We start from the raw sequence: 72089 nt of genomic DNA, 5'->3' as shown, positions 1-72089 counted from the left end.
AGCTGCCAACTACCTTATGAACTCAAGCTTTTAGACCATGCAACAAAGTTCTATTAGCGAGCTCAATTTGGCCGTTGGCTTACGGATGGGCTACCGAAGTGAAATGTTGCTTTATTCCTAACTCTTGACACCACTCTTGAATAGATCGGTCAGTGAACTGGGTGTCGTTATTAGAGATTAGGACCAGAGGAATTTCGAAGCGACACACCACATTCTTCCATAGGAATTATTTTACATGTCGAGCAGTAATAGAGGCTACTGGTTCGACTTCAACCCACTTTGTGAAATAGTCTATGGCAGCAATGATATATTTAACTTGGCCAGCCACTGGGGGAAAAGGACCCAGGATGTCAATGCCCCATTAAGCAAAGAGGCAAGGTGTAGTTAAATGAGTTAGAGTAACAGCCGGTATATGAACCAAGTTAGAGGTTCGCTAGCATCTGTCGCAGGTTGTAATACCCCAAAAATCTAATGGGGTGTTTGGATATAATGTAAGAGATAAATGATGTAGTGAAGTGTGTTTAAATGAAAGTTTTGGATTTGTATGCAAATGAAAATGGCTTTGAGGACTTAAGTGAAAAATGAATGTCATGATAAAAGCTTATTTGAAAAGCTTGAGTTGGTAAGCTTGAGTTGGAAGACTTATTGACATAATGAAGGCTTATTGAAGAAGCCTTAAGGTGGAAAAATGGTATTGGAGGGTTGTACACAAAAGTCTTAAGATAAGATAACATGATCCCTTAATTCAAAAGTAAATGGAGTTGGAAGCATGCTATTGGCCTTCTAAAAGTAAGGATAAGATGGGTTGAATGGGTAGGCACGTAAGGGGCAAATGGAAGGAGTGGATTGGGAGAGAAAAGGCTTCCAAGAGAAGAATGGAATCAAAGGTGAGTTTTTTCAAAGATAGTAATCATGGCTAGGAAGAAAATGGCCAACCAAAAGAGATAAGTGCCACCAAGTGCTTGGAGTTAAAAAGGCTATAAAAGGGGTAGAGAATTGGACCACGTAGAAGGAAATAGAAGAGAAAAGCAAGAGGAATCCGAAGGAAGAAAGTAAAGAAGCTAAGTAGGGAGACCAGATTGGAAAACACAAAAAACGGGGAATAAACCTAAAAGTTAAGCCACTTTTCTTTCCATATAATCGTATTACATTGAAAGGGGAGTTCTTAGGTTCAAACGGAGAGCAAATCGGAGTTAAAATGAGCAAGATATGGCCGTTTTAATTTTGGGTTGCAAAATAGAGAAGGGGGTAGCGCGTGGCCACCTTCCGGGGGCATGTGAGGGCGCATCCAGCCTCCGATTGGCCTGGAATTTTCAGTGTTGTTCTCCTATTTTAATTACCTACAACCCTGAGTAGAAATATTTAAGGTTTAATTCACTAAAATCCATGATTTTTGCAGAAACAGCCCCTAGTGCTCGAAACCGGGCTGTAAACCGTGCTATCGAAGGGAAACGATCAAGGTGAGTGGTTCTTGTGCATGCTTCCTCTTGATCATTCTTGGTTTCATCTGTGAGTGATTCTTATTTCTATTGATCACTCTTGGTTTTCACTTGTGGATGGTTTGTTGCTTACATCTTATGTTCCCTTTGTTTCGAGCATATCCTTTCTACTTTGTTGCATCGAGTTTGACCATAACATCTTTCGTGCGTGGCTTGTGATCATATTGCTTCTGCTTTATCATAAATCTTGTCATTTGGTGACTGTGGCAAGTTGGTGCCTTGTTGTGTGTGAACCACCACGGGGGCCTGTGTAAGGGGGCTGACCACGTGGGCCTGTGTAAGGGGGCTACCTCGAGCTTGTGTAAGGGGGCCGAGGGGTTCATACATGGCAAGTAAGGAGGATATCTCGTGTCTGTGTAAGGGGGCCGAGAGGTTATATCTTATGTGTTTGTTGCGTTTGAGCAAATCTTGCTTATTGCACATACATCTCGGTATTTGTATTTGTGGCTATTTGTTGGGGTATCACAGGGGATCTCGTGCTCTTGCGGTGAGCTGTGATCTTGGAAGATTTTGTTCTTATTTCTACATGTTTCCTGGAAAAGCTACATATTGCTCTTGCATGCATAATTTCTTTCCTTGTACCACTCACTTAGATTTTATAATCTAACTCGGGTGTTTCATACCCCTGGGATATTCATCATCCCAGCTTTATCAGAAGTATCAAGCGTTACAGGTTCCAGGTTAAAGCATGAGCAAAGAGGTGGAGCGTCGCTAACTTTGGGATCTTGGATTTATTATGTACCCTTGTAACCTAATTAATGTATTGTGAATAGCAGATAGGGTACTCAAGGTTGTAAGAAGTGTGTGTATGTGGGTGTCCTACAACTGTACCTATAGTGGTGTGTTGTGTTTTTGGCATATTGGAAGCCATGTGCATTTATTACTCTTGTAAAGGAAATCTAGTGGAAACCCCTTTATTAAGCTTTGATTAAGCTTGCAGATTCGATCCAATGCTTCCGTTGGTAAGGGTTTCCAAAACCCTATAGGTGATGTCTCAATTATATTTCAAGTTATTGCATATTTGGAAAAGTAGGGCGTTACACAGGTCCTGACCAGCTGCTCTGAGTCCTTCACCATTATCGGCTAATAGTACCCCTATCGAAAAGCTTTCTGGTTGAGGGTTCGGGCCCCGATGTGGCTTCCACATATGCCCTCATGAATCTCCCTTAAGATATAGTCTGCTTCATGAGGTCTAATACATTTGAGCAACGGTTGCGAGAATGATCTTCTATAAAGTTCCCTATTGATTAGTACGAAGCTTTAGGCTTTCCTTCTGACTTCTCGAGCTTCCAAACCATCCTCAAGAAGTTTTTCCTCCTTCAAATATAACAACAAATGATCCAGCCAACTAGGCTCATCCTTCACACATAACTGATCGGCGACCTCTTCAATACTGTTCTGCGGCAAAGATTCAATCTAGATTTCTTGGGAGCTTGTAGGAAAAGAAGAAGAAGCAATCCAGGATAATAAATCTGCTTCCGTGTTCATGGTCCGAGGGATATACTCCACCTTTACCAACTGAAAACGCGTGATCAGCTCTTTGACTATGGCTAGGTATTTTGCCATATGATCTTCCCGAGCCTCATACTCCCCATTCACTTGTTGTACTACCAAGTTGGAGTCCGAACTTACTTCAATCCGCTACACTCCCAACTGTTCAACTAACCTCAATCCCGCTAACAAGGCCTCATATTCAGCCTCGTTGTTAAATACTCAAAATTCGAAATGCAAGGCATATGGCCATATCTGCCATGTCTGTCCTTCAGGACTTTTGATCATCAATCTCGCTCCGCCACTGCCCGAGGTCGAGCTTCATTCTACAGCCAACATCCATGGCCTCTGATCCTTTTCAGACGCTTCTGGGGATCCTATCCCTTCGGTGATGAAATTTGCCAATGCCTGGGCCTTCATGGCTGGCTGAGGTTTATACTCAATATCAAAAGCTGTAAGCTCCATTTCCCATTTCAACATCCTTCCTGAGAGCTCTGGCTTGCTAAGAATCTGCCTCAGAGGCTGGTTAGTAAGAACAACAAGGGTATGAGCCTGAAAATAGTGCTGAAGTTTTCTTGCTAATACCACCAAGGAAAAGGCAAGCTTCTCCGTGGGAGAGTACCGAACCTCAGCTCTTGTCAATCGCTTATTGGCATAGTAGATGAGCCTCTGCCTCTTATCTTCTTCTTGGACTAGCACCAAACTTACGGCTTCCTTGGCTATCGCCAAATAGAGATACAACGATTCCCCTTGCTGTGGCTTAGTGAGAACTGGAGGTGAGGCTAGATGTTCCTTCAGCTTGTTAAAAGCTTCCTGACATTCATCATCCCAAACAAAATTCTTTGTCTTCAATAGGACCTTATAGAATGGAAGGCCCTTCTTCGCCAACCGAGAGAGGAATCTCCCTAGAGCTGTCATTCTTCCCGTCAGGCTTTAGACCTCCTTGATGTTCCTCGGGGCTGGTATGTCCATTATGGCTTTAACCTTCGCTGGATTCACCTCAATTCCTCGATGATGAACTATATAACCCAGAAACTTTCCTGCAGAAACTCCAAAAGCACATTTGACAGGATTAAGTTTTACACAAAATTTACAAAAGGTTTGGAAACACTCCTCCAAATCTATGGGATGATGCTCAGCGACGAGGCTATTCACCAACATGTCATCTACATAAGCTTCCATATTCTGACTGAGCTGGTGTTGAAACAACTTATTCACCAAACGCTGATAAGTGGCCCCCGCATTCTTTAATCCGAACGACATTATTGTGTAACAGTAGGTTGCTTTGTTGGTAATGAATGTTATTTTCTCTTGATCTTCTGGATGCAATGGGATCTGGTGGTACCCTCGAAAGGCATCCAGAAAACTCATAAGCAAACAACCAGTCGTCCCATTAATCAGGGCGTCTATTCAAGGAAAAGGGTAGCTATCTTTTGGGTAAGCTTTGTTAAGATCAGTGAAGTCAATACAGAGCCTCCACTTGCCCTCTCCTTTAGGTACCAATACTATATTTGCTAACCATTTGGGATAATCAACCTCCTGAATATATTGCGCCTCCAACAGCTTTGTGACTTCTACTTCAATTGCGCTAGCTCTTTCTAGGGTGAAGCTTCGCTTCTTCTGCTTAACAGGTCGAAAACCCGAACGTATTCCCAACCTGTGCGTCATGACCTCTGGATCAACCCCTGGCATGTCTTAAGCGGTCCATGCAAAAATGTCTGCATACCGCCGAATGAGGGCTAGGACCTGACTCCTTATCGGGTCTTTTAACTCAGCACTTATCTTTATACAATGATCTGGGAAATCCTCCCTTAAGGGCACTTCCTCCAATTTATCCATCAGTTCTGCCGTCTTCGGATCCTCCGACCCTTCCAACAGAAAACTGACCTCTTATGGGGGACTCTCATCCTTCTCCCCTCGGGAGTCCTTTCCCTGACCAAAAGCCCCTTGTGGTGATTTTTCATTCATATGCTTTCACGGGACCCCACACTTCTTGCCACGCCTATAGAGGCCATGTAACATTCGCGAGCTGAGCGCAGATCTCTTCGCACTTCGCCAATCCCACCGGCAGTAGAGAACTTTATCATCATGTGATATGTACTAGGGATAGCCCGAAGGGCATTGAGGCCTGATCTTCCTAGAATCATGTTATAAGCCGCAGGGACATCCGCTACCAAGATATCCAGCATGACTTGGGAAGTTCGGGAACCCTTCCCCAAGATTAGGGGAAGCTGGATGACCCCATTTGAATATACTGCTTCCCCATCACATCCCACCAACGAGACACGAGCCGGTCTTAACTGATCCATCCTATATCCCTTGCCCAAGAAGGCTTGCCGATATAAAATTTCTGAAGAACTACCTGGATCCATGAGGATCCGCCAAAGCTCCCACCCTCCAAGCTCGGCTATTATTACCAGTGGATCATTTCGATTTGGGTACCCAGGGAGGTCGCTATCTAAAAAAGAGATTGTTTCCCCCCTCCTTGACCTCTTCAGCCCTGTGGCTTGGCTACTTGCTGCCACCTCTTCACCCTTGGCCCCCGGGACCTCCCCCGTGGCCAGTGTATGGAATACTCGGGCTGAGGAGGATCTTCTTCCGACTGTGGTGACCTCTCCCTTCAAGGCGAATGCCGAACCGGATCTTGCTCTTTCACTTAGTCCCTCATAACGGGGGGACTTCGCAACTGTGAACGCCGCTCCTCCCCCTTCGGGAATCTGCTTCTCTAGCCACATAATTTCTAAGGAAGCCTTGATTGATCAACTCCTGGATCTCTTCTTTCAACTAGTGGCATTCCTCCGTATCGTGACCATGATATCGATGGAAATGGCAATACTTATTCCGATTCCTTTTATCAAACAGTGCTCTCATTGGTCGGGGTTTCTTCAGATAGTCCTTGTCCTCAATGGTGGTAAGGATTTCCGCTCTTGGAGCATTGAAAGGGGTAAGTCGATCGTCTCCCATTGGGGACGATGCTTCTCTTTTTGATCTTCCCTTCGACCCTCATTCTTATGCTCTTCGGGATGTTTCTTTTTTTCCTTTTTCTTAGTGTGCTCTGCTCTTTTCGCCTGCATAACCTCCTCTGCATTAATGTACTTCGTGGCCCAGCCTAAGATATCTGTAAATGTAATTGGGGGCGTTTTAGCTAGTGACTGAGTAAAAGGACCAGGCCTTAGGGCATTTTGGAATGCCACCATGGCAACACTATGATCGAAGTTCCCAATGCTCAAGGCTTCCATATTGAAATGCGAGACGGAGTCCTTCAAAGATTCTCCTTGGTTCTGCTTCAGGCTAACGAGAGCCATGGTGGACCTTTGATGCCTCCAAAGAGGCGCAAAGTGAGCTAAGAAACTACCCCAAAGCTGCGCAAAATTGGATATTGAGTGGTGAGCTATGGTTTAAGTACCAGGCGCGCGCGTGCCCCTCGAGTGTTGCCAAGAAAACTCTACACCAAATTGCGTCAGAGGCATCTTGTACCATCATATGAGAGGTAAAAAGATCCAGGTGATCCATTGGGTCGGTTGTCCCCGCATAGGGCTTAATAGCCGGAATGCGAAGGTGCTCAGGCGGTACCGCAGCCATAATCTCCGGGCTAAGGGGATGATTTACCATCGCCCCCTAAGACTCTCCTTGCTTTGCTTTCAAGGCCACAATCTCCTGCTCCAATCGACACAACCTCTTTTCCTACTGTTGTTGTGCATACAACATGTCAGAAGACTCTCTGGCCTCCTCGCGTCCATCCTCCCAAGGTGTTGCGTCGCGGGGACAAGATCCTTCCTCTGGCAGGGGCTCCTGCCCTCCTCCTCCTCCTTGAGAATGATGGGTTTGTTGGCACTGGCGATCCAAAAACCTAGTGAACAGCTCTGTCAAGTGCTGAACCTGATTCTCCAAAAGCGTGATCTGATCCGGTAGAGGAGGGGGGTTATCTGGGCTACGATCCCTCCTCTACAGGCTCCTCGGGGGATTATTCTGGCTCGGTTCTAGGGCAGGGTTACCACCAGTAACCCGAGATGGATTCCTTCTAGTTTCCATCGAAATGGAGAGAGAACTTGCTTACTCTGGAGAGACAGAAAGGAAAAAAAGCGTCGGCCCCACGGTGGGCGCAAATTAATGATGCGGTGGCCGATCACCTTCTTCTACCTCAGACAGAGTACCTGCAATGGAGGCGGGGACTTGCTCCCCCGGTTTTACTCCGATGCTTAAGTCAGATTACCAGATCAAGAACAATTTTTAGGTATGCAATTCAGAACTTCTTTGAATAAGAAAGAGTTCGATCCCTTACCTTCTTTTGGCCTTTCCCCTTTTATCCTCTTGCTGAGGTGAGGATTCTTTTCAAATCACCGAGATCATCTTCCTATTCTTCCCGGAATCCTACTAATATGAATTGCATAATCGTAACTACCTTCGAGGAGTTCGGGGTAGTTCCTATCTCCATGATCCTCGGCGGGATGATCAATCCTGAGGAATCCGGAGAGTCTTCATCAAGTAACAAGATAGCTAGTATGGTGATACGCATCTGCCACGTGTCCCCTCTAGACCCGAGCATAATGACGTTAGTAGAGTATCTCTTTGGCGGACGTGGCATTGCTGCCAATGGCTATATTTTCGGGGCATTAGAGTAATTATGAACCAGAGGATATTTCCCCTTATCATGTATCAATCTTTTTGGGGACTTTCTCTCAGATTCCCTGGTAGTGAGATCTCTGGGAGCGAGGTTGCCATAGATAAACTCACAAACTCAATAATTATGTGTTAGATCTTACTAGAGTGACTAGATGACACCTCAGGAAACATTTTTCTTAATAACCAATATGCCTTGGCCAAGGGCTATTATATCACACTAACAGTAGACCACATAGGACATTCACCTCATCAATAATGATGAGGGTGATAGATCCTATCCCTAAACACTTGCCTCCATATACTAATAATACGAAACCACATAAATGAACCGTTTTACCTCGCAATTGGATGGTTTGATCCATTAGAAAATCCCCCACACCAATACACTAAACAACTATGCAATTCAAGTCTAAGGATCAACTACACAATCGCAACTAGACGACATGACCATTATCTACAATGTCATGTGGTCAGTTATCAGCATCACATTCAGTGTGTTGTTCTCCAACAACCACCCACGAGTTTACTAGAGACATCTCCATGTCATATGGTATGTGACTCACACCCTTACCATCAGTAACTTGCTGGATTAAGCCCTTAAGACCAATTCTAGTGACACAAAAGGGACTCGATCTTATAATTCTTTAAATATTATTTAAATAAAAAGTTTATGTTTTATTTAAATTGTAATATGATTTAAATTAAAAATACATCCATTAGTATAATAAGGAGTGAATACCATTCTTAAGTGTTAAGAATATGAGTAACAATTAATCCACGATTTGTTATGCTATAAACAAGTTCCTAACCCTAGAGTTCCTAACTTGGATTGTAGTAACTCGTAAAGGCTAGCACATCATCTTTCTCCTTGTTCAGTATGAGATACTAAAAGTTAAGTTTGGTGAGTCTCGTGCCATTCTATATGTGAGATATGGAAGAAAGATGAGTGGGTGCTCATTATAGGAACGAGTTCACTGAACAGGACTGTTAACCTTGAATCACATGGGTTCTTTCTCACAGATCAATGATTCATTGTTAGCTACGAATTTGCAACTAGTCCTTAGACCTAAGATGACATAGATATTTGTATATTGGTAGATTAGGATATCAACAATACTATATGGTTGTTCTAATCATGAATGATTATACGTATCTATGTGCCTAATTCAATTGTGCATGAGATATGTGTGCATCAGACATGGAATCTATCACCTCGAGGTTTGCGAGGAGGATATCCTATATGATCCAATAATCACTTGACGATAAATTTTTGGCCGAGGTAATATGACTAGGGAATGTGTTCCATATGTTGTGTATATTATACAAGATTGATTTTGGATTTGGTCATATGATAAGATTAAGAGATTTGACCTATTGTCCATGATTTTATATCTTGTCGGGATATAGGATGATAGAAAGACTGTATTACAAGGTATCGTAGTAAAAGGTTCACTATTCTGGCTTCATATTAAATTGGGTAATCATGACATATTGCTAGATGTCACTCATGATTTATGAGAATCAATAATTGATTATTCTCGTTACTAATTTAATTGTAAACCCAGAAAGTCCCACCCAATAAGAAATCACTTTTAAAGAGAAGAAGGATAAAATAGTCATTTTAAAAATTACTAATTTTAACGCATTTATTTATTAGATAAATAAGAATTATTAAATAATTATATTATGAATAGAATTATGTAATTATTAATTGGATCGGGCTTTATGCTAGCACATTAAGTCCAGCCTAAGAAAGTTTAGGGTTTCCATATGAATCCCTATAAATAGGACAATAAGCCCTAAATCATATGTGTGTGAATTCAGATTTAGTCATAAATTTGTAAAATATTTATGCTACTCTCGAGACGCACTTGGATCAAAAGTGGTTTTAAGTGGATTGACTCGACATCCTACACGTATAAGATTTAACGACAGGTGACCCAAGATCGAAATCAAATTTTGTCAACAAGTATTCTTGTAACACCCCTCTCCTAGAATTGCCCGAGAAGAGGTGATACGGAAATAAAATAAAACTAACTGATAAACTGAAATCTGATACCATAAATGAATATCTCAATCAATAAAACTCTGAGTCGACATTATCTGAAAACCATAAACTCTGTCTAAGGGAAAATCCATCAACTGAAATGTAAACTAATACTAAACTGACAAACACTATAAACTAATAACCTCATAAACTAATAAACTCCCAGACATCTTTGGTCTTGAGTAGCTCCATGTACACACACTACTGACCACTGCTGCTAAGCCCCATATCTGGTACTCCCCCGCTAGGACCTGGAATGGTAAAGAGTACAAGGTGAGCTACAAAGCTCAGCAAGTAATAAGCTGGAAAGAATAATTGAAGCTGAATTGAATAATATTGATATTGATAAAATACTTATTAAACTTGTACTGAGAGATATAATAATCACTGGATTGCATTTACAATATGTAATGCACATAAACTGTAACTAAATGCAAGTATGCAACTTTGGCACGTGGGCCCACATAACTGTAATACATACCTGACTGATCTGAATCCTGCAAACATAAAAACTGTAAGCACATACTGTGGGCAATATGCCCCTAGCCCCCTGGTCGACATCAGGCGAGCAGCTCATAACTGAGATATAATTGAAACTGATACTAGTGGGATCCCTGCAGACAAGCCGCCTGGCGCGCATAATGCAATACTCATATAAATGCTGGCACATGATATGTAGTGCTCCATATAAAGTCATGCTCAATGCTCATACAAATATGTATGCACATAATCTCACAAAATAATGTTGATCATGTCATAATTAATTGTTAAACATGGTATACGATTTTTTATTAGCTATATTGAGATACAAAGATTTTGCAATTTCTAAGTATGGGCATGGCATACCGGATTTTATCATATCTTGGCATAAAAATTCAATATTTAAATAATTGAATATTTATATTAAATTTAAAACTTGCATTAAGAATTTATTGGAAGCCATTCGGATGCCATATGATACTATTCGGATGATTGAGGAAGTATAAGGAGCAATTCGAATGAAGCAGCAGCCCATTCGAATGAAAAAAAAATGGACTACAGCAAGCTCATTCGAATGGCAGAAACTCATTCGAATGACAGAGGCTCATTCGAATGATAGATGATATATAACAAAGGCTAATCGGATCTTTCCAAGGACTCATTCGAATGATTCACAAATTCATTTGAATGAATTTGATAATTTTCCAACTTTTGAACTGGCAAAAAGCGACTCATTCGAATGCAACAATACCCTCATTCGAATGAAATAATAAGATACTCACGGGTCATTCGAATGACAGAGAGACTCATTCGAACGCTAAACTATACAAAGCAACAACTTATTCAAATCTTCAAAGACTCATTCGAATGATAGTCTCAAAACTTCAAAAACACATATGAATGATACGATAACACATGACTCATTCGAATGACAAATGACTCATTCGAATGACTGATACATTATAAGGGAAAAACTTATGATAGCACTGAAAACTCATTCAGATGCCTCAAAACTCATTCGAATGACACAAGACTCATTCGAATGACTGGAATCTCATCAGAAATAAAACTCACGATAACAGAGACGATATCTTGAATCAAAAACTTAACATTACTACACCATTCCAAAAGACATCTTGGGAGAGCAATCCCAATTGATATAGAATAATATCAAGGTGTATCAATCAATCGTTTATGAAAGAAAATACTGTAAAAATTATACATAACTTAACATAACTCAGTGGGTAATGGTATACAGCATGAATATATATATATATACATAAGCATACCGTCTGATTAAACTAGGAACCCAAAACAAAGAGTCCTGGTATTCTGAGATCACTGCTGACATGATTCGAAGATTATATTTAAAAGATTCACTATAAAGAATCACACATATCTTCCTCATGCACTCACTGTTCTATGCATATATATATATATATACACTGGAAATGATATAAATATGAGAACTTAATTAAGAACTGGAATAATCTGAGAATGAACTAACTTGAATCCATAATGAAAGGAATTACAGATAGGATACTTGCCTTATGCTAACTCTGATCGGATTGAACGATTGCAATGGAAAATCTAAACACTGCAATGTTTCTCAAAATCTCTGTTCTTCACAAACTTCTTCTCTTTCCATGGCGTGAGAAAATTGTGACTTATGAAACTATATATATACACTGATCTGAGAAGCCCTAACGCCATAACTCATTCTCCTATTATAACTAGGAGACTTCACAAACCCAAAACCTTCTCACGCTCGAATACCTCAATCCCTTAAGAATAATAACTCTAATTAATTAATTAAATTCTAATCACAAATTGCTAAATGACTCTCATGTCCTTGCATTTAATTTCCCATAAAAAGTAAATATAATTAAATGCTATTTAAATGTTATTTCCTCAATCAAAATCTCTAAATGGCCATATTAAATAATTAATTGGCCAAATCTCTGAATCAAAACTTAAATAAGAAATTAAATAATTTCTAAATAAATTCTAGACCCTCTAATGGGTTGCTACAATTCTTCCATTTATTCTTTAATTTTGTAAATCATAAATTTTGAAAAACATGATACCTAAAAATTAATTTTTATTCTGCTGTGTATGATCAGATCTAAGTTTTCTAACATAACTCATACTAATCAAAGTAGTAAACTTTGTGTTAGTCCATACTTGACTAATCAGAGTCTCCATTCGATTAATCTAATGACCAAGAATCATTTAAGAAGTCCTATCACCAGAGAATCTCATTACATATTCTTAACACTTTAAGAATAAGACACTCAAACAAGAGATCTAGGGACTTATTCATATGAAAAACTAGAGAGTTTATGAATATATATAAAGATACCACAAATGTATTTATTACAAGCCCACTAGATGTCATCTAAATCTAGCATTAGGCATACTACACTAACATTATTAGCCTATGCGTGTGTTTTATGTATTGTATGTATATTTTTGGATGTGTATAGCATTTTATTTTGTTATAGGTTAACAGAAACTGTCGACCGTTTTATTTGAACAGTCTACTGGTTTTGTGTTTAATGAGTTGAGCTAGTCAATAGTCCTTATGGACTGATTGACCACACCAAGAGACCTAGAAGTCAATCGACCAGTTTTGGGGCAGTCGACCAATTTTTGCCAAACCAACTGAAAATAGTTGACCCACATTTTATATCGGTGGACCAATTTTTTCCCAGTGGGAAATATAGTTGAATTCCTTGGAGGCTGTTGACCGGTCTGCACCACAATGGGAGGAACAGTTAACTATTTCATACTATTAGATTGTCGGTTGTCCTGATTCCTTGGTTTTTGCCTTGTGTAATTAGATTACATTGGATGTCTTAAACCAGAAGAATGTGACATGGGATGCCATTGTTAGGTTTGAAATACTATGGCACACACCAAGAGGGGGGGTGAATTGGTATATAAAAAAAATTCTTTTGATAAAAGGGAGATGTCATCTATGAAGACCACAACTTCGTTAAACCTCAAGACCTTGAAATGGCACGATGAGGTATCAACCGTATAAAGACAATCTCGTCTTGACAATGGAGAACACAAGATTGAAAAATATGAAATCCTTTTCAATGAAAGGTTAAATATATGAATCAAGTGAGGAATATAGAGATTCTTGAAAAGATAAATAAACAAAGAATACAAGCACAAGAGAACACAAGGATTTATAGTGGTTCGGCTTAAACCAAGTCTAATCCACTACTTTGCTTCTCACTAAGGATTTTTCAACCCATCCACTAAAAGCCTCCTATCTCTCCGGATAGGCCCTCTAGCAACAAGTAAAGAATTTACAACCTTTTGCTTAGTCAAGTAAGCCCTCTAGCACCAAGCTAGGTATTTCAACCCCTTGCTTTAATAAGCAAGTCCTCTAGTACAACAAGCTAGGAAAATCAAGAATAATACAAAATGAGAGGATCTAAGAGTAGACACTCTTAGTTACAAAATCTCTCAATATAAATAGAAGGCTTGAACAAAATAATACAAAAGATAATCAAAGCCTTTAGAGAGAAAAATGAATAACAAATGAAATAATGAAGCACTTAAAGAATAAACACTTGTAAGCTTGTAATGATCTCTCTTGGTTAATTTGAATCATCCATTTGACTTGTATTTATAGTGCCTTGATAGCCTATTCACGAATCTTGCCATTGGTAGCGGAAAAGCCACTTTGGGAGAGTGGAAAAACTAGCCGTTGGGGGTTTCTACGACACAAAAGATCGACAGATGCAAGGCATCGATCGATAGATGAGTGAAAATTCAAAATCCAATCGATAGATCATTTGAGACTATCAACAATTCCTTGTGGAAACATTTTGTCAGTCGATAGATGCATAGGCATATGTCGACAGATGCCTTGAACACAATCGAAGCACGAAGAAATGACATTTTGTCAATCGACAAATGCAAGAGTATCAGTCGACAGATTCATAAAAAATACAAGGTCAGTCGACAGATTGGAGACAGTTGGTCGACATATTATAATAGATTTAGCATGATGATACAATTCATAGAATGTATACATTACAACTACTTTAATACATAAATGTAAATAAGAAAGTACCCCATTTGAATTTAATAAAAATATCTAAAAAATGAAAATCCATAACAATATGAAAATAAAATTTTGGTTTTGGTATAAATTCGAGATTTAACAATTTTACCACTCCCAAAATACATACATTCTATTTCTTGAAAAGTTCATTAAAAATCATTTTAACAATAATGAATATTAACTATCAAAATATCGAGAGATAGTTTTTCAAAATAAAAACATTTTCTTATGCATCTCCTTATAATGTGCTAATCTTCCAGACTTAGAGAAATAACATTTCTTGGTTCATTTTGATACACAAAATACAATAATACTTAAAATATATTTTCCACCATAAGTCATATCAAAAATCCATTAGGGGATTGGAGCAATTTGGCTAAACAACATGGTCTTTTGCCTTTGAAACATTTTGCTTCATTTATCCAATGATTCAAAATCAATTCAAAAAATCATTTAGGAGATTCGTTTAAATCTTAATACTTGTTTGTGCAAATCTCCATCTATAAAAAATTATAGATCATTTGGTTTTCATTATCATAAAAGTACTTGAAATTGATTTTTGTTTCTAAGACATATACTTGACTTAATATATAAATTATTTGTTTTTCATCATCAAAACCAACACAAGAGTAAAACATCAGTCATGAGCCTAGAAAATTACACACATTACATAAATACGAATTTATTTGAAATTGGATTTAAAAAGGTTATGCCAACTGGATCAATTGGATTGATTGGGGTGATCATGGGCTTATTCAATGTGATTAAATGAATGAATGATTACAGGTATTCAGTCCCAAATATGTAATATTATTTATTCATTCAAGTTGTAAAGAGACATAAGTCTCCATGTGCTTTGTTTCATTTTTAGAATTATTTGTATTGTTAGATAGTTCTTATAAAATGAAGAAGAGCATTAAGAGCTGATGTTGATGGAGACACCAAGACATCCTGTGTTGATGGCTCGAGGGAGCAAGTCAACCTATTATTAGCAGCAAATAATTTTATGATTGAATCTCTTGCAAGCCTCTTTAATTAAATCTTGAGGCTCAAGTTTAATTAAAAGCTTAAAAGCCCATGAGCATCCAGTTGTGAATGTATGCATTTTGTTTCATTATGTATTGGATACATTGATTAAAACTTAATGCATGTGCAAAGTGAGACCTAAATTAAAGACTAGAAAATCTTCCCAATTGTGCAAGATATATTAGATCTTAGCAGTGGATTGGATTCATCATGGACCTCCGTAATCGTAGGAAAACCATCACTCAAATGGTTGTGCCCTAGCTATGGATACATAGGAGGGTACATTTCAAGAGAGTTGATCTGTTGACCTATTAAGCACTTTGTGTTATCAGTGAACCTATACGACTATTCCCAAGAAATTATTATGTGAGGGGTAGGCATTCAAATGGACAGCTAGCCGTTGTGAAGAGTAGGGATCTAACTATGTCATCGGTTTAAGAAACTATTATGTGAGGATTTAGTGGCATAGGGGCCAAAGATCGAGCTCCACATTCGATGTGGAAAGGAGGCAAGGAGTTGTCTCTTCGATCACTTGCTACAAATCTTCCAACAGGACTCATGTTCACCACTTAGGAAGGGTGGGTTTGAAAAAGTTAGTGGGAGATACCTTTAATTCATACTGGAATTAAATGAATTTTTTAAGATAATCAAACTGACAAACTTTAAATTCTTTTGTATCTAAATCTTTGTTTTTTAATAGCAAAATTGTAACACCCCGCCTTACACGGGCGCGTCACTATAAGGGAATCCCCAGGAATTTTTTTTTTTTCCAAGTTTGTCACATGCGGCGCCAAGTGTACAATCTTCACATGTAGATAAAACACCTGGCACATACAATGGCCGGCGCCCGCGGTGACTTCAAGAACAATCTTCACATGTAGTTAAAAATCCCGAGAACCCCAGTCTTGCCCGTTTAATTAACAAGATCAATAGTCTTAAAACTAAATGAGACATAACATAACACAGCGGATTAATTAACATCAAGATATCGTGGCCTACCACAAGTTTCATACAAGGTGTTCCCACACCGAAATACATATTACAATGTTACAAAATGATTACAAAACTATCATGCGACCATTCATACATATATCAAAATAAGTACTAACGCTTCCAAAATGGTACAACGACTATCAACTAAACATCGTTGGCCTCACCGGCTATGTCCTCGACCTCGCAGTAGTCCCTGGATGGAACGTTGAATGTTCCAGGGGCATAACCCAGGTTAGATGATAAAACATCTAAGTGATGGTATGAAACAATTTACTGAATGCATGAAAGACATACGAGCATTGCATATACAGACACAACGACATGCAACACGTCTAACTTGAGAAATCTCTCTGACATACTCACCCGTTCACTTGGATTAACCTTGTCCCATTCTCAAGAAGACCCCATCCCGTCCCATACGAACACAACAACGACACAAAATCGACACTCCAATGATATGAAAATCACACGCCATGCACTGACTCTTTTATAAGTTTAAAACAGTTGATGCAATATACCACATGTTCAATATGCAAATGACATCACAAGTACATAAGGGAAAACGCCTTTGCAAAACAACCCAAATTCTGAAGGGTATAACCGCTCACTAGAACTGGTTTAATCACGTGTAACCTAAGTTCGGCAGGGTAAAACTACTCACTTGAACCCACTACACACACTCCAACACATTTTCAAGACAAGGTAAGATTAGAATCAAACCACTCACCTCAATTCGAAAAAGATCGAATTTTGCCTCGAAAACGTGTTATGTCTCAAAAAACGTGCAATTCTTCCTTCCAACAAACCAATCGTCTCCTAATTACCATTTAAGACCTTAGTAATCCATATTTCTATTTTGTTTTTCTCAATTTCCTCTATTTTTCTCCAATTTTAAACCTTTCTTACCTTCAAAAATTCATAAAAGATAGCTAACATTAAATTTCACCAAATATTTTTTCATGAAAATTTCTAAAATAATTTTATCAAAATTACAAAATTAATTTCAGAAGCAAAGCTCACCTCACGCGCCACCCAAGGCTTCGCCGAGATAAGACCACGCGTAGCAGGTGCAGGTCGTTTTCTCCGACGATGGCGGTTTTTCGGTGACCTCATTTGGCCAAAATAATGGTAGGGCCTTGAAGCTCTCCTCGAGGAGACCTCGATGGCACCCTCAAATGGTCGAAACAGTCGCCGAAAGATGCCTTAAACGATGGTTGCAGGTCGCGGTCTGGTGAGGCCCGACTTTCTGGCCAAGGCATTGAAACATAGTGATTTCTATACCAAACGATCCCAAACTCTCCAGAAATGCTTCCCACAACCCAAAGATTAAAAGCCCCTTATCCGTGAGCCTCGATTCAAGCCAAAATGTGAGAAATTTCGCTCGATTTTGATTTTAAACTCTCGGCCATCTACCTTTTTTATACCCGTTCTCGATGCAAATTCCCACCAGATCTTGCTTGTTCTTATCCCCTTATCCCCAAATATAGCCTTTAATCCCATCAAATAAAATCACGAGCTAAAGCCCTCAAAAAATTTGACCAAATCGAAAATCCCATCCGCCATTAAAATCGATCGCGTCTCGGCCATTTTCGGCCAATGACGACCACAAATCACCTCATCATCACCTGAAGGCTACTTTGAGGCCTCCAGGCGACCTTCCTGATGACTCCAGGAAGCTGGCCGACGGCCACAGGTGGCTGGTCGGGTTCACTCCATGGAACTTTCCAAATTTACACTTTAGCCCCCAAGAAAGTTCCAATTGCACTTTCTCCCAAGCCTTGATGCCACTAGACTTCTCGTTAATTCCTTGACTGCCCACAAGTTCTAAACTTCTCATTTTCCTCAAGAATTTCTAAGAAATTCATCGATTTGACCTCCCTCAGACAGTTTATAAAATTTGCACTTTTGCTCGAATGCTCATAATCGCGTGTTTTTGACTTTTAACCTTCGCGAATCTGTTGGTTTGGTTGAATATTGCTTATTTGGACAATATTTAATTTCATTGACTTGCTTGACATAGTCCCTCGCCTTTCGTTTACATTTTGAATATTACACGTAGGTCCGAAACTATAGTAAATACCATTTTGACCTTGTAATTTTTGAAAATACTCTTAATATTAAATACTGGGTATTACAAAAATAATCAAACCCTCTTTCTCACATACTGGACAAACATGTTTTGACGAGAGCTAATTTTAATGACTAGGTCAAAAATTTTAAATTGGTTTTAAATATGGAGAAGATCACATATGTCTTGGATAGATCACCTCCTTTAGAACTTCCTGAGAGATCTAATGAGAAGGAGCGTATGTCTTGGATGGAGATGCATGAACACAACTTTAGGGCCAAGAACTATATACTCACCTCCATGAACAATGAGCTTTAGAGGCAACATGAGAATATAGGGATTGTTGTTGATATGATCTTAAATTTGAAGGAATTGTATGAAGAGCCTACTAGGACCGCTCGATATGAGATATCAAAGCAGTTGTTCAGGTCCAAAATGTCAGAGGGCACAGATGTGGGAGATCATGTGCTGACCATGATTGACTTGATTAATCAGTTGGACACACTAGATTTCCACATGGACACGAATCTTCATATTGGCCTAATCATGCAGTCACTCCCTAATTCATTCTCCAGGTTCATCATGAATTTTAATATGAACAAGATCCAAAGTACACTCCCCGAGCTACTCAACATGTTGAGGATAGCTTAGGCCTAATTGAAAGGGAAAGGCAAAGGAGTTATTTCCATTGCCTCGACTTCTAGATCTTTTAGGAGAAGGAGTTCCTCCAAGAAGAAGAAGAAGTTGGTGGGGCCAAAGAAAGAGATCTCCAAGGGAAAGTCCAAAACTAAGGTACCCAAGGGAAAGTGTTTCCAATGTGGGCATGATGAGCACTAGAAGAGGAATTTTCTGGAGATTCTGTATGTGCTTAGGGGAAAACACGGGGAAGCTTAAGGGGTAGGTACTTCTTCCTTGCTTGTGATTGAGATGATCAATTCTATTGGTCATTCTTTTATTACCTGGATTTTGGATTCTGGTGCATCATCTCACATATGTTTTTGCATGCAAGATGTGTAGACAAGTAAGCCACTTTGGAAGTAGGAAGTCATCCCTAGAGTGGGGAATGGAGCACCTATTGATCCATTAGCTATAGGGACTTCTTCTATTACTTTGTCTACCAGGCATGTATTGAAACCTAAATATTGTTTATATGTACATGTTCCCTAGATGTTCCCTTCTGACAAAAAGAATGGTCGGAGGTGAGCTTGCAACAGCAAGGGACGGGCCCTTGCAATCAGTCCATTGGGGGGGGTAGCTGGCACCTATAAGCACTCTGATGCTCGAATGAGTAAGGGAGAAAAAGTGGTAGAGTATCAGTGAGTTAGAGAGAAGAACATACCTTAGCTTTGAAAAGAGCTGGTTCATATAAAAGGAGGAGAGGTCCTCTTGCATGCATGCATAATGTGTTTACAGGGTGATGGGATTGGGTATCTAGCGTCGGTAAAGGTCCCTAGACGATAATATGGTGTCCATGGGACCCTCACTAATGTGGATAGAATCCGCCATTAATGAGGATGGGATCTGCCATTAATGAGGATGGGATCTTGAGCGGGAGCATGAATACTCAACATGAGGCTGCAATGATGTTGCTGCAGGTTGATGTAGGGCCAGGATGGGGCCGAGATTGGGCCATGAGAAGTGGGCCGAGATTGTGCCATTGGGCCGTGGGTCAAAGGCCAAGATTGGGTTGGTACAATCCAGTACCAAAACCTATCCAAAATGTCGTTTCCATTCCTAAGCTTGTAGCTAAAAATTATGAATTTTCATTATCCAACAATAAGTGTTATATTCATTTTGGAAATGAATGTGTTGGAGTGGGTACATTGGTCAACATTCTTTATGTTTTGGAAATACATGAACGTATGAGAGATGGAAATGTAAATGTTATAGCCACGAGCAACGGGAAGCATTCTCACGATATCGACGTAGATCTTAATCATTTATGGCACCTTAGGCTAGGCCATATCAATGAGAAGAGGATTAGTGAGTTAACCAAACATGGATTTATTGATCTAATGGGTTTGGAACCTAGGCCGACTTGCGAGTCTTGCTTCTCAAGAAAATGGCTAAGTGACCCTTTATTAGACAAAGTGGGAGGGCTAATGAGTTGCTAGGGTCGATTCACACTGATGTTTGTGAATCGTTCTCTGTAATGGCCAAAGGTGGTTACTTCTTCATAACCTTTACTGGTGATTTTTTGAGGTACGGATATGTGTATTTGATGAAACACATGTCCGATGCCTTTGAGAAATTTAAGGAGTATAAGGTGGAAGTGGAGAACCAGACTGGAAAGAGTATTAAGATACTCCGATCAGATTGGGGTGGGGAATACTTGAGTATGGAGTTTAGTGACTACCTCAAGTCTTGTGATATAATCTCTTAGTTGGCATCTGCTACCACACCATAGTTAAATGGAATTTCTGAGCGTAGGAATCATACCTTGTTGGACATGGTGCATTCGTTGATCAATTATACGGATTTACTTGCTTTCTTGTGGGGGTATGCCCTTATGACTATAATATATCTCCCAAATAGGGCTCCAACTAAGTCTGTTGAGACAATGCCATATGAGATATGGTACAAGAAACCTCCCAGTCTTAAACATGGTAAGGTCTGAGGTTGTCTGACTTTTGTAAAGAAGCTTAAAATTGATAAGTTAGAGGCCCGCTCTAATAAGGTAGATTTGTAGGATATCCTAAGGATTCTATGTGGTACCAGTTCTATTTTCCAGATAATCAAAGAGTCTTAATCAGTCGAGATGCTATATTCTTGGAGAAAGAGTTTCTTCAGGAAGGTGGCATCAAAAGGAAGATAGATTTGGAAGAGGAGTCTTTTGAGGCACAAATCCAACCTAGTCAGGAGGCTGAGTCGATCGGTTCATCACATGTCATCCTCAAGGCACTTCATAAGTCTGGTAGAGTATATCACCCTCCAAAATGATATGAATTTAGTATGGAGTTGATACATGAAATCTTCTTATATGCCGAGGGTGATCTAATGATTGACCTACCACTTATGAAAAAGTGATATCTGATATCGATTCCAAGAAATGGTTGGAGGCTATGCAGGTAGAAACATAATCTATGTATTCTATCCAGGTTTGGACTCTAGTGGATCCCCCTTAGGGAATTATTCCCATAGGTTGTAAGTGGATCTGTAAGAAGAAGATCGGGGCAGGTGCAAACCTTCAAAGTGCGACTAATGGTGAAAGGGTATTGTCAGCGTCAAGGAGTTGACTATGAAGATACCTTCTTGTCAGTCGCTATGCTTAAGTCCATTAGGATTATGCTCGTCATTGTCATGCATTATGATTATGGGATTTGGCAGACGGATGTTAAGATAACGTTCCTGAATGGTTATTGTAACACCCCTCTCCTAGAACTGCTTGAAAAGAGGTGCTACGGGGAAAATAGATAAAATAAATAAAACTCCCTGATAAGCTGAAACTGAAATCATCAATAACTCAACTAATCAAAACTTTAAGCGTCTCAATCAACTGAAATTGAACTTTGAGTCAATATAAACTGAAAACCATAAACTCTGTTTAAGGGACAATCCCTCAACTGATATAAAATAATCCTAAACTAATAAGACACTATAAACTAACAAAACTCCCAGACATCTTTTATTCTTGAGCATCTCCACGTACACACACTACTGACCACTGTTGCTAGGCCCCACATCTAGTACTCCCCTGCTAGGACCTGGAATGGTGAAGAGTACAAGGTGAGCTACAAAGCTCAGCAAGTAATAAGCTGAAAAGAATAACTGAAGTTGAATCGAAGAATATCGATACTGAAAACATACTAACTGTCCTTGAACTGAAAGGATAATATTCACTGTCTGTTCGCATTTACAAAATGTTAATGCACATAATCTGAAAATAAATGCAAGTATGCAACTTTAGCTCATACGCCCACAAAATCTGTAATACATACCTGATTGATCTGAATCCTGCATACATAAAAACTATAAGCACATACTGTGGGCAATATGCCCCTAGCCCCCTAATCGTCACCAGGCGAGCAACACATAAACTGAAACTGCTGGGATCCCCGCAGACAAGCCACCTGGCGCGCATACTGAATGCAATGTCCATACACATGCTAGCACATGATATAAAGTGCTCCATATAAAGTCATACTCAATGCTCATACCAAGATGTATGCACACAATCTCACGAAATAATGTTGATCATGTTATAATAAATACTAAACATATAGTTTGATCTTCAATATATTAGAATACAAAGATTATATGAATTATGTATTATGGTATGGGCATGATAGATTTATCATACTTGGCATGAGAATTAAATATTTGGAAGTATTAAATATTTTAATTTAAGGAAAAACTTGAATTAAAACATCACTGGAGCTATATTCAAGTTGCTGGATAAACCATCCAGATATGAAGGAAGGGTATCTAGATATGGGAGAGACATCTGGATAGGCTGAAGGCTCATCTGGATACACTAGGACGCAATCACATGGCTATTTGGATATACTGGGACTTATTTGAATATGGCACAGGACATCTGGATATGATTTAGATCATCCGGATATCCCTCTAAGACATTCGAATGCTACAATAGCCATTCAAATATGAAATTCCAAAACTTGAGAAAGGCATTCAGATACAAAACAAGACATTCAAATATCAACTTAACTCATCCAGATGCATGAGGGACACATCCGGATATCACACACAATAATGGTTGGACACATCCGGATACGACTTGATGTATCTGAATATCACTCTCGATAATAATAGACACATGCAGATACTACACAAGGTATCCAGATATCACTCTTAAGGAATCACTAAACTCATCCGGATGCAGATCAAGGCATCCGAATATAAAACAAAGGACATTCGGATATGAACAAGGCCATCTGGATGTCTCTCACATAAATTTTTTTTCACTCATTCGGATAGGCACTGCCCCATTCGGATGTCACTCACATGCATGGATTAGCTCATCCGAACATGGGGAGACCCATCTGGATATCTACAATTAAATTTGACGAACATGAACGCTAATAGGGACTTTATTCTGAATCAAAACTTAACAAATCTACACCATTCCGAAAGAAATCTTGGGAAAACAAATCCCAATCAATATGAAACAACATTATGGATGATTCAAAGATAATATTTGATTGAATCGCTATAAATGATCATGCATATCTTTGCCAAACCTCATTGTATACATATATATATATATATACACACACACTGTAATTGTTAAAATCTAAGAACCAAAAGAAGGGTTCTTGACTAATTTGAAAATGATACTTAATATAAACCTGTAATGGAAGGGATTACAGGGAAGATACTTGCCTTAAGATTCTTAATCGACTTCTGCAACTTGCTACACAACTTTTCCTACCCAGAATTCCACAGAGACTAAATTCTTCTTGAGTTCTCTGCGGTGTGAGAAGAATGGCTTAATATGAGCCTATTTAAATAGGAAGTCCTAGCCCAAAACTCCTTAATTATCATGGAGTCCTTATTCTTAAGTAACTTGGAGACTTCAAACCAAAACCCTCTCACGCATGGTTTCTCCTCAAATACATAATATCACTTAATTAATAATAATAATAATAATAAATTATTATTAAAACTCTTAAATTACTCTCATGCCCTTGTATTTATTTTTTAAATAATTAAATACCATTAAATGTTATTTCTCAATTAAAAATCTCTAAATTGTCACATTAAATATTTAAATGGAAAAATCTCTTAAACACTAATTAAATAGACCATTAAATAAATTTTGGGCCCTTTAACGAGTCGCTACAATCTTGAAAAAGATATATTCATGGAACAGTCGCAGGGATTCCAGTTAGCCAATCCTAGTTAGGTTTTCTAGTAGAGGAGGTCCATTTATGGTCTCAAGTAGGCGTCATGCTCTTGGAATATCCATTTTGATTCTAAAATCAAAAAGTTTGGTTTCATAAAGAACCTAGATGAGCCTTGCATATACAAGAAGGTAAGTAAGAGGGTGAGAGCCTATCTTATATTGTATCTGGATGACATTCTCCTTATGGGGAACGATATTGGAATGTTGATGTTGACTAAGGTTTTGTTGCCTAGTAAATTCTCCATGAAAGATTTGGGATATGTGACCTACATCTTGGGAATCCGTGTCTATAAAGATAAAGCGAGGAGATGGATAGGTTTTTCCCAAAGCCTGTACATAGACAAAATGCTAAAGAGGTTTCGCATGGAAAACTCCATGAAAGGGTTCATACCCATTTGGCATGGAATTCCACTATCTAGGAGGATGTCTCTACATACTCCAAATGAGAAGTAGAGCATTGAGAGAGTTCTTTATGCTTCGACAATGGGGAGTCTCATGTTCTCCATACTATGTACAAGGCTTGATATCGCCTATGTGGTAAGTGTTACCAGCAAATATTAGTCTCACCCAAGTGAGGAGTACTGGATGGTCGTGAAACATATCATAAAGTACTTGCCAAGGACTAGGGATATGGTTCTAGCCTGTGGAGGAAGAGATCTTTGTGTAGACGGGTTCATAGATTCAAACTTTCAGTCTAACAGGGATGATAGAAAATCCACATATGGGTTTGCTTTTGTCATGAATGGTGGAGCAGTTAGCTTAAATTGTTCCAAGCAGGATATAATTACGAATTCCACCATGGAGGTGGAGTATATTGTGGCATGTAATACTACAAAGGAAGTTGTTTGAATGAGGAAGCTCATATCTAAACAAGGTCTGGTTCCATCCTTTGAGTTCCCAATACCTTTGTATTACGACAACAGGGCTATTGCACAAGCAAAAGAGCCTAGGTCTCACCAGAAGTACAAACACATTGAGCATTGCTTCCATCTAATTTTAGAGATTGTATCACATGAAAACGCGTAGCTACAATAGATGGCATCATTAGAAAATGTTGTCGACCCACTGACTAAAGCTTTAACTCAAGATCAACTTGATCGCCATCTTCAAAAGATGGGTATTGGATACCATGCGATGATTCGGTAGTTATTGCATGTAAATTTGCATTAGTGCAAGTGGGAGTTTGTTAGTGATAGTGCCCTAAATGTTAGATTTACACTTCATGACATGTAAGTAAGTGGCATTGTTGATATATTCTTGATGTTAATAAAAGGTCATATCTTCATTCATATCTCTCCATCTTGTTTTTTTGAATGAGTCCCTAGATTTCCTAGTAGAGTTCCTACTCTCACAGGGTTGAGATTGTGTGACTTGGATCTCTAGTTTAGGATTTCTTAAAGGAATTCCCAGTCCTTAGATTTATCAGAAGGAGAAAATGGTTTATCGATTAATGGATCGGCACATGGGCTATTACCATTGTTAACATGGGATGCTAGTGGGAATGGGGTGGTGAGTCACACACCACATTACATGGATGCATATAGTAGACATATGGGTGGGTGTTGGTAGAATATTTACTAAATGTGACCCCTGCAACATATCACATAGCTTGGAGGATTAATGATCTGTTACTTGCTCTCAATTATGTATCTGGTCCTTAGACTAGAGGCGACATAGTGTCTTGTGCACTGGTGTCAAGGATTTGTCGTTATTGGAGCCATCTAGTGTAAAAGGTGGGAATGCTCTATGTGCGATCTCTGTACAGTGGTATATGGAAGTAGATGTTCACTGATAGGATCCATTAACCTCCATTGGATGGAGGCATACATCATTCATTGTCTATGTTGGTGGTTGTAATGCCACGCTTTCTTGTTCAAAATACATACAAAGGATATAGAAGATGCATGATGATGTCAGTAACCAAATGACAATCAAGTAAGCGTTATGGAAGCATTTACGAATGGAAGCAAAGGATCAAACCTAAAAGCTTAAACTACAAGCTAAATAATTAAGGCTTCCACTATGATTTCTTAAAACGAGTATAACACAACATACCTAGATGCAGAATAGGAAACTAGGGACTACATAGGACCCCATTTTACATTGTTTGAGATACATACTGAAAATACACAAGGTGGAGGTACTTTTACAATCGAAATTAAAAGAAACAAGCTATTCATGGACCACCTCCTTCCCTTTCCTTTGGCTTATTCCTGGGGTACCTAGCATGTTTGAATATGTCGATCTAAGATATGAGCATCTTAGTGAGTGAATCAAAGAAATTAGTTTGTGCATGCAAATGAAATATGCAAAAATGTCATGAAACCTCCTGTGTGGTAGAGATGCCGAGGTGTTGCAATCACCCCCACTGATCCATCATATTCAAACACCTCACATGACCACTCCCCAGTCTAACACGATGGCCTTGATGTTAACTAGCCACACCCATCACAATGATGCATGAAAAGTAAAGAAATATGCTTGGTTGAAGGAAAAACATGCTATGTAAGTCAACACCCTTACCCAAATGAAGCCAAAATGATCGGGATGTAGTAAAAGTATGTAAGAAACACTCACCTTGCTAGTTTGGGCTTGCCGATGCACTATTTATGGTGAGTAGGAATACTTTTCTACAAAAATTACAAGTTTTCGTAAACCAAATTCAAAATATTTTTACATAGGGTTGTGGGGGAAAATTAAAGGAGAAAAACTGGAAAATTGCAGGTAAAAAATAGTGTGCACGCGCCCTCATGCACTGTCGAAAGGAACCCCCATGTGCAGGTAGAGTCGGCACGTGCTGGTCATCTTCTCTGGTGACTGCAAGCTACAATTCTGATTTTCGGCCATATTTCCTTTATTTTAGCTTCGTTTTAACTCCCGTTTGAACCTACGACACCCTTATTCAACCCTCTACTAGATTATAAGAAAAAATTGGACTTACCTCATGGTTTTAACATTGTTTGGCATGATCTACAATGGCGGCTCGAACTTTTTTGATGAGGCCTTTTCTTCCTCATTCTTGGCATATTTTTTTTTCCCTTCTTTTGGCAGTATTTTCTCTCTCAAATTCTATTCCTTTCCCTCTTAATGAATTCCCAAAAGAACTCCCCCAAAAGCCTTATATTTATAAGCACCTTTGGGGAATCGAGTTGCGCCATGTGTCATTTCGAGATGAGAGCCCATCATAGGTTTCACCTTATTACGACACTTGTCCCTTGAGATTTGTGTCTCATCATTATTTCTTAACTGTCCGTTTGCCTGTTTGGTTACCCTAAGGATCTAGTTATAAGATATTATAAGGTTTCAAGGAATGATGCTTTGGCTCGAGGCACTTAGCTTCTTTTTCACTAGAACCCTTGAATTTTCCTTGAATCCACCAAATGTCTTTGGAATAATGGTTTCTTGCATTCTCCTCCAAAGTTTTTTGAAAATTTTGCATTTGTTCCCAAAAATTTTCCCAAGAACTACACATACACCCCGATATCCCTCTTTTCAAGAGATAATTTGTTCCTTTAACTATAATATCTTTCAAGGAATTCAAGTATTACAGTGGTGATTGGAAATTCCCTGGCCATGGTGAGCATGAGATTGGAAAGAGTTTCAATGTTGGATTAGATCCAACATGCTACCTTGATCACACCTTACTAAATCAAACACAACTACTGAGTCCTGAGAGTTTAATCAATCCATGCGTCTCACTCGATTGGGATGTTAATCAGTGGAAGGATTATAGTGCTTGGTAATCAATAAGCCTTAATAGGTTCATATGAAGTTGGACTTCATTGCTATTAGGATTGTCTTGAGTCTTGGCTAGAGGATACTAAGGATCTTTTAGGATGCCCTGGGGATTTGGAGAGATCCTCTTAGTAAGTCAAAGGGTTCGGTCGACATCAAGGAGTTAACTTATCCTGACTGCTACATGGCTATGAACCTATAAAGTCACACATATATTGAGTAATGTAGCGGATTAGTGACCCGCTGCTATTAGTGTGTTCCTCGTCACTAATTGTTAGTGATGTTAGTTGCATCTGTGTGAATCTATGGATATGAGAGACTGCTATTGGATAGCAAAGGCATGCTATTAAGAGTTAATAGTGAGGCCAAAGTGTAATATGCCAATGTTAGAGCTAGGTGGCTAAAACCTGTCAGTGGGTTCATGGAGCGGTCAACTACCTTGGGCAGTTGACGTGGTGAATCACACGGTTAACCATTTCTATCATTTAATGCCTCACTACTTGGTTGCATCAAAGTATTAAATGCTTTAATTCAATGACTTGCAGAGGGATGGGAGAGGGTGAGGCGTGGATGGCAATTCAGTAGAGGGGAAAAGACTACATATAGCTTCGGGTCACCTCTATCAAGAGGGTCCTAGCACGACTCCATTAGAGGGTTATATGGCAACTCAAGTGTGGATCGACTAGGTCCTCTACACTTGTGAAGATGGGCTGGTCACCCGAATGCTTGTAGGGACGGGAGAGCTTGCTAAACAGAAATAGGAGCAGCCACCGCTTGGACAACCATCATCGGACTTCATCCGAAAGCTATACCCCCCTTTATGGCATTGGTTTTCTATTTTTGCATATAGATGATGTATGTCGAGTCTTGCAAGGTAGATTTTGTATCTATTGTGTTTGTTTTATGCTTTCGCTATGCTATTTTCTGTGTTGAAAATGCTTTAAAAATAAAACCCTTGCATTGATCCACCAAGAGTTAGTGTTTCGACTGCGCCCCGCTGCGCTGCCCTTCCTTCAAAAACATCCACTAAATGGATTAGCTTTTAACAAATCAACTACAAACTATACACAGTTTTTCAAGGCTCAACTAAAACCTTAGTTTTTATAGGCTAAACTGAAACCTCAACTTTTCAAGGATAAGTTGGAACCTCAACTTTTCAAGGCTAATTTGAAACCTTTACTTTTACAGGTTCAATAGTAACCTCTACTTTTAAGGACAAAGCAACAACCATACATGCCTTTTACGGGCTCAGGTAGAACCTTTATAATCAATCATTCTACTCATATAGCCACATTCTTGCTATGTTTTGATATATGAGCTGAATAAAATGATGTTCCTTTAATCTAGAAAGAAACGTTCTTAGTTGAGTAACAAGTATTTTACTCAACTTATTATTATTAGCATTCAAGTAAAATCTTATGTATTGGAATATCTCATTATTCTACTTTAGTAAAATTTTCTAGTAACCGAGTGAATGTGATTGGAAAGTTAGTTTTAACCAACTTTCACAACAGTACTCGAGTATTCACATGTTAGTAATTGAGTAGATAAGAGTTTTGAGCTTATTGTAAATTGAGTATCTCAAATACTATAAAGCTCAATTGAGTATATGGCTATTAATCTCAATTACCTCCTTATCAATCTTTAATCGAGTGATTAACATTGTATTTGAGTTGATCAATTAGCAATCAAGTGAGTTATCTATCCAATCAAGTGAGAAGAATGAGCTAAAATATCAAGCCTTTGTGCTTGTATTTTCAATCGAGTGAAAGATCCTAGTAATCAAGTGTAAGATAGTTTGCATAATGTCGGGTCTCTATAACTTAACAACAACCAACTAGGAGCTATACTCAATCGAGTATTTTACTTCTCTTAATCGAACAAACTTATGTTTCAATCGAGTATAATGTGCTAAATAAAGAGTGATTCTCTGTATTCGTGTTAGTAATTGACTAATAGAAATATTTCACTCAAGTGCTAGCTTGGTTTAATGAAAAAATTCAAAAAATGTTCAATCCAAAGTCAAAAGTGTTAATTAACAATGATATACCTTTATTTGAGTTTGAACATGGCTTGAATCAACCATCAAATGTGTCTAGATCGAGTATCTAAGTTAAAATTGCAATTGGTTGTGATAACAACTCTATAATCAAGTATTAAATGTCCCACTCGAGTGAGAATATTCAAACAGAAGAAAAGTAATCGAGTAGGAGGAATACATAATCAAGTGGTGTGTGTTATACTCGAGTATAAAAAAATCATGCAATCTAGTATTTTTCTTTTACAATTGAGTGAGAAAAAAGTCTACTTTAGTAGATTTGAGCTGACAAAAATTGGGTCTCTATTTCTGAAAAAGTAATAGAGTATCATGAATCCCCACTTGAGCAAATTATAGATCCACTCTAGTATCTCAAGTCTCCACTTGAATAGAATATATTTTACAAATATTGAAGGTTTTACACATTAGACAAAAGGCTAACGATTTGATGCAAGGAAAGCTATAAAAGATAGATGTGATTCAAGAAGAATAAGCTCATGTTGAGCTAAATTTTCCACTATCATTCTCATGCAAAAGAGCCCTTAAAGGCTTCTTATATTGGAAAAAAGAAATTATGTTTAAGACCATCAACAAGAAACACATTATCCAAAACAAGATTTTCAAATTTAAGAGAACCCATACCTATGATCTTACCTTGAGAGTTGTCACCATAAAATACCTTACCTCCTTCCTTGAAGATGATGTTGTCAAGAAGCCATTGATCTCCCGTCATGTGCTTTGAGCACCCACTATCAAGAAACCATTTGCTTCTTGAATCATGAGCTGCCATTGCAACCTACAAAAGGAACAATCAAGTTACTCCCTTAGGCACCCAAACCTTTTTAGGTTCATTTATGTTAGTGGAAACTACATCCTTTGGAACCCAAATTTGCTTCAATTTATAGGGATTGTTTCTTATGAAACATTTGTTAATTGAATGACCAATCTTACCATAATTGTAATGCCCCACCTTTCAAATATACAATGAAGCTAAATACAAGTTAATCAGGCTATTTACAACACACATACATTATTGAAAATCTTTTATCAACAGAAGCAAAGATCGAACCTGAGTACACTAAATAGCTAGGATTTCCCCATGTTTAATAAAAATCCGTCACACACTAACATACCAGAAAATTGTAGCAGCCTTATGAATATATGAATTTGCAGTACAGCCGTAGAACCGCACACAAACACCATACATCCTTAAGTATCTTAGCTACTAGTTACAATACAATATTGGAAATACAAGTACTACGCTCGGTTTACAAATATAAATAACGATTCCGTAAAAAAAATCCAAAACTTAAAAGGTAACCCAACACCATCTCCTCGCCTTTACCCGAACTGAAACCTGGGATACCTATCACATCTGACATACCTGGAACGTTGAATGTTCCAGGGGTATGAAACACCCGAATTACACAATTACATATAAGTAAGTGGTACAAGACAAGAACAATGCATGCAAGAGCAATATGCAGTTATGCCAAGAAATATGCAGAAATAAGAACAAAATCTCCCAAGATCATGTCAATATAAAAACCTCACATGTGATAGCAAGGTCAGGGTGTTGCAATCACCCTCGCAGTCATCAAGGTAGCTCACCGTAAGAGCACGAGATCCCCCATGATGTCCCAACAACTAGCCATAGATACAAATATCAAGATGCATATAAAATAGGCAAGATATGCTCAAAAGCAATAAAACATGAGATGTAACATCTCGGCCCCTTTACACAGGCATGAGGTATCCTCCTTACTTGCCATGTATGAACCCCTCGGCCCCCTTACACAAGCTCGAGGTAACCCCTTACATAGGCCCACGTGATCAGCCCCTGTGGTAGTTCACACACGAGAAGCCACCAACTAGCCACAGTCACCAAAATGACATGATGTATGACAAAGAAGAAGGAATATGATATGCAAGCCACAAGCCACGCACAAAATCTGTCATGGTTAAACTCGATGCAACAAAGTAGAAAGGATATGATCGAAACAAAGGAAACATAAGACGTAAGCAACAAACCATCCACAAATGAAACCAAGGGTGATCAAGAGGAAGAAAGAAGCATGCATAAACCACTCACCTTGACTGTTTACCTTTCGAAGTTACTGTTTACAGGGTATTAACCTCGGTTTTGCTACAGTTACAGAATTTTTGTGTCACAAACTCAAAATATTTTTATACAGAGTTGTAGGGCATTAAAAAAGGGTTAAAGATATGAAATTTCAAAGGAAAAGAAGATTTAACGCACCCTCATGCACCGGGACAAGGGGCCTCCATGCAACCCTTCTCCGGCGTGTGTATTACACGCGCTGCCCTTATTTTCGGCTGGCCTTGCGCCATTTTCGTATTTCGGCCATAACTCCCTCGTTTTAGCTCCGATTCGACCCCCATTTTTTCCTACATGCTCCTATTTCAATGCTCTACAAGATTATGCTGAGAAACTAAACTTACCTTTTGATTTTTCCAACGGTTGCGGGCATTTTCCAGCGGCTGTCCGCTTTCCGACAAACCTCTCATTCTCCTTCGTTTCTTCATCGATTTCCCTCGTTTTTCTCGTAAAATCTCCCCCTCTTACTTAAGAAAATAATCCTCACTAGAAACCTCTCAAATCCACAAATTTTTTTCCCAAACTCCTTATCGATTGCTCAAATCTTTTAAAGGCCTTATTTATAAACTTTCCCAGCAAATCATAACCTGCCATGTGTCATCGTAATTATTTGGGACTCATCATAACTTCCATGTGTTCCCATCCAAATGGTTCCATATGTCCTATATAATCATTTCTATCCATGTGTTCTTATTAAATGGTGCCATGAGTCCTATATAATCATTTCTATCCTTGTGCATCCAATCAAATTGCACCACTTGTCTTGCCACCTAAGTACCCTCATCATAACTCATAATTACCTTCCAAATTGTGACTAATCACTTTGTGCCACTTGTTCCAAGCTAGATTGAAATAATATTTGGAATCCAAAGTTATATTGAAATGTAATTTGGAATCCAAAGCTACACTTGATTGAAGTTTGAAATCCAAAGATATTTTGAAGGTCATATCTTTTATACTAATTCCCAAGACTTTTAGTCAATTGCACTTTTACCCGAACTTCAATAATTATGACTTTTCCCCTAGCTCAGAAAATAAACTTTTGTCTTAGGCTTCAATAATCCCTTGAAAGAACCTATTTTCTCAAGTATCGGAACCCACTAGTCTTAGGCATTGCATCACATTTGATTATGAAAAATCTCGAGTATTACAATAATAATGACAAGAAATTCTTCCTTTTGAAACATTTGATTTATGAAATGGTTTCCTTGGAATATGTTTCTAATTTGAGGCTTTTATGAAAACTATTTTGCTTGAACTTGCTTGGAATAGATCAAATCCAATTCTTCATTTATTTCCAAAATTTCTTTGAGCACCTAAAATTATTTCTAATTTCTTTTCACCTTCTACTAGCTTTTCTAAAGAATCTTTCATATCCTTATTTTCTCTAAGCAAGTTTTCTTTTTCATCCATCAAAGCCTTTTTTCGCTATCCCATAGTTCTTTTTCAGATTTCAAAGTGTTTAACTTCAAATTCTAGTAAACTCAATTTCTTTTTCAAGTCATTATTTTTCAAATTTATTTGCTCATACTCACTCATTAAGTCATTGAATGCCTCATGCAATTCTTCAAGAGTGAAATTAGAAGTAGACGTAGAATGTTGAAAGGTTACATTTTCCTCAAAGTTGGTCATGAGACAAATGTCGGTTGTTTCCTCTTCCTGTGAATCATCACTTGAGGACAACTCACCTTCACTCTATGTAGCCAATGCCTTTTTCTTCTTCTTTTCTCTCTTTTCCTTCTTTTCCAACATTGGACACTCGGTCCTTATATGACCTAGCTTTTTACATTCAAAACATCAGATTTCATTAGAAGCATTTGAGTCCTTTTGGTACTTATTTTTCTTGAAATTTCTTCTATAATTAAATCTTCCCTTTTTCATGAATTTGTTAAAGCTTTTAGCTAACATGGAAAAATTATCATCATCACTATCTTGAGATTCCTTATCTTCATTTTCTACTTTGAATGCTACATTTTTGCTTTTCTTAGACTCATCTCCATCATTTCTCTTCATCGTGATTTCATGGGTCATTAAAGAACCTAATAGATTTTCAAATGGTAATGTTTCTAAGTCCTTAGCTTCGGTTATGATTGTTACCTTAGGATCCCAAGACCTAGGTAAACTTCTAAGTATTTTTCTTACTTTTTCACCATTTGTGTAGGTCTTTCCAAGAGATTCTAGTGCTAATACTATGTCATTAAACCTAGTAGACATGTCCTTAATAGTTTCATTCTCTTTCATTGAAAATAATTCATAATCATGAATGAGAAAATTAATCTTAGTCTCTTTAACTTGACTTGTACCTTCATGAGTTACCTGAAGTTTGTCCCACATTTCTTTTGTTGTTTTACAAGTGGAAACATGGTTAAATTCTTCGAGGGAGAGAGAACATATGAAGGTGTTTATGTCTTTAGCATTTATCTCCATATCCCTCTCTCTTCAACTGTTAAGTGTCCATATTTTCTTCATCAGATAGCTTGATCTCTTTCTTTATGGCTTGCATGATGCTAGAGTAGTCCTGCATAAGAAAAATAGTGTAATACCCCAGAACTTGATATAAGGCTTGGATATTATAATAAAATGAATGGCATTTTGATCCTAGGGAAAATGTTAGAATGTTATCTCAGGCCTTAACGAAATAAGGGAAAGAAAGAAACCAGGTCTGGGTGCAGGTGCTATAACTTGTTTAAGGTAAATGTGGATTTAACCAAAGGTGATAAAGATAATAATGAATCCTTATCCTAAAGTCACATGGAGGCATGACTTGAAGGAATGGTAATAATGAACTTGTATCCTAAAGTCATATGGAGGCATGACTTGGAAGAATGAGATTAGCCTTGGAAAAGAAAGATAATTGTCATAATAGATTCTTATCCTAAAAGTCACGTGGAGGTGTAATTTGGAGGCTTGGGATTGGAAGGAAATGGAAATTCAAGGTAATCCAAAGGGATAATTCAAGGGTTGTAATGATGACTTGGGAAGAAAAAATGGGGTAACTTAAAAGCTAAGGGATAATGTAGTAATGATGGCTTGAGGAGAAAAATGTGTAACTTAAGAGGAAAGTAATATCTAGAAATATGGATGCTTTAAAAGCTTATATAAAGGGGGGGAGACCTACGTGAAGGTAAAATATAGAAAGTGCACAAGATAAACAAGGAGGAGAAGAGACTCAAAGGAAGCAAGGAAGAAGAAGGGTGGAGACACCTCATCGGAAATTAGCCGAAACAGCAAGAAAATCGAAGAGGTAAGTTGATTTTCTTTTCATAGGGTCGTAGAGCACAAAAAGGGAGTCCGTAGGTTCAAACAGAGAGTGAATCGGAGCAAAAATGAGCAAGTTAGAGCATTTTAAATTTTTAGTTATAGAATCCGTAACAGGGAAGAACACGACGCGTGGCCACTCTTCCGGAGGCGCGTGAGGGCACGTCCGACCTCCATTTGACCTGAAATTTTCACCATAATTATCCTATTTTAATTATCTACAACCCCATGTAAAAATATTTAAGGTTTGGTTTACTAAAATATGTGATTTCTGTAGAAACAGCCCCTAGTGCTCGAAACCGGGCTATGAACAGTGCTATCGAAGGGAAAACGATCAAGGTGAGTGATTCTTGCATGTTTTGTGACACTTTGAGCATTTGTTGCTTCACTTGTGTGTGGATGATGGATTGCATATCATGCCTTTGTTGCTTACATGTTATATCTTCCCTTGTTTATGCATATTCCTTCTGCTTTGTTATATTTCATGTTCGTGTTGATGACTGTGGCTAGTTGTTGGGTCATCATGGAAGATCTCATGCTCTTATGGTGAGCCAGGGGTGACTATGATGACCGCGGGGGTGATTGCAACACCCTGGCATTGCTACCACAGGGGTGGATTTCATAACAGCATTATTGCATTTGCACGCACATACATTTCCTTTTCTGAGTCACTCACTTAGATGTTATTATCTAACTTGGGTGTTTCATACCCCTGGGACATTCAATGTCCTAGGTATATCAGAAATACCAAGTGTTCCAGGTTCCAGTTCAAGCAAAGGCAAAGAGGTGGCGCTGAGCTAGCTTTGGGTTTTGCAACTAGCTTTAGCTTTTATTTCATTATGTACCCTTATAACCAAGTGATGTATTATAATAACAGCTAGGACACTCAAGGTTGTAAAGGGTGTATGTGTGGGTGTCCTACAATTGTACCTACTGTGATGTGTTGTGTTTTATAGAGTATTGAAGGTCGTATGCATTTCTTGAACTTGCAAAAAAAATCTAGTGGAAACCCCTTTATTTAGCTTTGGTTATTGGTTAAGCTTGCAGGTTCGATCCAATGCTTCCGTTGGTAAGGGTTTTCATAACGCCCGTAAGTGATATCTTCTTATGTTTCACGTTGTTTTGAAAAGTGGGGCGTTACAAATAGACATTCTCTTTTTCTAATAGTTGTAATTAGTGCCATCAAAATAAGGAGGACGATTTGTGCTATGACCCTCAGATTGAAAAGAAGTTGCAAAGTATGCCATTTTAAGGATCTTTATCCCTAGGTGATTAAACCTTTGAAAAAACAATGGGAACATAACTTTGATACCAATTGATAGAAATAATGTGTAAGGGACACACCCAAGAGGGGGGTGAATTGGGTACTTTGAAAATTTTGATTGAAAATGAAAATCTTTTGATTGCAAATATGTTTTAAAGCTGAAGTGAGAAATCTATCAATTTGACAATCACAATAAAAGAGCATAAAATAAAACAACAAGAATATACACAACGATTTATAGTGGTTCGGCTTATTCCAAGCCTAATCCACTATCTTAGCTCTTCACTAAGGATTTTTAAAATTAATTCATTAAAAGATAAACCTCATATCTTTAAGATAGTTCCTCTAGCAAGGATGCTAGGAAAGTACAAACCTCCCACTAAAAGTGTGGGCCCTATAGCAAGCTAGGAAATACAAAATGAATCAAAAATAATACAATCTAAGAGTTTCGACCCTATGTTACAAGTTCTCTCAAAAATAGAATAAGGCTTGGAAAGAATAAACAATGACTATTGTGATGCTCGTTCCCACCACGGGTGCCACTCATGAATAATCAACCTGACTATTCACACGACAGGGTAATAATGAAGGGACAGACTATGTTTCAAGGTGAAACGCCATAGGTGAGAACTAGGCTTCATCCTTCCCTTCGGTCCACTCGAGAATACCGGCATAGGAAACCCAAAATCCTAAGTTGATGTCACCTTCCTTAGCTCCAACCAACACCCCAAGGGTGACTCGCCCAAGACCCAACTGAAAATCACACTAACGATTCACTTCGCTTTGCTTTCTCAAGGCTTACGGCCCCTTGGCCGAACGTCGAAAAGTATATTTGTAAGGAAAATTTATTTTATTTAGGCCTTGATTTTTTATTAGTAAAATAATCCCAAGGCAACAACGCCTAGCAAAAATTTAAAACATGGCCTTCTCCAACAAGCCCATTTTCTATTACTTAAAAGCCCATAGAAAAATCCAAATTAAAACTCCCTTTTTGGCAAAATTAGTCAAATTTTTACTTTAGAAATTTCGAAAATTTTCCAAAATACCTCACTTTTCCTATAAATAAAAAAAAAATGGAGCCCAAAATCCATCATTTATTTATTTATTTATATAAATATTCTTTTTCTAGAAATTTCAAAAATTAAAAAAACCAGAAGAACAACAGCTAAGGGTAGCAGTAGCACCAGTCGCACGCCAACCCCGCGCACGGGTCACCTGCGCGGGCGCACCACGCACCTGCTGCATGCGCCCTGTCGACCATAGTAGCAGCAACCCCCCTTTTTAAAAAAGAAAAAATCCTTTTCAACCCCTATTTTTTAGAAATAAAATTTAATATTTAAGCATAAAAAATCTCCCACTTTTTCAAAAGAAATAGGGCTATCCAACCCATGAGATGCTTTACACAACATATACCAAACCATTCTCCATGCTCCAAAATAAGGGCTTCACAACCACTTGATGCTTACAACATACATCAAAACCACAAGCATAAACCCACACTTTTAAACTTCAAAATCTTTAAACTACCATTACAAACAAATCTTGTAGCGTTCTTCATGGGACTAGCATACATCAACCATTCAAGCCTTCTTTTCCCTTAGAGTTTTCAACACTTACAAAGAGGTCCAAAATGACCTTATGAGCCATTGCTAAGTAAGGGTACAATGCATAGTAAATGAGAGCAAAAGTAATCATGTAATGCAAACATAGGTAGTCATCATTTCCTTCACAACCTTTCAAGCTGGAGGCTTCAACTAACCCCTATCCCACTCCTAGTCCTCCTTATGGCCATAGGTCCACTAGAACACATACAAAATGCATAATGCATGCAACTACATGAAAACTCATAAAATATCACTTACAAAGCATGCAAGACCACCACCCACGGGGTCATCCCTTACCCTATCTCCTCTAAATTTTCAACAAACTTTAACTTTCAAGACTCTTGCTTTCAACCCCTAAAAAAATAAATTTTTGATCATTAAAACCTTTCTTGAAAACTAGAAAATAAAAGAAACAAGAAGACTTCCCTTACTTCTACTTAGAATTAACTAGGTTAAGAGCTTACCTCTTTGCTTTTTACTTCTTCCTCTCTTTTTCTTCTTCTTCAAAATGCACTCTTGGCCAAGAAGTTTGGTCTTCTACTCCTTCTTCCTCTTTATATTACTTCTCTTTTCCTTATTCTTTAATTATTTCATTCCAAAATTTAATCCAAACCCTTGTGTAACACCCCACCTCGCCAGGCGTGCCACTATAAGGGAATTCTCGGGAATCTTTTTTTTTTCCAAGTTCATCACGCGTGGTGCTTCAAAAACAATCTTCACATGCTTTAACATGCCCGACACGTACGATGATTTAAGAACAATCTTTGCATGCTCACACAGGCCGGCACCCGCTGTGATTCCAAGAACAATTTTCACATGCTCACAAGACCCCGAGACCCAGTCTTGCCTATTTAACTAACAAGATTAATAAACTAATGAAACATAACATTACACAGCGGAAAGTAATAACATAATAATATCGTGGATTATCGCAACCGTTCATACATAGTATTTTCCATAACAAAATACGTATTACAACTCTAAAATGATAATAATGGCTATCTCGCTAAACATCGTCATCCCTCAACTGGCCACGTCCTCACCTTCGCAGTAGTCCCTGGCTAGAGCGTTGAATGTTCCAGGGGCATAACTCGATTAGATGATAAAACATCTAAGTAATGGCATGATACAGTTTACTGAAATACATAAATGATTATGAGCATGGCATATACAGATAACACGCAACACGTCTAACGTGAGAAATTTCTCTAGCATACTCAATCTCTCGTGGAAATAGTTCCACATCACTCCATTGGGATTGACCTTGTCGCGACATACTTAATCCCTGGGTGTCCATCCATGTCACACGATGACAAGGATTAACCTTGCCCCATTCTCAAGAAGACTCCATCCCGTCCCCACAGACATAACAATGACATGAATTCAACATAACAATGATATGAAAATCACATGCCATGCACCTATTCTTTTATAAGTGAAACCAGTTGATGCAATACACCATATGTTCAATATGCATACAATGTCAATACCTTTTAAGTAAAAACGCTTACAAAAAAACATCCTAAGTTCAAGAGGGTATAACTACTTGCTAGAACTGGTCTAAACACGTGCAACCTAAGCTCGGGAGGGTAGAACCGCTCACCTGAACCCACTACACTCACATTAAACCATTTATAAGACAAAGGGTAAGACTTGGATCGAACCACTCATCTTGTTTGAAATGTCTATTTGTGCCTCGTAATACATGTTTGGCCTCGAAAGTCGTGCAATCCTTTCTTTTAACAGTCAAATCGTCTCCTGTTTGCTATTGTGTCTATAGAAATCAATATTCCTATTTTTTCCATAATTTTCTCAATTTTTCTTATTTTTCTCTATTTTTCGTAGCCTTTCTTTCCTTAGAAAATTCATAATAAATACCTAACACCTAATTTCACCAAATATTTTTACATAGATATTACTAAAATAATTTTAGAAAAATATTAAAATTAATTTCAGACCCAGCACGTACCTCACGCGCCCTCATGCGCTAAGCGCGTGGTTGAGGGTGGAGTCCAGGTATGCAACATGCGTGGCTGTCTTATCCGGTCGTCTTCTCCAATGACAGTTGTCTGCGACGATCTCTGATGGCCAAACTAATTATGGCCGTTTACAGGGTTTGATTCTGGCGAGCCCGATTCTCCAGCCATCTTGTTGAAAACCCTCTAAACCTATACCAAACTCCTCCAAACTCTCCAAAAATTCTTCCCACAACTCAAAGAACAAAAGCCATCTATCCTTAATGCTTGATTCAAGCCAAAATGCAAGCAATTTCACTCGATTTATTTTTGAAACCTTTGGCTCTCAACCCCTTTTTTTATACCTATTTTCGTAGTCGAAAACCACCAAATCTCGGTCATTCTTATCCCTTAAGCACCAGATCTAGCCTCTAACATCCTCGAATAGCCTTAAATCATGAGAAAAATCCCTTGAAATTTTTACCCAATCTTCGATCCCATCTGTCATTAAATCTGGTCACATCGTTGCCGTGCTTAGCCAATGGCCACCGCCTATCGATCCATCATAACCTAAAGGCTATTCTAGAGTCTCCAAGAAAGCTTCCCGATGGCCAGAGGCGGCTGGCCGGCGGCCACAGTGCGGCCGGTCAGTTTCCCACTGCATTTTGCAATTTTACACTTTCACCCCCCAATTAATTTCCAATTACAATTTGCTCATATCCTTGATACCCCTAAACTTTCCATCTATTCCACTAAGGCCTACAAGTTCCAAACTCTTCATTTCCCCCAGAGTTCCCAAAAAAATTATTGTTTCGACCTCCCTGGAGCAATTTACGCATTTTACACTTTGGCTCAGATGCCCCTAATAACATGTTTTTGCTCCCAAATCTCCGTGAATCTCTTGGTTTTGACAAACGTTAATTCCTTGGGCATTTTTATCTTCCTTGCTTTACTCTGATATGGTCACTTACCTCTTTTGTTCATGTTTAAAAATTACATATTGGCCTGAAACTATGATAAACCTCATTTTGATTCCTCAATTTCTAAAATTACTTTGATATAAAATACTGGGTATTACACCTTGGATCTTATTGGGTTGAGAGAATAAATCCTACCCCTCCATTACAATCACAATCCATGTGTTTGGGAGGTTTTAATCCCATCCATTGGATCTAATAAGATTTAATCTCCACCCTAGGAAGAAGCACAATCCTTGTCTTCATGGGAGATTTCATCTTGGCCCTTGATTCTTACTCAAGAATGATCTCTACCATCCATTCTAATCATTTAAAATTAATTTCCAATTATGTTGGTAATCCATGCCAACTTTCAAGACTCATTTATGGCCCTTGAATCAATTCTCATTCCAAGACCAAATCTCATCCATTGGATCCATCTTGAATTTCTAATTTCTCTCATTTATTTTAATGAGACAAGTTTCATGACATCATCTTGAATGACTAATTTCTATTTAAATCTCATTTATTTAATTCTTCCCATTTTTAACAATAAATGCATGACCATTTTTTATTTTCTTTTGTATTTACTTTATTCAACATAATGATGGCATTCATTAAATGCTTGAGAGATGCTTTTCTTTTCTTTTTTTAATTAATTTTAATTTCTCATTCTTCCTTCACAAGATCTTGCCAAGTGTCTCAACCACCCTAATTAATCAATTTCTTTTTTCTTTATTTATCTTTATCTCCTTGCATGCGACTTTGTCAAGTGTCACAATCCACTCTTACTTGGCCCCAAACGTTAAATCTTGGCCATCCTTTAAATTCTCCATAATTCAAAGTAAAATAAATTTTCCACAAAATCCAAACATACATTTATATATGTACATTTTCCACAAAATAATTTTCCTTGATAGGGATATTATCCAAATTACCAAATTTCCCTTCTTAAGGCATCTTAAATTTATACTATAATAGCTCGAGAGGCCAAGGTCAAGTCCAAGAAGGGACTCTAGAGAAGTTATTATATATATCGAGGATAGTAAGGAAGGAAACAATACTAACTAGATACCTTTTGGGTTGAATGTGGATAAAGAACTCCCAGATTAAGTGTGTTTGAGTTATGGTAGTTTAAGCATGGGTAACCACTGGGAAGTTCGCGTAAGCCCATCAAGGTATAAGTTGATCTAGTCCTTTATATCGCTTGATGCGGGATATTACAGGTGGTATCAGAGCTGACCCTTGGTGAAGGCGGTCCGATGAGGGCAGGGAGTGACGCTGGGGAGTGAGGACCTGAACAATGAGCAACTCTTAGCAGGCTTCGAAGATAGTAGCCCCCAAATGGGAGAAGATTTGGGACTAGTTGTAAGGTCATATAATGAGGACATTATGTGCTCAAGGGAGGGAGAATGTAATATCCCAAGAACCCAAGGTCGGGTCCAATAAAGGATTCTAGAGAAGCTAGTATATATATCGAGGATAGTAAGAAAGGAAACAACACTAGCTAGATACCTTTTAGGCTGAATATGGATAAAGAACTCTCGGGTTAAGCATGTTTGAGCTAGAGTAGCTCAAGGATGGGTGACTACTAGGAAGTTCAAGTAGGCCTATTAGGGTAAGTTGATCCGGTCCTTTCTATCGCTCGATGTGGGATGTTACACTTTAATTATTGTATTTGTTCCTCATTATAACTAAGAGAGTTATCTCTTAGATTTTCATTGATTATAAAATTTATTATTGTATAACCTAGCTTGTGAGCTAGAGGACCTACTGGTTATTGGTAGAAAGATTTGTATTTGTCTAGCTGGTTACTAAGGGGCCTACTTGAGTTGAAGTAAGAGGTGTTAGTGTATTTGGAAATCCTTAATAAGAAATTAAGATAGTGGATTAAGCCGATTGAATTGAATCACTATAAATCTCTTGTGTCATGCCTTTTTCTTTTTTGCTTTAAAATTGTTCAAGTTTTGGAAATATTGTTACTTATTCATTGTTTCATAACACTTCATACTCATTTTAAGCAAAAATTTTCAAATCTTCAAGTATTTTTTATAACACCCAATTCATCTCCCATTTTGGGTGTGTGGTGATATAATTGTGCTAACCTAACAAAAGCTCCTAATATTTTTAGCTTGTCTAGTGAATAAAGCATTGAACCTAAAAACCTATTGGGAACATCATTTTTCTTGTCCATAGTAATGGTTAGAACTAGACTTTGAAGTTTAATCATAGATAATTTCAATGAAAGAATGTTTAGACAATATTTAATGAAGTTCTAATTGTTTTAAAATAAAGAATAATTGCATTAAATGCAGTCACAACAACTATATTTTTCAAATTTCAAAGATTATTAGTCAAGTAAGGTTAATGGTTACTTGATTGTTTTTAGTATTTACTCAATTAAATAATTCATTATTGGATTATTGAATAATCTTACTCAATTAAGATTATCAAAGAGATATGTCATTACTCGACTATCTATTTTGTTACTCAACTAAAGAAAATAATACTCGATTAAAAATAGTTTTTAGTCAATTAACTTTTTAAATGTCATTATGTCCAAAAATAATACTTAACTAAATTGATTATATTGCTTGACTAATTTGGTTAATACTTGATTAAAAATAACTCTTAATCGATGAACTTTTTAAGTATCATTTTGTCCAAGAATAATACTCAACTAAATTGATTTTTACTCGACTAACTTAAGTATCAGAGAGTTTGCACAGGAATAATCTCTCGCACCTTTCACCATTTGTTCGTTTTGGCAAGCCTCTTGGTTCTCCAAGACCTCTCGGTTATTTGAGCTTTCCCATTCATCAACAAGCAGTTGCATGCTCATCAGCATCAACAAGTCATCATCTCTCAAGGCCATCTGATTATTTGCCACGAAGCCTCCTGATTATTTTTGGCCTCCTGATCATTTGTCTCAAGATCCTCTGATCATCCGTGGACAAGACTATCAAAAATCATATTTTCCATGTTGCAAATTTATTGTTATATTTTGAGAACAACAAGTATCATTTTGTCTAAGAATAATACTAGAAATTGATTATGTTTCTTGATTAAAAAAATCAATACTCAATTAAAAAATAACTTTTAGTCAATGAACTTCGTAAGTATCATTTTTTTTCAAGAATAATACTCGACTAAATTGATTATGTTATTCAACTAAGGGGCGTTTGTTAAAATTGGCAAAATAAAAGGTATCGAGATAAGGTTGGAATGCATTCCGGATCAAAATATGGAATGATCAAGATAAGACTTAAAAGCATTCCAAGATTTTTATCAGAGTGTTTGTTAATTTTTTTGGAATTCATTGATAATTATATTTTTTTCTTTTTATGTGTTTGTTAATGCATATGATAAGCACAAAGATAAGAGTTTTTTTTACCAAAATATCCTTATTACCAAATTTATGATTAAAATAGTATTTTATGATTAATATGAATTGTCAAAAAAATTAAAATTAAAAATAAAAATAATATTTTATTTTCTAAATTTATGTTCAAAAATAAATTAAAAAAGAGTTGGAAAGTAAAAATAATTATTATTAGAATTACAATAATTCTACCTAAATAATTAAAAATGGCCAAAACATATTTTTATAATAGATAATAAAATATAAAATTAAATAAAATAATTTAAAAATTGGTGAAAGGAATTATATTAGTTAATAAAATATATATAGAGAGAGAGAAATTTAAATTTTAAAAATCAATGAAATGAATAATGTTATTTAAATTTTAAAAATTGTCAAAACATATATAATAATTTAAAAATATATTAAATAATATTAATTATAAGACTTACATAAATAAGTTTTTTTAATAAATTTAAATCTTTAAAATGCATTAAATGGCATTAACTATCCTATAAGGGGTATATCAGTAATTGAGTCTTATCTTGAAAGAGTCAGATAAATTTATCCGACGAGGGAGATTGGATAAATTTATCTTAAAATGGAGAAATAAGAGGTCACGTGAGACTTTTTCTAGAAATTGTCAGATAGGTTTAACAAACATGTTAAAAAGACTAAGCATTCGGAATGTTTCCCACATCTAATATTTTCTCCCTCTTATCTTAATTAACAAACACTCCCTAAAAAAATTAATAGTCAATGAAAAGATGATTACTCGATTAAGTCAAGTGATTAATTGATTAACATTTTGAATATTGAATTCCCAGTATATTTTACTTGATTAAATTAAGTCTTATTACTCTAATAATATTTAAATATTAGTTTAAATTAAACTTTTCTAAGATAAATACTCGACTATATAAAATTTTACTCGAATAAAAAATATACTAATCGATTAATACCCTATTTTTAAATTTTATTTCACCCATTTTGTATTTTTATTAGTTTTGAACGTATATTTTGAAATAAATATCAAAATCAAGATTTGAACAAATATATTATTTTAATCCCATGTTTATATTTAAAAAATAAAAAGGTTGATAAAATTAGCACATGCGATGCAGAAAGCTTTATTAATCATAAATTATTACGTTGAGTGGGTGAGATCATATTCATCAACGCGTTGGGTGTCACAACGATGGTCGCGGTACGCAGGTAAGTCAACAGCTCTACTGTTCATAAGACAGAAATGTGTCCTGCCCTCGCTGTCCACGTTGGTGGATTGATGTGATTCCATCCCCACTTCCAATTCAAATTCATCGAATGAAAAAAGACATGCGGGCCGCGCGTAGTCAACTATGCACTTAATTTCTCTCAATTGGATAAACCTTATCACATATTAATTCCACATTTTTTTATCTTAAAATCAAGACTCTTTTAAGTTTTTTATTTTTACTCCGATTTATCATTAAAATTTTCCAACGGTTTAACTAAACTTGAATTAAAAAACAGATTAAAAAATAAATTCGACCCTTAAATTTTAAAATTTTCACCAAATTCATCCTTAAACTCTTTATGTGCCCTAATTCAAAGGTGAATTTGAAAGACAATATACACTTAAAACAAGCATTTTAAGAAGGGAGAGGTGACCCATTTTAAAAATTCCAACGTTATTACAGATTAAAAAAAGAGTTTTAGAGTTAAACTAATTAGAATTGAAAATTTTATGAAGCTAAATTTAGTATTCTCTTAAATCTAACATTTTAGAGGAAAGTGATTAATTTCGAAAAAGTCAAGAAGAGAATTTGAGATAAAAGAAAATTTAGAGACTAAAATGATCAAAATAAAAAAATTAAGCGTCAATTTGGTTCTTTTTTCTATCTTAATTTTTATATCTTCTCTCAATACTAAATTTTAATAATGAAGTCATATTATGTTGTTCGCGTCGAGCAACTTTTATGTTGCCAGACGTAAAATGCAAAAGAAGGGATGGATGTGTGGGTCCCATTCCCCCCTCTTCCCATTTATATTGTACGAAAATATCTTATAGGTGTCGTTTTCTCGTTTTTAAAATGTTTTCTATTTTTGTTTTAAATCTTATTTATGTCTATTTTTTAAAAAAAATATTCGTTTCCACATTTCTATTTCCTATAAAAAAACGTTTCCCATATCCATTGTACAACATAGCTTCCCATGAAACTCATGTCCCAGGTCTCTCATTTTGTACATAACAACATGGAATGATTGAACAATGATGCATTATAAATGATTTTTTTTTTTTTTAGTTTTAATCTTTGGATCAATCAGTAATAAATTCGAAAGTAATATGTTGCGTCTTATAAGGTTAATTATATCAATAATCACTCAACTCTACATTCTGTTACTAGTTAGTCACTGAATTTTGAAATGTTACCTGTTAGTCACTAATATTTTAAAACTGTTACTGTTTAGTTATTAAATTTTAAAATATTACCTATTAATCATTAATATTTTAAAACTGTTTCTCATCTCTTACTCGTGAATTTAAAGTTTAGTGACTAACGAGTAACGGGCAAGAAATTATTTTGAAATATTAATAACTAACGATTAACATTTTAAAGTTCAATGATTAAGTAGTAACAATTTTAAAATATTAATGATTAATAGTTACCATTTCAAAATTTAGTGATCAAACAATAATATAATGCAAAGTTGAGTGATTATTGGTATAATTAATTTTATTTTATATGTTAAAATTTTTATTTTTTTATCTCCTAAATATATAAATATAATTGTAAATGAAAGATATTATATAAGAAGGTGAACAATCATAATGTATGTACAAAGTGACATTAAAAATTCAAACATGAAAATAAAGTCACATTGGATAATAGTTATCCATAGAGATGATAAAAGAAAAAGAAAGAATTAATTAGTTCCAGTTATCACTTTGTCCATACATTATAAAAATCATGTCAATGTGACAAGAATAAGAACTGTGAACAGCAGTGGCGGCCCAGCCCCACTTGTCTTTCTCTTTGAAATAATGCAAAGGTTGTTGAAAACTGAAGCCTCCGAGGAGCAGCAGAAGCTAGAAGCTTCCGACCGTTGCTTCGCCCTCTAGAACTTGACTTCTCCATCGGCCGCTCAGGAAGACTTCTTCGATGCCTTGAGCTTGAATTTCAGAAATCGGAATCGATTTGAGCAGGCAAAGAAAGAGATGACAATGGAAAGATCGAACACGACGGGAAGCAGCGGCGGAAGCACAACCAGTAGTGGCAATAACAGCGGCGCAGTAGTGGTGTCGATCGAGTGCCTGGGAGGCAGCTCCAAGGCGGACGAGTGGTCCGCTGACATGCTGCAGACTGGAGACATCGTGGAGGAGCTCCGGATAGGGAACGGCTACTTGTCGGTGACATCGCCGTTCAAGAATGGCAGGGCCGGAGTCCAGAAAGTTCTTCACAGCTCTTTCAAGGCCAAACAGACGTCCATTCTCGTCCGGGTCCGCCGCGGCCACCACGACTTCGCCGAGTTGCAGGCCTGCATCGTCCCGAACGACGCCGCCGGCAAGAAACAATCGTATATGCTCCGGTCCATCCACGATCCTAACTACGCCGTCGGATTCTTAGATCGGACGGAAGGCGAGTGCCTCGCCTTGCAAGGTGACGTTTTCAACCGTTCGATCACGTTGACTTCTTGACTTCTTTAAATTCTGTTTCGCTCCCTGTTGCTCACGCGAACGCGATTCACGCTCCCCTCCGCACATGCCGGCTTCCCGTTGAATTAGTCAACGGCCTAAATGCTTATTTACGCAGAAGCCCCTTCACTATTGCTTAGTGTCACCTAATACCCCTAAGCGACACAACACTACAAATTAATCCCTTAAATTAGTTTAAGTATTTCATGATTTAGGTCACTTGCCCTTTATATTAATTGTAATAATAATAGTGAAAATAGAGGTGATTGGATACGAATTTGTTTAATCAAATGCCTGAGCTTTCATTCTAGTCAACTGAAGATTAATGAAGCCTACTCATAGATACCCATTTTCCTTCACCCTAGTCAAATTAAGGCTCCATCAGTTAAATAGAAGATTCAAAGATTCAATTACAGAGCGTAGAGCGAGACAGTATTTACTGAAATTAAATATTTCAGTAAGATAAACTAATAAGATGATTTTACTGAAATTAACAATAAGTCATTTTCTTTGATTCATTGGTTGAATATCCTTAATAATACTCTCCAGACCATGTGCTTATTGTACTATTAACACATATTCCTATGACTTTTAGATATGAAATTAATATTCTTTTTTTGTTCACGAATTACTAACAACAATCATAAATGCAAGGGTTGAAAATGGAAACTTTTCAAGAATACTACTACATATAGAGTGATTTCCTTGTTACAATTGAGAATGGTGGAAAATAATACATTTTACCATTTGTACTGTTCCAATGAAATGGGGTTCATCTGTCTATCCCTAGTCCAGATTGTCCTGTTTTGCTTGGACGGCACTCCTAGGCAAGAATCCTTCAGTAGAAGTAGTTGCCATTCTTGTGAAAAAATTTGGAAGTCTCTTGAATTAATGAATCTGGAATGGTCATAATGACTGATGAGTTTGGATAGTTAGCTAGGTCAAAAGAGAAAAAGAAAGAAAGACACCTCAAGATCTAAGTTTGAAAATCCCCCTTTATTGATTGATTAGGTAGCTGAAGTGACAGGAATTTATTTACTTTGTTTTGAAATTTACTTATGTTGTTTTGTTTTGACTTACATGCATGTTTAGATGATAGAATCATATTTGATCTGGGAATTAGATAGAGTTATATTCAATTTAGAGATTAGCTTTTTTTATAAGGTTGTTATCTTTTAGGTAGGTTTATCTTCTCATTGCCTATAAATAAGGCAGATAATGATTGAATAATATTGACCCTCTCTTGATTTTCCTCCAGGCTTTGCTGCTGCTTCTCCTTTCTTCTAGCTTTGCTTCTTATCTTTCTTCTAAAGCTTCTACTTTTTCTTCTTTGCTTCTTCTTCCCCTATTTTCTTCTATTACTTACTCCAAATCTTTGATCATTTCACAATAGATTTGGTATTGGAGGAATCCTTTGATTGTTCCACGTCATGAAGTCTATACAATGAAATAAATGGAAAGTAGAAAGGATTAGAGATAGTCTGTATTAGTAGATCGCTAGCTAACGCGCTCTCTTAAAGAGTATATTTGCCTCCTTCTGCTTTGGATTGGTAGCACTCTTCTCCCAAAATACAACTATCTCTCTGGGTGGTTCTCAATAGAATCTGTTATGAACATCTGTTCTTACCTTATGCTCCAAAAATATATGATATCAAAATAATTGTATGTTAAGTTTGTAGCAAACCAAAAATGAGGAACATCAAAAAACCTTTCCTTCTCACTCCTATTCTTTTCTAAAAAGATGCACTTGTATAAATAGCTAAAGAGAGAGATTTATTCTTTTTATCTGTCCTTCAGTTTTCAAGCTAGAAAAAAGAAAACCACCAAATCATGTTAATGTTGGGTTAGATATAGATAGTTAGGAGTTTTTAGTAGGATGTGTGGAGTTTGTCACAATAAGTGCAAAGACTAAGTCAGGTAAGGATAAAATGTTAAATAATAAATAATAATAATGTAAAAAATGATAGTCACATCCAACAAAGACTTGTGCCAATCTTTATTATGGTCTTCCACTTTTGTTTTGCTTAATATTTTCAACAATCTTTTGTTTGTTGCCTCGGCTTGTCTATTTCCTTGGGGATAATAAGGTGAAGACTTATAATGAGAGCTATCTTAAGCTACCAATTGCCGGCCTACCAAAAAATTTACAAATCGTGTTCCATTGTCTGACAAGAATTTACAAATGGTGTTACAAATGCCTCACCATGTTTCCAAATAATGGATCAGAATATTAATGGTAAATTACAGGTTTCAGAACAGAGGTGATTTCTTTCAAAACAGACTGACCAGAATGCAAGAAAGATGTTTCGGTTCAAAATTTAGGACTTCTATTTTGAAAGAAAGTGTCCAGAATATAAAAAGGCTGATCTGTTTTCGAACAGAAGATATTTGTTTTGGAGCAAATGTCCAGGATGCTAAACAGGTGGAAAGTTCTGAAACTCCCGAAAATCTTCCAACTTTGTGCATTAATGTGAGTGATCAAATGAAGTTGAATTGACTTGAAATTTGGATATGTTATAGCTCTTTCAAGAGGATGCCAATGAGGTATAATTTCTCATATTTGGATAAAATTTGCTTGGTTAAACAATCGAATTAGGATGAAGTGTTCGAATGAGATTGCATTATGAAAATTAACAAGAGGCTCATGGAATGAAATTTAGTTATGCCCCAAGGAAAGGTGTTCACACATTAATGAGGATGTTTCTAAACATCGAAAAGTTATTAAAGTTCAATAATAATGCTTCTTAGATCAAATATACCCATTGGAAGTAAAGCAAGATTGCTACAGGACAAGCAACATAGTTAAATATTTTTTTAACTTTATCCCGATTCTGATGATTGGATCAACGTCGAAATCAAAACAATCACATACGTAATAAAATAAATCTAATATTTAGATTTTCGAGTCATTTGCGGATCCAAGCCGTCCAAGCGTTCGACCTCTAATTCGTGATATGCAACATGCGTCCTTTGGTGAGGAGAGCAAAATAAGAGTGCTAACTCCTTCTCTTTTTCGTGGCTTGTGTATGGACTGAAAGAACCTTCTTGTTTTGAATTGATGCCAAAGGAAACAGAAGAGAGTGAATGACAATTTTTTAACTCTTAAAAACCACAAAACATTCATTAATTTGAACAACCCTTAAAGGGGTATTTATAGAGAAGCAAAGCCTCATAGGATTTTTTAAACCCTAATGGATATGGGCTGACCCTTTTTATCCTAGTCGAACTAGGAACTTAATTAAAATGGTTTTATCCTAATCCAAGTAGGAACTTAATTAAATGGTCTAAATCCAATTATAAGTTTAAATAAAATATTTGATCCAAATCCAATTTAACTCAAATATAATATTTAATTTAATATTTGACCCAAATACCCTATTTAGACCAAATATTAATTTAAGTCCAAATAATATATATATATATATATATTTTTTTTCTATTTGCCACTCCAACAAATATAACAAATTATTAAATTAGAAACTCCTTCCTAATTTAATCAATTGCCATTTTAGAAATTTTTTTCCTTTATGACGACCCCTCATCAAATCGACGTCATTACATCTATTTGTTCTTTTTTGTGAGAATCTACGATAACACAACTTCTTGTCGAAGTGTTCCATTTAAGCATACGTCCGCTCTTCTGGTTTAAGCTAGGGACCGTACATTTTGCGTATGACTCATTAGATTTCCGAATATATTGGCAATGTGTCTGTACTAACACATAAGACAAGATTGGCCTCTAGCAAGGCATCATGCTTATCTAATTATTTAGAAAGATTCATAGTTCGTAAACAACTTTTCACGAGCATGGTTACCGTATAATTCGATCATCTCATTAATGTATCTTCTGTGATTTCAAGTCTGACGATATGTTGCTTGATTACGATTACATGAGTTTTATTTGTTCCTCCAGATATCCTTACTCAATAGAAAGTGAATCAATAACTCATTATCGATCTCTTTCACCATGGCCATGGATTTGAAGTGAATATCTATCGAAGGTGCCTTAGATACATCATCATCTTTCAAGGGATAGACGAGTCCCATCTTGGTTATGCACCCATCTCCATAAGCCACACGATATGTCCAACAATCACCTATGTGCAGCCTTTATCTGGACCCATCATAACGATGCCAAAGCATATCGATCTGCTTATGAGATGACTGTAATAACTTTAGGTCCAAGGATTAGTTACACTCATCTCGTATAAGAATTTCATCAATATATAATCAAAATGGATTCTCATGCATAGTCATGTCCAGTGACACGTTCTCCAACATTGGTTACCTATGTACTTGTCTAGGCATCCCATGCCTATGAGTGTGAGACCCCCAACGCTATCAGATAGTAAAAATATAACACATACAAGTTTTACCACAATTGTCATTGTTCATTCTTGACATTGCTACAACTTGGGACATTTAATGATGCTTACAAACTATGATGCATCATTTTACATCTTTATAGATTAATCACAGTATACATCATATGGACTTCTATTTAGTTTCATCTGGTTATTACAATAATAATAAGAAACTAATAAAACGACTTCTTGTAAAATTGAATAACTCTTTATTCAATAATAAATATGATTGCGATTGTCAGTGTACAACATGGCCAATTTGATTGGGTCTAGAGCACCTACGCTAACAATCTCCTACTTGCCCTAGAGCTAATCACTTATGTATCTCATATCTGATGATTGAACATGACTTTCATGTTTCTCTTGGGATAGAGCTTTAGTGAAGGGATCGACAATGTCATCCATCGACACTTTCTGTATATATGTCACCTCAGCTGATAATCTCCATTATTAGGTGGTGATGCCGCAATACAAGTTTGATCCTTTGATGATACTGTGGTTCCTACGTTTGCGTGATGGCTTTATTGTTGTCACAATAGTTGTTATTGGATCAATAAGGTTGAACACCCCTCCAAGTTCATCAATGAACTTACGGATCCATACAACCTCCTAAGCTACGTAGGAGGTTGCTATGTATTCGGCTTCAGTTGTTGAATCTGATACTATCTCTTGTTTGGAACTCTTTCAACAAACGGCTCTGTCGCTTAGGCAGAATATGAATCCCGATTGTGACTTAAAATCATCATGGTCGGATTGAAAATTGGCTCCCATAAACCCCTTCACGGTATGCTCTTTTTTTCCATATACCAAAAACATCTCTTTAGTCCTTCTAAATACTTAAGGATGTTCTTCACTGCAATTCAATGTTTCTCACCTGGATAAGCCTGATATCTATTACATATGCGACATCAAGCCTTGTACATAACATAACATACATGATCGAACCAATGGCCGAGGCATACGATGCCCAACCCATTCTATCTCTCTCATCTTGTGTCTTTGGGCACATGGCCTTGGAGAGATGTATTCCATATGATATAGGAAGATTTCTCCTCTTAGAATCTTCAATGCTAAACATTTTTAGCACCTTGTCCATGTGCGTGCTTTGGGAGAGTCCTAGCAACCTCCTAGATCTATTTTTATAGATCCTTATTCCCATAATATAGGTTACTTCTCCCAAATCCTTCATGAAGAAATTTTCTAAAAGCCATCTTTTAACTGATTGCAGCATGGGAACGCCATTCCCTATGAGCAATATATTGTCCACATATAAGACTAAAAAGACCACCGCACTCCCACTAATCTTCTTGTAAACACAAGGATCATCTTCATTTTGTTGTCAAAACGTTAATTCCAACTTCGAGATGCTTGCTTTAGACCATAAATGGTCATTTGTAACTTATAAATTTTATTTGCATGTTCGTGGATAACAAAACTGTCAGATTGTGTTATATACACATCCTCAACCAGGTTTTAATTAAGGAAAGTTGTTTTAATATCCATTTGTGAAATCTCATAGTCATGATAGGCAGCTATTGCAAGCAGAATCCGAATGGATTTTATTATTGCCACAGGCGAGAAGGTTTCGTCATAGTCAATTCCTTGTCTTTGACTGAAACCTTTGGCCACGAACCTAATTTTGTACGTTTGTACATTACCTTCCATGTCAGTCTTCTTTTTGGAGACTCACTTACACCCAATGGGTCTAATACCCTCGGGTGGATCCACCAAAGTCCATACTTAGTTAGCGTACATGGAATCTATTTCAAATTTCATGATATCAAGCCATTTCCTAAAGTTAATGTCTAACATTACTTCTTCATAGGTGTTTGGTTCGTCATTCTTAATCAGAAACACATCTCCATGTGTCAAGATAGAAATCCATATCTCTCAGGCTCATGACAAACTCTCGTTGACCTACGAAGTCCTTGTGTGGAAGATTGGAGAATTGACACAACATCTTGTGTCTGATCTTCCTCGAGTTTCTTAAAAGGAGTACTTGTTTGTGGTTCGCCTCGAATCTCCTCGAACTCAACACTTCTTCCACTAGCCATAACATCTAAGAATTCTTTCTCAAGGAATACAACATGCTTGGCAACAAACACCACACATTTTGTTCTTGTGGGTGGTAAAAGTAATATCCATTTGTTTTTTTTTGAATATTCCACAAACAGACATATCGTAGATTTGGGTTCTAGCTTATTACTGTCAACATGCTTGACATAAGTTTCATAACCCCAAATCTTAAGGAAAGACAGATTTGGCTTATTTCCTTTCCATATCTTATATAGAGTCTGAGTAACTGACTTACTTGGAACCTTGTTCAAAACAAAGATCACGGTGAGGAGTGCGAATCCCCAAACTGAAATGGAGCGTTTAGTGCGACTCATTATGGACCGAACCATATCCAACAAGGTCTTATTCCTCCTCTCAAACACATCATTCATCTCTAGTGTTCCAAGTGGAGTCCATTGCGAGAGAATCCCATTATGTTTCAAGTAATCTAGAAACTCACTGTTCAAGTATTCACCACCTCGATTCGATCGAAGTACTTTGATGTTTTTCCCAGTTTGTTTCTCTACTTCAAATTCGAATTCCTTGAACTTTTCAAAAACCTCATATTTGTGTCTCATGAGATGCACATAACCAAAACGTGATCTATCATCAGTAAAGGTTATGAAGTAGACATACCCACCTCTAGCCTAGGTGGACATGGGCCCACACATATCAATGTACACAAGCCCTAACACTTCTGTAGCCCTTTTTCCCTTTCCTTTAAAAGGAGACTTAGTCATCTTGCTAAGCAAACAAGATTTGCAAGCACTATATGATTCATAATTAAATGTACGAGTCTCTTTTATATGGCCAAAACGATAATGCCATAAATAAGTGCTATTTAAATCACTTGATTTAAGTCGCTTAATATTTATGTTATTGACAGGAGTATCAACATCAAGGACATACAAACCGTTACGCATTGTTGCTTTACCATAAAACAACTCATTTTTATAAAACAAACAACTATGGTCATTAAATAAAAATGAATATCCATCCTTATCTAAATAAGAAATGGACACGATATTCCTAGTCAGATTAGGATTGTAGTGATAGTTATTCAAATTCAACACAAGCCCAGAGGGCAATGTCAATGGAAAGGTTCCTACAACTAATGGAACAACCTTTGATCCATTTCCCACGTGTAGGTACACTTCTCCCATTATTAATCTCCTCTTATTCCTAAGCCCCTACATAGAAGTGCAAATATGAGCACTAGATCTGGTATCTAATACCCATGTAGACTGATCAGAAGTAGATAGATTAACTCCAATAATATAAATACCTGAAGTGCCTTGAGTAGAACTCTTCTTACTCTACACTTCTACAAGGTATTCCTTGCAATTCCATTTCCAATGGCCCAGCTTATTATAGTGGAAACAAACCGCATCCTCCTTGCCCTTTCGGGCTTTGGTCTTCTAGACTCTTCCAGATGACGCTTTGAAAGAACTCTTCTTCCTTTTGACTTTCTTACTCTTGCGCTTGCCCCTATGCGCCTTGGGCCCTTCAACTAAGAGAACACTTCCCTTGGCCTTTTCATCAATTTTAGGCTTAGCCTCTCTTAGCATGTACAACAACTCTCCAAGAGTCTCTTCCATAACTGTCAGGGAGGGACTGTAGCACCAAATCTAGGGTAAGTTTTTGCATCCATACCCAAGTTCAGCTCTGGAAACCTGTCGATAAAACCTATCATCTTCATGACATGCTTCTCAACAGAGGATCCCTCGCTTATGCGACACCTGAAAAGCTTCATGGCGACGTCAACATGTTCATGCCTTGTTCGCTCCTCATAGAGGTCCTTGAGCCTAGCCATGATCTCATAGGCGTTATAACCCTTACACTGTCGCCTATGTTCCGGGATCATGGCAGCCAAGATGATACACCAAGCGATGGTCATATCACCCTTGTGTATCCTCCAGGCCTCATGTGCTACTATTTCCTCAACTAGTGGCTTTGCAAGAAGAGATCTCTCTATCGCATAGAGAATCTTGTCATACGTGAGGACTATCCTCAAGATGATCTCCCAGTCACAAAAATTAGTCTCGTTGAAGGTATTATTGCCCCTAATTGTCGATTTTATCAACACGTTTCCAGACATTCTGGATCAACAATCGAATATAGAGATATTATTATAATCATATTGAATTACGAAATCATAAATTGTAAGAAGTTACATTTTTATAATTGCTCCCACTATTTTTTACGAGTTTGCCACTCTCAAGATGTGACTCAAGAAATCCTGTTGGAAGATTTCCTAGTAGGCTAGAATCTCATCTCGCCTCGCACAATCTTGAGTGACTCAACAAATTGTGCTAGGATCGATTAGGTAGGTACTTGTTACGAATTGCATCTCCATGCAACTCTTAGACGCCTTGGGTTGACAACTGCTTGTCATGCACATCTCATGTGACCTTTGCCTCTATACTCAATGAGCCTTGATTAACTCAACAAACCCACTTTTTTAGTTAAGTCAGACTCATCATTTAGGGACATCTCATGGCCCATGAAACATAGGTATCATAGGTGACACTTGACCTTGAGTGACTGAACAAATCAAGTGCTAGCTAGAGCCCTAATGCCTCATAATGATGGAAGGCAAGTTGGCTTAATATTAACGAGAGATTTATTTTATTCATTTAGGTCTCATCACATGCAACAAACAAATTAATAATGCATGATAAACGAGTCAAACCGGTGTATGGTATGATAATAACTATGGTTAGCCCCCTCGAGCCATAGAAGAGAAGCTAGCAGGTCAAATCTAGGTGAAGAATCATAACCTACTTCTCAAGCACATTCTTTAAGCCTTCGTTGGTCTCCAATCTTGTCTTTCAACTTGGCTCTCTCTGCTTTCATACTACAACTACAACTATCATACTACTTTATTCTATTCTACATACATTACATAGAATAAAAATCCCAAGTTACATTTAGGGGGATGAGATAAAGAAATGATATATATAAGAGGTAGGACACGTAGGCCCTATTTCAAAAAATCAAATTTACAAGAGTTCATTTCCAACATAAATAAAGTAGATCGATCAATCCCATACCATACACCCATGCAATTAATCTCATTGAAACGCTTTCAAACAAAATTAAATTTGATAATTTTGAAAACAAAATTGTTTCAATTGTACTTGGGCTTGGCTCTATCTATTAGTCCAACTAACAAGGCTCAACAGGCATTGGATCAATTAATACATGTCAAACATACACAGCAGCCCAATAATCAATAAAAAGCCAATTGACGGCTCCGACTCATTTCAATCACGGCCCATAGGTGTCATACACTCACGGATCGGATCGATCGAAAAGCCAAAAAAGGCCAAACAATTTGGTCGGGCCTCACCCGAGGGCATGAATCGCACTGGGTAACTGACGGGTCAGCCTGGATGCTTGCCGTGGGCCCTCGGGGGGAGGCACGACGAGAGCGAGAGAGAGGGCTGCCTGACTGCTGGCTAAGTAAGCTACGCCTGTCACATAGGACGTGGGTCTCGTGGGGCGCAACTAGGCGCGTACAGGCCACGTGGGCCACGCCCTGTTGGGCCGTGCTACACCCTGCCCTTGTGGGCCGCCCCTAGCCGTGGTTTCCACTTGCGTGGGCTACATTTTTCGACCTTCCGGTGCATCCGTATGCACCCCGAGTCCTCGTTTCGCCCTTTCGTGTCACACGATCTTTTGCCCTTTAACAAGAAATGTCTTGCAATCCAAAAAAAAATACAAACGCAAGAATATTTATTAATTTCGCAAATATTAACATAATTAAATTCGCAAGCAAGGAATTGAAATATTTCGACGATGGCTCTGACACCATTGAAAGTAAAGCAAAATCACTTTAGAGCAAGCAACGTAGTTCAAAATTTTTGAACTTTACCTCAATCCCGATAATTGGATCAATATCGAAATATAAACAATCACATATGTAATAAAAATAAATCTAGCCTTTGAATTTTTGAGTCGTTTACCGATCCGAGCGAGCAGTCAAAGCGTCTGGTCTCTAACTCGTAATACGCGACATATGTCCTTTGACGAGGAGAGCGGAATGAAAGTGTTAGCTCCTTCTCCTTTTCGTGGCTTATGTATGAACGAAAAGAACCTTCTCGTTTCGAATCGATGCCGAAGGAAAAGGGAGAGAGTGAATGGCAATTTTTCATCTCTTGAAAAACCACAAAACATTCATTAATATGGGCAATCCTTAAAGGGGTATTTATATAGGAGCAAGGCCTTCTAGGATTTCCTAAACTCTAATGGATATGGGTCGGTCCTTTTTATCCTAGTCTAACTAGGAACTTAATTAAAATAATTTTATCCTAGTCCAACTAGGAACTTAGTTAAATGACCCAAATCTAACTATAAGTTTAAATAAAATATTTAGTCTAAATCCAATTTAGTCAAAATATAATATTTAACAGTGTTCTAAAAGCAGCTAGGCGTTAGTCGGGTGCCAGGCAGGAGCCTAGCGCCTAGGCAGGGCCTAGGAAAATAACTTTTTTTGTTTTTTAAACTTTGTGATGTAATTTGATGTTATTTTCAATTAAATCAAAGTTGAAAAGCATTAATAATGCAACATAAACCAATAATACAACAATAATGGAATGACAAGTGAAATATAGAATTAAATATGAGAAAACAAATTGTTGTAGATCAGTTCTAGGTTCAATAAGACAAAAGCAACAATAATGCAACATAAACCATATTTGAAGAATCTAAGTATCTAGCAATCTAATTGGACTTCTTCCTCTCCATATTCTTCTAATACATGATCTTCATCAGACTCAAAATCAAATTCATTGAGTTCTTGTTCATCTTTTTCTTCTTCTGATTGGAAATCATCTTCATGAAACTCTCTCATCTTATAATTTTCTGTTTTCAATCTTACACATATATTATATAATAATATATCCAAACGGACCAAACCACATAGCCACATATCAATAGTGGATAAATAACATTTTAATTTAGTCATACAATCAATACTATAAGCAAGTAGCTAAGTGGATTTCTTGGAAATATTATAGAATATATATAATTAATAATAAAAACTAAATATAAATCTAATAATTATATATAAATAGAAAAGAAAAATGAAATAAATAAAAAAAAAACCAGAAACCGAAACGCATCAAACGCAATAACCAGAGGAGAGAGAGAGAGAGAGAGAGGTTACGACGGAGATGGAGCTTGCCGCGGCGGAGATGGAGCTCGATGGCGAGGACGAGGGCGGCGGCGACGACACTGAGGCAACGAGGACGAGAAGGACGCGATGGATAAGAGGCGGTGACGATGAAGCTTGGCGACAAGGATGGAGCTGGACGTAGCGACGGCGATGAGCTACTGGCGAGCCGGTGAAGCTTGGCGGCGTTGAGGCGACGACAACGTTGAGGTGAGAAGAGAGTGAGGGGGAGACGCTGAGAGGTTGGGATTTAATGATTTAGCAAAAAAAACCCTAAAAATGGCTGATATTTAAAGCCAATAATGAATTGGGCGCCTAGGTAGGTGCCCAAGTCGGCCGATTACTCGGGCCGGCGCCTAGGAGGCCCGACTAGGGCAATTTTTGGGCGGCTAGTGGCCGCCTAGTGCCTAGGCGGCCGCTTAGCCCGATTTTTAGAACACTAATATTTAATTTAATATTTGGCCCAAATATCCTATTTAGCCCAAATATTAATTTAAGTCCAAATAATATATATTTTATTTTTTTTCCTATTTGTCACTCCAACAAATACAGGAAATTATTAAATTAGAAACTTATTTCTAATTTAATCAATTGGCATTTTAGGATTTTTTTTCCTTTATGACGACTTCTCGTCAAATCGACGTCATTACGTTTATTTATTTTTTTTCGTGAGAATCTACGATAGCACAATTTCTTGTTAAAGTGTCCCACTTAACCATACATCTGCTCTCCTGGTTTAAGCCAGGGACCATACCTTTTGCGTATGACTCATTAGGTTTCTGAATATGTTGACAATGTGTCGATATTAACGCATAAGATAAGATTGGCCTCTAGTAAGGTATTATGCCTACTCAATTATTCAGAAAGATTTATAATCCGTAAACAACCTTTCACGAGCATTATTACCATGTAATTCGATCTTCTTATCAATGTATATTTTGTGATCTCAAGTCTAGCGATGCGTTGTTTGATTACGATCACATGAGTTTTCTTTGGTTTTCCAAATATCCTCACTCAATAGAAAGTGAATTTATAACTCCTTATTGATCTCTTTTACCATGACCATGGATTTAAAGTGAATATCCATCGAAGGCGCCTTAGATACATCATCCTCTTTTAAGGGATAGACAAGTCCCATTTTGGTTATGCACCCATCTCCATAAGCCTCACGATATGTCCAACGATCACTCATGTGCAGCCTTTGTCTAGGCCCATCGTAACAATGTTAAAGCATACCAATTTTCTTATGAAATGACCGTGATAGCTTCAGGTCTAAGGATTAGTTACACTTATCTCGTATGAGAATTCCATCAACATATAACTAAAATGAATTCTCATAGCGAGTTATGTCTGGTGACACGTTCTCCAACATTGGTCACTTATGTACTTTTCTAGGCATTCCCATGCCTATAGTGTGAGACCCCCAATGCTATTAGATAGCAAAAACATAGCACATATAAGTCTTACTGCAATTGTCAATATCCATTTTTGACATTGCTGCGACTTGTGACATTTAATGATGTCTACAAACTGTGATGCATCACCTCACATCTTTATAGATTAATCATAGTATTTATCATATGGACTTCTATCTAGTTTCATCCGATCATTACAATAATAACAAAAACTAATAGAACGACTTCTTGTGAAATTAAATAACTCTTTATTCAATAATAAATATGACATGCCCAATCTGATTGAATCTAGAGCATCTACACTAATACCCACTCTTAAACCAAATAAGAAGCAATGTCGGTTAATTAAGGGTGCAACCCGCTGGAGGTTAAGGGTTAATGGAACTTAACCACAACCCATGGAGGGTTGAAAGTGCTACATGGATGGTTAAGTTTTCACTAGTCAGGTTAGCAGGAAATTAAATTAAATTAAAAATTATTAGGTTTTGGAACAGTAATGTGCTTGGGAGGATAGGGCGTTACTCATGGGGATTGTATGGTGCCTTCTATAGTATAGTGTATAATTGTTGAAGCTAGAGCATTTCATGCTTTGAACTTTTATACCATGGCTATGCTGTGGTAGCCATGTTAGCTGCTGAAATTTGCAGAGATTGACTTTTTCTTTGTGATCCTAGAGCAACGCTTCAAATCTGACCCACTTCTACCAAAAATTACCTAAGTCTAGGTTATATAACATTTAATCTTGGCAAAAACATAATCCAATCCCTAAATAATGAAAACTTAATTACACAGGGATTAGACAAATTAAAAGAAAGTATTTTATCTAAAGAATTTACTGACGTAAGGTTAGATCTAATGTCTACATTACTAAAGGGATAGTATAAGATTAGTTTTTGGTTTAAGAAATTAATTGTTAATATGGGATAATATTCCCTTTTTGGTTATGTGTCTATTTCGGAGAATATAAGGTCAAAATGGTATGTAATGCAGAAGGTGTGATTTGGTTCTGGTTCTAATTAATCTCCAGGAGCATTGAATATGCTAATTATAGCAATTTATCAGATGTTCTTCACTTGCTATTTGATGGGTATCTATGCCTGTTTTGTTCCTGGGCATAATTTCAGTTCATTGGGGCAGCCATTGCTAAGGACTAACCAGCATGCCTGTTGAATATATAGCATAACTGATCAGAGTCTTTAACATTTTCTAGGGCATGGGTATAAGTGATCAATAGGAAGATGCTGTCTGAACTCAAAATTAAATTGTTTTGCAAGTCAAAGTTTATTCTTGGAAACTCTCCTTTGTTATTTCTCCTAATCATTTCTGAAGGTACTTCTCATTTCTCAAGGTGGTATTGATGAGCACTTAAAAATTTTATATGGTACAGTGTTAAGCATGAGGGTGAACCTTGGTAGTTAGTAGTAATGGTAAGGCTGCTCCTTTGTGACAGTGTTAAACATGAGGGTGAGCCTTGGTAGTTAGTAGTAATGGTAATACTGCTCCTTTGTGACTAGAAGGCCACGGGTTCAAGTTATAGACACAGGCGTTTGCACAAGGATGGGACTGTACAAAAACAACCCTACCTGGACCCTTGCAAAGCAGGGTGCCTCTTGTGTTGCTTAATGCACCGTGGAGAGCTTCTTTTTGCATGAGAAACAGACAGTATTTACAAATTTTCAATATTCTTTCTTCTATCTTTTTTCTCCCTTCTTTCTTTAATGTCAGAATACTAAATTCATGTAGATTCAAGGGCATCCAGAATAGTCAATGCATTAGCCAGGGCTGAACTTCAAGATGGTTATGTTGGGTATCCTTGGGAGAGGAGAATGCAAGAATTGCTACCAGTTCCCAATTCAAGTTGTTTTCTTTCTATGCTTCTCCTTCCAAAGGCTTCAGACATAAGTGCTTCTCGCTACCATGATTTGGAAGACACCCTCGCTAGAGCAAATGCATGGCTTAGTGCCTCTCAGGCATCAGGGGTCCCGATTGTTTTTATGAACATTCAAACAGAACCCCTGCTTACAAAGGTAATATTAAAACAAAAGCATTATGATAGAAATGCCTTAGAAACCGATTTAACTTCTTAGAGGTGATTGAACTACTATCTGCTGATGCTTATGGAATTGGGCCACATAGGCCTCACATTGATGTGCATGCAATGGATGTATGTGTTAATACAGCCAACCTTGTAATACTTACTGGCAAATGCAAGAATTATCAGATGCAAATCTTATCCTTGATTTTCAGTGAAGAAGAAACTTTCCTGAAGTTGTATAAGCTTCAAAAAAAGAAAAGAAAATATATATATATATATATGAATGTGTACCTTTTAAGATTATTAGTGCAATGAATTTTCAGTGGAACACTTTTACCATTCTAATTTAAGTTGATAAGAAAGTGTTGATCTCCTCATTTATTATTAAAGGAATATTGCTAATTATTTATATCCCTTGTCTGTGCATGTATGCTGCATTTCTGATTCTAATGATTGATCACATAATATGGTTTTCTCATAAGTTTATTAGTTATTTAATATTATTATTTACTATATGCCATAACATATAGGGTTTCCTCATAAAATTTAATTGATAAGTTACAGAATATTTATGATTAGATGATCAACTGTAGAATTTTAGAGTAGCTAGCTGCCATAATCAAAACAAAGTAGCTTACTATGGAATAGCACAAAGTGCAAAAAAGTTTTGAGATTTCAGCCAAGTCTAAGTCTATAGTGTATAAATGGACAATGAAGTGCAATGAAGGACAGAGTATCACATAATCTATGGTCTTTCTGTTTTGAAGCAAGCTTGACTAGTTGTGGCGTTTAGCTTGTTTATCGAATAGTGTTGGGAAAATCGGGAAAATGAGTCCTTGATGGCCGAAAATTAAGAGGTGGGGTTGTTAGGGTATTTCAAAGTTAAAAGAGATAAGAGTTGAGAAGATAAAGCTTGGTTTGAGATCAGGTTGTTGGGGATAAAGTTTCAAATTAAAAGAGATAAGAGATGAGAAGATAAAGCTTGGTTTGAGATCAGGTTGTTGGGGATAAAGTTTCAAGTTAAAAGAGATAAGAGATGAGAAGATAAAGCACCAAGAAAGAAGGATATTACATAGATAATCCTATAAAAAAAAAATCAAGTTCAAAGTTGTTTGATTTCATTTATCATGTATGCTTGTATTTTAGGAAGAGATTACTATGTATTCATGTATAAATACCCTACTTAAGATCAAGGAATGGTAGGAAAATAGTCCTCATTTTATTCAAGTTTCCTCCTTACTCTTTCTAAGCTCTCAGGTATAACATTTACAGGTACTCGAGCACTTCTTTTTCAACCTCAAGTTGTTTTTGTTCATGATATCAGAGCAAGCGATGGCTACGACCAATCTTGCTGTGACCAACTCCTCTTCATCCACATCTCACAAGGAAAACCCTTCATCCATTCCAAACTCTATCTAGCCCTCCTCTCTTGATAATGACTCCCTCCAAATCACTCAACATGAATGGAACCAATTTTAGAGAATGGTTCCAATCCGTTTTCCTTGTCCTCAAAGGGAAAGGCAAGGCTGAGTATGTCACCAATGCCATTCTAAAACTTGCCTCAAGAGCTTTGACCTATGAGACTTGGGATGCAGAAAATTCCATTGTGATGACGTGGTTGATCAACTCCATGGAACCTAAGATTGGGAGAACCTACTTATTTTACAAAACAGCCAAAGACATATGGGAGGCTATCCAAGAGATCTACTCTGACTTGAGAAACACTTCACAATGTTTTGAAGTGCGATCCGAAATTTGAGATACTCGACAAGGCCACAAATTAGTCACTGAATACTATAATTCATTGATTGAATTATGGCAGGAGATGAATTTGTTTTACAATATGGATTGGAACTGTCCTGAAGATGGTGTCAAGTTCACACAATTGCTTGAAAAAGAGTGGATTTTTGAATTCCTTCTCAAATTAAACATGGACTTGGACGAGGTACGCGACAGGTTATTAAGTACTAAGTTGTGAAGTCTTTGCAAAGGTAAAAAGATAGGAGAGTCGAAGAAGAGTGATGCTTACCAGCTCCTCTACTGAATTGGACTCCTCTTTATCTACCTTGACAACCCATTAGAATAGGCCACCAATATCACATCAACACAATCAGAAGGTTGGAAAGGAACAACAATGGTGCAGTCATTGTAATAAGCCCAACCATACCAAGGAGACATGTTGGAAACTACACGGCAAACTAGCTGAGTGGAAACCACGTAACCAACGGGAGACAAATCGTGAGCCCAATTTTCCCTTACCATTGAATCAACCAATGACAGAGACAAATTTGGTAATCTAAATTTATCTGTTGAACATAAATTTTTTTTATAGAAACTATTGAACAATCAACAACTACTTAAAGAAGCAGATGCGGCATCCTCTATGACAACTGTTGCTCATAAAGGTAACACCAAAATTCCGTGTCTTACAAATGGCTATATTGATGAAGGGTGTATTATTGATAGTGGTGCACCAAATCATATGACTGGAAACCAAACTAATTTTTTAACCTATGAAAAATTTGATGCTGATATTGAAATCACAATGGCAGATGACACAATTTCAAAAGTAGTGGGTCAATTGATGTGTCTAGCTTAAGATTAAATTTTGTCCTTTATGTTCCAAAATTGAATTGCAACCTTGTATCCATTAGTAAGCTCTCAAGAGACCAAAATTGTGCAATAATCTTCTTTCCTTTTCTTTGTGTGTTTCAGGACCTGTCTTTGGACAGACAATTGGCTGTGTTAGGGAGAAAAATGGTCTCTACATTCTCAACAGTGCTAGTTCTACCTCTATTCCATTACCTAAAAATACTTCCTTGTCAGTTTCTTCTCATTTAGAAAATAATGCTTTGGCATAAACGCTTGGGCCATCCTCGTTTTTTTTTTTTACCTTAAATCATTGTATCCAAAGTTGTTTAGCAATAAAGATCCTTCTCTACATAGTATCTATGCTAAACAAACCAAAAACACTTATCCTCCTCATCCATATTACATGTCAAAGCCATTTCATCTCATACATAGTGACATTTGGGGTCCTTCTCGTTCTTCTTCCTTAACAGGATCTAAAAGGTTTATTAACTTTATTGATGACCACACTTGTATATGTTGGGTGTACCTTATGAAAGAAAAATCTGAGACAAGCAATTTCATAAACATGTTATCAATGTCTTTCAAACCAACATCCAAATCTTGCGCACTGATAGTGGGAGAGAATATTTTACAAATGACTTGAACCAATATCTTATTGATCAAGGTATATTTCATCAAAGCTCTTGCCCTTACACACCCTACTAAAAGAAAGAATAAACATCTACTAGAAGTAGCTTGATCCCTTATGTTTGCTAGCCATGTACCTAATTCATTTTAGGGGGGAGCAATTTTAACTGTGGCCTATCTTATCAACTAATTACCCTAAAAAGCCCTTAACCTCCATACTCCTTTTAGCTGCCTGCTTGATACCTTCCCACACATCCAGTTGCATAACTCATTATCTCCACGTATTTTTGGTTGTATTGTCTATGTTCATGACCAGCAGCCTTAGAAGGTCAAATTTGATTCTAGAGCTATTAAATGTGTGTTTGTGGGATATTTAGCAACTACCAAAGGGTACAAATGCTACAACCCTTCCTCAATCAAATTCTATGTTACATATGATGTTACCTTTTGTGAAAACCAAATCTTTTTTCCCTATACTCTTCAGGGGGAGAAGGTAAGTGAAGATAACTATTGGGATCCTTCTATATCTCTACCCATTTCGCTTCCAACTAAGGTTTATTTGAGGAGACCAAAAGATTCCCAAGTTGTACAGTTGTTTGAACCAAGGCATAGTTCGGAACCCACAAACAAGGTTATGATGGTTGAAGACTTAAACCTTCCAATTGCTCTTAGGAAAGGAGTAAGGTCATGCACTCAATATCCTATATCAAATAATTTAACTTGCACTAAATTGTCTAATCAATACAGGGCATTTGTTGCAAGTACGGATATTGTGGAGATTCCAAAGGACATTCAAGAAGCCTTACAAGATCCCAAGTGGAAAGTTGCTATGGATGAAGAGATGAGAGCACTTTCGAAAAATAAAACATGGGAAGTGGTTGATTTTCCCCAAGGAAAGAAAATTGTGGGTTGTAAATGGATATTCTCTGTAAAGTTCAAGCCTGATGGGGAGATTGAGAGATACAAAGTAAGATTGGTAGCTCAAGGATACACCCAAACATATGGGATTGATTATGAAGAAATGTTTGCACCAGTAGCCAAGATGAATTCAATTAAGGTACTTTTATCTCTTGTAGTTAATCTGGACTGGGAACTTTATCAAATGAACATCAAGAATGCATTTCTAAATGGAAACCTAGAGGAAGAAGTGTTTATGAGAATGCCGTTTGGATTTGAAGAAGGTGATAACATGGTATGCAAATTTAAGAAATCACTTTATGGATTAAAACAATCTTTTAGAGCATGTTTACTAGATTTAGCACTGCTTTAAAGGGCTTCGGATATATTCAGGGACAAGCTGATCACACATTGTTCACAAAACAATCAACAAATGGGAAAAGAACTATCCTAATTGTGTACACGGATGACATTGTAATTACAAGTGATGATTATCTAGAAATTGTAGCATTAAAGACTCACTTGAAAGATCAATTTCAGGTTAAAGATCTTAGTACTCTTAAATATTTTCTCAGTATGGAAATAGCTCGAAACAAACATGGAATATTTGTTACTCAAAGGAAATATGTCCTAGATCTGCTAAAAGAAATAGGAAAACTTGGATGTAAACTAACCGGCACTCCTTTGGAGAGAAATTGGAGGCAGAAGGCCATCAAGAATGATCCATTAGTAGACCGTGAACAATACCAACAGCTGGTAGGTAAGCTAATATATCTATCTCTCACAAGGCTTGATATTGCTTTTAGTGTTAGTGTTATTAGCCAATTTATGCATGCACCTGCAAAGCAACATCTTGAAGCAGCTAACCATGTTTTAAAGTATCTCAAAGGGACTCTAGGAAAATGAATTTTGTTTAAGAAGAGTGACAATAGAGATATAGAAGGGTATGTAGATGCAAATTGGGCTGGGTCTATGGAAGATAACAAATCTACAATTGGGTACTGCACTAGGTTATGGGGGAATCTTGTGACATGGAGGAGTAAGAAGCAATTTGTCGTGACAAGAAACAGTGCTGAAGCAGAATATCGAGAGATTGAGAAATTTCTATGGGATCTAAATATACTTAGAACAAATCCTATGAAGCTGTACAGTGACAACAAATCAGCAATAAACATAGTTCACAACCTAATACAACATGACCGGATGAAGTATGTGTGTATTGACAGATATTTCATCAAACATGAGATGGACTCAGAGGTGTTTAACCTATCCTATGTCTCTATGAAAGATCAGGAAGCTAACATTCTTACCAAAGCCCTATCCAAACCAGCGTTGGAGTTCTTAGTTGGCAAGCTGAGAATGATTGATTTCTATTCACCACCTTAAGGAGAAGTGTTGGAAAAATCGGGAAAATGAGTCATTGATGGCTGAAAATTAAGAGTTAGGGTTGTTAGGGTATTTCTAAGTTAAAAGAGATGAAAGATGAGAAGATAAAGCTTGGTTTGAGATCAGGTTGTTGGGGATAAAATTTCAAATTAAAAGAGATAAGAGATTAGAAAATAAAGCTTGGTTTGAGATCAGGTTGTTGAGGATAAAGTTTCAAGTTAAAAAGAGATAAGGGATGAGACGATAAAGCACTAAGAAGGAGATTACATAGATAATCCTATCAGAAAAAAATCAAGTTTAAAATTGTTTGATTTCATTTATCATGTATTCCTGTATTTTAAGAAGAGATTGAAATGTACTTATGCATAAATACCCCACTTGAGATCAAGGAATGGCAGGAAAATAGTCCTCATTTTATTCAAGTTTCCTCCTTACTCTTTCTAAGCTCTCAGGTATAACATTTACAGGTACCCGAGCACTTCTTTTTCAACCTGAGGTTGTTTTTGTTCAAATAGTATTAAACATTTTAAATGGAGGTTCCTTTTCCAATATATCATCAGCAGTATTAGCGTCCATTTGTCCGTATCCTATCAAAATCATTGCTTCATTTCTTAATTCAATCATTCTACTGGCAGTATGAAGTGTGATTCTTTTCTGGCATGCTTCAAAGTGCAACCATAGTTTTTCATCAGATATGTTACTTGGCAGAACTAGAAGTATATGTAATATTTTATGTGTAACTTTTTATGCATACTTTTAAGAGATCATTAAACAAGTGAAGAATTTATTGCAGATGAATGCACATTAACCTAGATGTGGTTATATTTGTTAGTTTCCTCTGTACGAGGAACTAACTGCTCATAAAATTTGAGACTTTGCTCTGTGTCATTTTTCATGTTACTGCAGATATCAGGGGAGACAGCTTCTTCTACTGTAAATGCTGGGTCATTGTCTGATCTGTCAAATCTTGCAAATACAAGCCTATATGGTTTCGAGGATTACCATGGGGTTGACATTGGAGTAGTCAGAGCAGTTCGCCTTTGGTATTCTCCTCTTGGAGGAGAGGTTTCTGTAGAGATTAAACTAAAAGAAACTGACACAAAGCTTGGTTTTGCCATTAGTCGCACAGAAGAGGTTAGTATCTTAAATTTTGACAGCTCTTGCTCTTTTGTAGATGTCAATCTGAGTGCAAGTCAAGGCTCCATATAATCTAGAAATAGAGCCATTTCCCAATCTGGTAGTTATCTGGCCTTTTCCTTTTCTATATTTTCAGCTTTATTATGCCTTTTTTTCTTCTTTGGGAAGAGCTGGTGCACATTAAAAGTTTGGATTCTCATAGTTGAAAGTAAATTGAAATTCAGTAGTCTATGGTTTGCAGGTTTGAGGAAAATGTATGCTAATTGTTCAGGTTTTATCAGTTACATAACATTAAAAATCTGGACTTTCAGAGTTGAAAATAAATTGAAATTCAGTAGTCCATAGTTTGCAGGCTTGAGTAAGCAAACCAGAAGCAGTCATTTTGAAGATTTATATCTTCTCCCTACTTATGCTTAAAACATGAGAATATTGCATTTAATTTCTTTTTTATGAGAATAGAGAGTGAGCTTTGGTAGCAATGGTAAGGTTGCTCCTATATAACTGGAATGTCATGGGTTTGTGTTGTGGAAATACGAAGCAAGGGCAAAGCTGCATATTAAAATAACCCTCTCTCAACCTCGCAAAACGGCGAGTCTCATGCACCAGAACATCCTTAATCGTTTGAGTAATTTTGATAGGCATTCAATCTGATCTTGAAGTTTAAGGCACTAAAGTGCTTTAAAGAACAATTTTTGCTCTTAGATTACTCGAAGTTGATCTTGCTGTTACACATCTGCCATTTTCTTTGCCTGGTCCTTATCTTGCTGGTCTTTCCTTTCTTTTTCTTCTTTTCTACCCTCATACAGGGATTCATTTACATTTCCTCAGTTATAGACGGGGATGATAATGCACCTTCAAGACGATCGGGACTCAGCAATATGTACAAGGAGGCAAAAAAGAAAATAAGCGACTAGTGGTTTCAAGAGTGTCCAACCAGAAGGTGCTTCCATGGATAGTTTCTCCAACAGGAGCTGTCCGGTGCTTCGACACCGTCTCACTCAGCCAAAAGCTCTCGCTGCACCGGCATGCCAAAGTACCTATTGTCCTTCATGTACTCTTATGGGACCGCGCATTTGCTTCTACTATTGCAGCCACCCCCAGGCTCAGGACGACTCCACCGGTGTTGCCATTGCCAACTGAAATTCACTTGACACGCCCTCCAAACGAGAACCAGATATCACCCTTGCCGCCTGAAGGTCCCAGTGGGAGTGGAGCCCTCAGTGATAGGCCTGAGAACAGGCTTGATAGAGATACTGCCGGAGAATTCTCCTTTCGGTTCCATGATTTCTCACTGCCAAAAAATTGGGTCTGATTTCTTTGGTCTTAGTTTCATCTTGGCTTATCTTGGTTGATGCATGTATATAGACAAAGTTACATAGTTATGTATAATCGTGTTCAGTCACTCACCAGTAGCTCGATATACAAAATATAGGTATGGCTCAATTTTGTGTATGAAGAATACGAGGTGTGGCCTTATCATGAGATGTGGATATTGCAAAAAGTAAGAATGCTACTCTGATTGCTAATTGAAAAATTATTCTCTATCTTGATTAGGTTGATAATTTCTATTTCCAAATGCGTTAACACGTATGATTGCAGTGTGCTTTAGTTATCCGGCTATTTAATGTGACCCTCTTCTTTGTTGTTGTATAATGAAACTAAAATTTAATGTCGCTCCCCAGTAGCTTGATAAAAAATCTTATAATGAAACTAAAATTTATTTAACTACTCTTATTTGTTGTTGTAGATTAAGCTGAGTGGTTTTTCAGTAGTTTTTTTTTTTTCTAGTTTGTGGGTGACATTTGGATGGTGAAATACAAGGTGTTTTCGGATATTCGATCATTGAAACAAGAAGAACAAATCTAATTCATGTATTCATAGTTTGTCTATTTTTTTTTATGTTTTAATTCCCAACTTTTGTATCAAAGCCATCTTGTTTCATAATTTTGATCTGCAAAATTATGAAATTTAAGTGAATGATATATTATGAACTCGTTTGAATTTATTTGATCCATAAATTAGAATATTCATTATTCACATTACTTGTTGCATTTAAATGTGATAATTTTGACCACTTAAAATAATTTACTTAATTATTTTCAAGATTGCTTTTAGAATAATAAATGAGTTTTTTTTTTTTATTATTAGTTTCTTGAAATACAAATTATGCTAGAGGAATAGGCTAAAGAATAAGTGATTTCTCAAAGAATAAATTTTACACTATGAAATTAAAGAAAAATTATTGAAATATTTTGTGTCAGG

The 72089-nt window shown here is 37.0% G+C and overlaps 1 protein-coding gene and 1 pseudogene across 1 annotated transcript; one reads left to right on the top strand and one right to left on the bottom strand.

Annotated features, from left to right (window-relative positions):
• Positions 1-5875: 5875 nt before the first annotated feature.
• On the bottom strand, positions 5876-6602 carry LOC127804630 (uncharacterized). Its single transcript, XM_052341552.1, has 2 exons — positions 6468-6602; positions 5876-6352 (listed from the first exon to the last, which is right to left on the bottom strand). Exons 1-2 carry the CDS (start codon positions 6600-6602, stop codon positions 5876-5878), a joined length of 612 nt encoding a protein of 203 aa, XP_052197512.1.
• A 40839-nt stretch (positions 6603-47441) lies between these two features.
• LOC127791739 (uncharacterized) lies at positions 47442-71389 on the top strand (annotated as a pseudogene).
• Positions 71390-72089: the final 700 nt, after the last annotated feature.

This window comes from Diospyros lotus, chromosome 1, assembly GCF_014633365.1.
Source record: "Diospyros lotus cultivar Yz01 chromosome 1, ASM1463336v1, whole genome shotgun sequence".
Lineage (NCBI taxonomy): Eukaryota > Viridiplantae > Streptophyta > Magnoliopsida > Ericales > Ebenaceae > Diospyros > Diospyros lotus.
This window is presented reverse-complemented; position numbering and strand designations above follow the sequence as displayed.

Coding starts and splice junctions, on each gene's coding strand:
- LOC127804630 (XM_052341552.1), bottom strand. CDS start 6,602: ATGGTAAATCATCCCCTTAGCCCGGAGATTATGGCTGCGGTACCGCCT. Junction 6,353..6,467: donor TTTTTACCTCTCATATGATG/GTACAAGATGCC, acceptor AATTTTGCGCAG/CTTTGGGGTAGTTTCTTAGC.